The following is a 72,089-nucleotide window of genomic DNA, read 5'->3' as shown; positions in this document are numbered from 1 at the left end:
GAGAGGGGGCGTGTCGCTCCTGGCCCCGCTCCCCCTTTTGCGACCCGAATCACTGATTTTGATGATTCGGATGATTCGACTCACAAAATAGATTCGGATCAAAGATCCGAATCGTTCATGATCCGGACAACACTAGAGGAGAAAGCAGCGTGTCTGTGAGAGAAACGATCCTCCTCAGATTCCTGTGTGCTTCTGCAGCCAGCCAGGTTCATATAAGCTGTCCTGTCCTGTCCTGTTGTGATCTTATCTTTATTATCATTCCACTCTCTGCACTTTCTGGCTGCTGGCTGCCTCCCCCCCCTCCCCTTTTTATCTACACTGTTCCTTAGCAAAGGCACTTCTCTTTCTCAGTGGGACAGCTTATTTATATTAATTTCTAACAGCAATGATTCTATTTGGATATACTGTATTGTGTATTTGCTGTGCTGGTCATATTACTGCAAGCTGCAATACATTAACTCTTAGGGGGCCATACTTCAGGCGACTTGGCAGCCGATCCACTATCCAATTATAATCAAAAGTAGATGAAAATCTGCTAAGTGTATGCCTGACAAACAATACAACCAATTTTGGCCGAAATTGGTTGCATTAGTCAATCAGACATGCTGCAACATGTAGGGCCGACTTGCTTGACAGGGTGTGTTGCGGTAACGGCAAACGCTATCGGAACGATTGACGAAACCCCTGACGCTGTTCTTGCAATATGTGTGTGCATACGTAATGCATAAATGTGCTGTAATGTGCGTTTATACCTTACTTGTCCTGACGGTGGCCATCTGTCTTCCATCTCTTCAATTACCCGCATACATGCTGCGGGTGCATAACATGCAGGCGCAGGATGTCACACCACGCCAGTAGCGTGTATGCGGATAATTGAAGAGAGGCGGAAGATGGACGGCCACCGCGAAACAGGACAGGTAATGTATAAACACACATTACAGCACATTTACAGTATAGATTACACACACACAGAACGGCGAGGTAGACGATGCAGCGGGCTCCCAAGATATTTCATGCTGAAATTGATTGGGAAGCGACCAGCGGTGTATGGGCAGCCGATAGTTCTTTCTCTTTATCAGATTCGATTAGAGAGAGAGTGGTCTGTTGGTCGAATCTACTCATCATTGCTAGATTTATGGCTACCTTTAAGGTGGACACAGATCTCCCTCTGATCAAATCTGATCAGAGAGAGAGAGATCTTTTGGCCACCCATACACAGCAGACTGATTCCCAATCAATTTCAGCTTGAAATCTCTCAGGAATCAGCCGCCTTCATCGCTGCGCCTCTAATGTAAATGTGCCCCCCGCACGTGCATTTATACTGTCCACTTTTGTCTGTCACAGTGGCCATCCATCTTCTGCATTGCCGCCCTATATGGCTACTGGCATATAGCACTAGGGGGGCGTGTGTGATGTTATGTGCTATACCCTGGCAGCCTGTCACAGTGCCCATCCATCTTCTGCAATGCCGCCCTATATGGCTACTGGCATATACCACTATGGGCGTGTGTGTGTGTGGGTGATGTCATGTGCTATACCCCAGCTGCGATTGAGGCACGAAAGCAGAGGATGGATGGGCATCACAATGGGCAACCGCGGACAGGTGAAATATAACTGCCCATGGGCACATTTGCATTGGGGGAACAGCACCACAGGTTCCGTCTCGCATATCACAATATCCTGTGCCATCACTGACATGGACCCAAAACTTACCACGACAGCCCGAGATTTCCCAGCATGTCCGATTGATACATTTTACCAATTTTGGGCTGAAATTAGTTGAATCATCAATCGGGCATGCTTGTGGTGGCACCGATTTGCATCAGATTTGATAATTATTGAATTGGATCAGAATCGTCTGATGTATGGCCACCTTTACTTTTTTGACTTTATTATTAATATAGCGCTGACATCTTCCGCAGCACTGTACAGAGTATATTGTCATTTAACTGTGCCTCAGAGGGGCTCACAATCTAATCCCTACCATAGTCATATGTCTATAATATAGTGTATATGTCTAAAATGTAGTGTATGTATTGTAGTCTAGGAGTCAATTTATGAGGAAGCCAATTACCTTATCTGTATGTTTTGGGGATGTAGGAGGAAACCGGAGTGACCCCTTTTTGTCATCAGAACTGCCTTAATTCTTCATGGAATCCGTTTAGGGTCATGGCAATTACCTTAAAGCGGATCCGAGATGAAAAACTAACTATAAGTAACTTGTCTATATATCTTATCTAAAGTTTATACAGTTTACACAGCAAATCTAGCTGCAAACAGTTTCAGCAGTTTATGATGATTTATTTCTGTGATACAATGACAGCAGCCATGTTGTTTGTAAACATTACACACAGGCAGGCTTATCTGCATCTTGAGCAAAAAAACCTAATCCCTCCATCCTCCCCTCTGCCTCTGAAATCTCTGGCTAGTAATACCTACCCCTCCTCCTGCCCAGACTGAGCTCCCATGAGCCCTTGATACTGTCTGAAAATGCCAAGGCTCTCTGAAATGCTGTGGGCGTGGCTTGTATAGTTTATAGGGAATTAGAGTATTAAAACAAAAACAAAAAAGTATTTAGCGTGAGGAATGCCCTATAAACTATATGAAAGGAACGCAATTATGCAATCAGTAAAAGTTCATCTTGGATCCACTATTTATATATATATATATATATATATATATATATATATATATATATATATATCCTCAGACATTCCTTTTAAGGGTCACTTTGCTAGCTGTGTTTTAGAAGTTTTAGAAGGAAATGCAGGCCCACTGAGTTACACTGCAATATTACAGTTGGCTCAGCACATAGCCATTTTTGATTTTTGTTGTGGTGTGCACCGCATACTGCATTCACTTCTTTTCCCCAAACTTTGACTGTAACACAGCATTCCACCCCCTCCACCTCAACAAATTGCTTGATCAGAGGGGGGTGTCTGTGAATAGTCCGCACCGGGTGCCAAATACCCTAGCTACGCCACTGCTGCTATGGAGAGGGGAGGAGGGACAACGACTGGCGTATGACAAAGCAGCTTCCAGCTGGAGTGGTATGTATCCAAACAATTCATTCAGGGGTCACTGTCTTTTAAAGTTTAAGTGAATCTTTAAATGAGCTCAGGAGATACCTGTACACACTCAATTCTTGGCCAATGCAGCCAGGAACATCCACTTCAGCAGAGTTTAAAAGTAACACTGAAGCGAAAAAAAATACGATATAATGAATTGTATGTGTAGTATGGATAATTAAAAGAACATTAGTAGCAAAGAAAAGAGTCTCTTATTTTTATTTTCAGTTATATAGCTTCTTTTTTATAACATTGCATCACTCACTAATATTTGCAGTTTACAAACTACACACTGCATTTTAACTATGAAACGGAGCAGAGCTAATGACCCTTTGAACTTCCCTGCAGTAAAATCTTATCTGAAGTTGTCTTTCACTGTTTATTTGATGTATGAGTGCTTCAGAAAACAGCCCTGTAGCCGACCAAGTTGGGTCGGAGAGCTCAGAGAAGCTCTTTTGCATAGATAACAACTGAAGTTTCTTAACTGTTCCTATACTGGAAACAATATGAGACTCTTTTCTTTGCTACTAATGTTCTATTTCTTAGCTGTACTACACATACAATGCATTATTTCATAAGTTTATTTTCACTTCAGATACCCTTTATTATAGCATGTGTAAACATCTTTAGGCATCTTAGAAAGAAGCTCATACTGCCGCTCAGAACTTTGAAATCTATGAAAACCTATTGATCACAACTATAAATCGCTAATCCATCCTAAAAACAATTAAAAATACTGCGGAGCGCTCCTCAGCAACACCATTCTCAGTACAACAACACACACTCCATACACTCTGGTACCGGTACCTTCCCCTTATATCCGCAGAGTGTGGAGACAAAGTGGCTGCTGAATGTGGTGTAAATAACGGCTACTTACATCCGATGGACGTATGTCTTTTTTTCAACCAAAATAACTATGTAACTATGTAACTACTTGCTGTGCTTAATGCTCATACTGCATACGTTTTCCAGCGATACTTGGGACAGTCTCTGGGCAGCAGTATCTTACCACCTCGCGACCAAACAGATTCCTCTGATCACTTTCCCTGTTGTCAATGCTGGTTACATAGCTTCCTCCAATTTCCACCTCGACCCTCCACCACTTCCGGTCTTCTCAACCCACCATGTAGTTGCTTATGGGGAGAGGAGGGGATGCATCCTGATGAAGCTCGCAGTGGGCGGGCGCAACGCATCGATGGGCGGGGCTGTACATCGATGCATGTCTGAGCGCTCCTACTAGCCGGCCGGCCGTGCTGCAGCAAAAGGACTTTCGTCTCCCCTCCTCTCCCCATAAGCAACTACATGGTGGGTTGAGAAGACCGGAAGTGGTGGAGGGTCGAGGTGGAAATTGGAGGAAGCTATGTAACCAGCATTGACAACAGGGAAAGTAATCAGAGGAATCTGTTTGGTCGCGAGGTGGTAAGATACTGCTGCCCAGAGACTGTCCCAAGTATCGCTGGAAAACGTATGCAGTATGAGCATTAAGCACAGCAAGTAGCCGTTATTTACACCACATTCAGCAGCCACTTTGTCTCCACACTCTGCGGATATAAGGGGAAGGTACCGGTACCAGAATGTATGGAGTGTGTGTTGTTGTACTGAGAATGGTGTTGTTGAGGAGCGCTCCGCAGTATTTTTAATTGTTTTTTAGGATGGATTAGCGATTTATAGTTGTGATCAATAGGTTTTCATACATTTCAAAGTTCTGAGCGGCAGTATGAGCTTCTTTCTAAGATAATTGACATATGTTTTACATGCAGTTGCTCCTGTTGAAATACAGTTATGGGCGGTATTTATATGGGTGAGTTGAGATAGACAGAATTTTTTATTGTTAATAAACCTCTTTAGGCACCCTACAATTGTTGTATGTGGCTATTTCTGCTTTTGGCCCAGATTTTGTTTAGCTACCTTCTCCTACCTTCTCCTACGGTTTCTGTAACTGAAAGTCCCTTGGTTTGGCTGTTATGTGGTCGCCCTGAGATTGGCTCTCAAGAAGCATTATTTTTTACCTCAGGACAGACCGTACATAGTTAAATAGTTATTTGGGTTGAATAAAGACACAAGTCCATCGAGTTCAACCAGAGAACAAAGTACAACACCAGCCTGCTCCCTCACATATCCCTGTTGATCCAGAGGAAGGTGAAAAAACCCTTACAAGGCATGGGCCAATTAGCCCCAAAAGGGAAAAAAAATCCTTCCCGACTCCAGATGGCAATCAGATAAAATCCCTGGATCAACACCATCAGGTATTACCCAGTAATTATAGCCATGGATGTCTTTCAACGCAAGGAAAGCATCTAAACCCACTTAAACGCAGATATAGAATTTGCCATAAGCACTTCATGTGGTAACACATTTCACATTTTAATCACTCTTACTGTAAAGAACCCTTTCCTAAATAAATAGCTAAAACGTTTTTTTCCTCCATGTCCCCTATCATGTCCCCTAGTTCTCTGCAGAAGCCAAGGGACAAATAGCTCATTCACCAAGCTTTTATATTGCCCTTGGATGTATTTATACATGTTAATTAGATTACCTAAGGCGTCTTTTCTCCAGATTAAATAAGCCCAGTTTATCTAACCTTTTCTGGTAAGTGAGACCTTTCATCCCTCATATCAATTGTCTGCTAACTCCCTGCTATTCAGTAACTGGTATTGTTTTTGAACTTAATACAGACTTTTATTGTCACTTGCACTATACTGTTCTGTCCTTCATAAATCTTATTGATATAATATACATGTTTTGTGGTATCTGGGCCTAGTCAGGGAAACCTGGGCGAATCATATATTTTTTATAGTGGTTATAATTTATAATGAAGCCTGCATAGGAGGTCTTCTATTATTTTTATTTGTACACGTGTCTAGTGTTTAATTATTGAATAGCTACCGTATTTCTTGGACCATAAGACACTCCTGACCATAAGACGCACCTAGGTTTAGAGGACAAAAATCTGGTAAAAAAAAATACTAATCCTGGTGCATCCATGGTGCAGGGGTGTCTTAGGGCTGGTTCAGACGGACGCTTTTGCTGCGTTTAACGCAGCGTTTTAGACGCAACGTTTTTTGGGATCTACCACCGTCCCATTCAAGTGAATGGGAGCGTTTATGGCTGGCTTTTGCAAGCATTCATAAACGCCTGGCAGGTGATCCCCCCATCGCTTCTAGGCTCGAAAGCGACATGCTGCTTCTGGCAGACGGTTGCGTCTGGTCACGTTGCGTTCGAAAGCACGCAAAAGCCCCAGAAACGCGTGTGAATGCGTCTGGAGGAGGGGCCGGGAGGCTATGAAGAAAGAACCACAATGCAAAGCGGCAGGAAATCTCACATGCGACAGCAATGGTGGCAGCAGCAGCAGAGCGCAGGGTGGAGTTGGGAGAACTTGTGGAGCAAATCTATGGCAAACCAGCTATTTGGGACTGTAGCAGCGCAGATTATAGTAACAGCATCCGGAAATCTTGCGCATGGGAGGCTGTCTGCAATCACTTTTTTGAAAATTACCAACAGTACAGCCCATCCACGAAAGATAGCATTTGTAAGTATACTGTGGCTCACTGCATGATTTGATTGTATTGTTTAACTGACATGTGCCCCATTGAATGTGCTTTGTATCTCACCTCAGTCCGACTGAATGAATTTTACCGCACCTCAGGCCCACTGAATGATTGCATTGTACCGCACCTCAGGCCCCCTGAATGATTGCATTGTACCGCACCTCAGGCCCACTGAATGATTGCATTGTATCTCCCCTCAGGCCCACTGAATGATTGCATTGTACCTCCCCTCAGGCTCACTGAATGATTGCATTGTACCTCCCCTCAGGCCCACTGAATGATAGCATTGTACCTCCCCTCAGGCCCACTGAATGATTGCATTGTACCTCCCCTCAGGCCCACTGAATGATTGCATTGTACCTCCCCTCAGGCTCACTGAATGATTGCATTGTACCTCCCCTCAGGCCCACTGAATGATTGCATTGTACAGCACCTCAGGCTCACTGAATGATTGCATTGTACCGCACCTCAGGCCCCCTGAATGATTGCATTGTACCTCCTCTCAGGTTCACTGAATGATTGCATTGTACCTCCCCTCAAGCCCACTGAATGATTGCATTGTACTGCACCTCAGGCCCACTGAATGATTGCATTGTACCTCCCCTCAGGTTCACTGAATGATTGCATTGTACCTCCCCTCAGGCCCACTGAATGATTGCATTGTACCGCACCCCAGGCTCACTGAATGATTGCATTGTACCGCACCTCAGGCCCACTGAATGATTGCATTGTACCTCCCCTCAGGTTCACTGAATGATTGCATTGTACCTCCCCTCAGGCCTACTGAATGATTGCATTGTACCGCACCTCAGGCTCACTGAATGATTGCATTGTACCGCACCTCAGGCTCACTGAATGATTGCATTGTACCTCCCCTCAGGCTCACTGAATGATTGCATTGTACCTCCCCTCAGGCCCACTGAATGATTGCATTGTACCTCCCCTCAGGCTCACTGAATGATTGCATTGTACCTCCCCTCAGGCCCACTGAATGATTGCATTGTACCTCCCCTCAGGCTCACTGAATGATTGCATTGTACCGCACCTCAGGCCCCCTAAATGATTGCATTGTACCGCACCTCAGGCTCACTGAATGATTGCATTGTACCGCACCTCAGGCTCACTGAATGATTGCATTGTACCTCCTCTCAGGTTCACTGAATGATTGCATTGTACCTCCCCTCAGGCCCACTGAATGTTTGCATTGTACTTCCCCTCAGGCTCACTGAATGATTGCATTGTTCCTCCCCTCAGGCCCACTGAATGATTGCATTGTACCTCCCCTCAGGCTCACTGAATGATTGCATTGTACCGCACCTCAGACCCCCTAAATGATTGCATTGTACCGCACCTCAGGCTCACTGAATGATTGCATTGTACCGCACCTCAGGCCCCCTGAATGATTGCATTGTACCTCCCCTCAGGCCCACTGAATGATTGCATTGTACCTCCCCTCAGGCCCACTGAATGATTGCATTGTACCGCACCTCAGGCCCACTGAATGCATTGCATTGTACCGCACCTCAGGCCCACTGAATGATTGCATTGTACCGCACCTTAGGCCCACTGAATGCATTGTACCGCACCTCAGGCCCACTGAATGATTGCATTGTACTGCTCCTTAGGTCCACTGAATGCATTGTACCTCTCTTGTGGCCTTGTGTTTGCTACAACCTCCCAATAAGCTCAAGGTTTTGTAACAAAAAAATGTGTAAATTGTATATGGAACCTATGTTATAATAGCACATTTGTAATTTAATTTTTCTGTCTATTTCCCTCAGTAAAAATGGTCAAAAAAAATGGAAATCTATTCGTGATAGATATTCGAAAGATTTGCGGGAAAGCCGACAAAATCGAAGCGGATAGGCTGCATCTCATTACAAGTTTCATCCACTTTTCGAGGAACTTGCATTCCTGAGGAGGACAATGGAGAGAAGAACGTAAAAAAATAATAATAATAAAAAATTGTTGTGTTGAGTCTTGCGTCTCTCAACTTTCTCTTCACAATATCCCACAGATTCTCTATGGGGTTCAGGTCAGGAGAGTTGGCAGGCCAATTGAGCACAGTAATACCATGGTCAGTAAACCATTTACCAGTGGTTTTGGCACTGTGAGCAGGGGCCAGGTCATGCTGAAAAATGAAATCTTTATCTCCATAAAGCTCTTCAGCAGATGGAAGCATGAAGTGCTCCAAAATCTCCTGATAGCTAGCAGCATTGACCCTGCTCTTGATAAAACTCAGTGGACCAACACCAGCAGCTGACATGGCACCCCAGACCATCACTGACTGTGGGTACTTGACACTGGACTTCAGGCATTTTGGCATTTCCCTCTCCCCAGTCTTCCTCCAGACTCTGGCATCCTGATTTCCGAATGGCATGCAAAAGTTGCTTTCATCCGCAAAAAAGAACTTTGGACCACTGAGCAACAGTCCAGTGCTGCTTCTCTGTAGCCCAGGTCAGAAATTTCTTTCTGTGTCTTAACCTCTTGCTTGAGGGTGTCTATGAAGGCCTTCTGGACAGCAGTCAGGTCAGCAGTCTTACCCATGATTGTGGGTTTGAGTAATGAACTAGGCTGGGAGTTTTTAAAAGCCTCAGGAATCTTTTGCAGGTGGTTAGAGTAGGTGATTCACATGATTAGGTTAATAGCTTGTTTACAGAACCTTTTCATGATATGCTAATTTTTTGAGGAGATCCTGTAGTTTTTATAATATTCTCATTTGTATTGCAATACATATGTTTTTTTTTTACTTGCAGAACAACTACAAATGTCCAGGAAACTGAGGCCCAGGAGGAGCAAGGAAGTGAGGCCCAGGAGGAAGATGACGCAAGTGTTGGATCTCTAAATACCTCAGTAAGATGCTCTTCTGAGAACCTGAAGACTGAGGAGGAGTCACTGGAGGAGAGTGGAAACACACAATCCACTCTAGCAACACCATCGACTGGTCAAAGGCTTAGATCGCCCATAGTTACCGCTCAAAGGTGAAATCGGGCCAGAAATGTCGTACCAGAACAAAATGCAGAAGTTTTGTCCCTAATTAAAAATGTTGTAACTAGTGTTGCACAACTAATTGAACCAAAAGACAGCCTAGGAACTTTTTTAGGGCACTAGAAAAAGAAGCAAGGGAGATTCTCAAAGAAAAGTGGGATGAGATGAAACAAAAACTGTTCACGCTCGTGATGAACATGAAGACAACTAGTGTCCCATCAAGGGAGAGTTGCTCTGGGAGCACATCGCAGGAGGCTGTGCCACATTACTATTTTCCCGGGAGTTATAGCCAAATGGTACCTTCATATCAACCAAACTGACACCCATAGCCCCAACTTCCATAAAGTAGCCACACGCAGGGTCAAGCCATAGGACAGGCAACTTATGCACAGCATCCATCATTGCCGACCACTTTAGAAAGAAGCACAGCAGAGGCTTGAAGATATAAGATACCATTTTTTAAACGTGTGGCACTTGTGTAGTTGTGTGGTGGCTGAGGTGGAGATGGTCCATCCCCTCATGGTAGGACTATCTGTATGCAGAGCCGGGACAAGGTCATCCAGCACCCAAGGCTGAGACACCAAAGTGCGCCCCTCCATCCCTCCCACCCCAGCCATCACACACTGATTGCTATTACACTAAGAGGGCCACAGGGCCCACAACCTCCCCAACACCTTAATATCTAGTTATCTGGCTTGCAGTCACTGCTATGTATCTCCTTTTCTTATTTCTTTCTGCTTCAAACACAATTAGGAATGACAGCTGAATGAATTCTGCGCCCCCTCCTACACTGCGCCCTGAGGCTGGAGCCTCTCCAGCCTATGCCTCGGCCCGGCCCTGTCTGTATGTGTCTTGGGCTGAGGCTTTGCCTTCCCCAGGCCACAGGCAGAGGGTCCCCCATGGGGTGACGGACTTTCTTTACTTCAGTCACAGTCCTCTGCCCTCTCAGGCTATCGTCCAGTGCTTCCTCCCAGGCTATCCTCCTTAGCCTCGCACTTTAAGAAATGTGTGTGTGAACACACTGTAGGTACTTGTGTAGTTGTGTGGTGGCTGAGGTGGAGATGGTCCATCCCCTAATGGTAGGACTGTCTGTGTCTTGGGCTGAGGCTTTGCCTTCCCCAGGCCACAGGCAGAGGGTCACCCATGGGGTGATGGACTTTCTCTACTTCAGTCACAGTCCTCTGCCCTCTCAGGCTATTGTCCAGTGCCTCCTCCCAGGCTATCCTCCTGGGCCTCGCATTTTAAGAAATGTGTGTGTTAACACACTGTAGGTACTTGTGTAGTTGTGTGGTGGCTGAGGTGGAGATGGTCCATCCCCTCATGGTAGGACTGTCTGTCTGTGTCTTGGGCTGAAGCTTTGCCTTCCCCAGGCCACAGGCAGAGGGTCCCCCATGGGGTGACGGACTTTCTCTACTTCAGTCACAGTCCTCTGCCCTCTCGGGCTATCTTTCAAGGCCTCCTCCCAGGCTATCCTCCTGGGCCTCACACTTACACTAATTTTTGTGCACTGCACCAGTGGCGGACATACGGCCGTGCAGGCCGTGCCGCCGCACGAGGGCCCCTGAAGTTCCATTGCTTCAGGGGCCCATTAAGTATTTTTTTTATATATATTTTTTTTTTCCCCTGGGGGGCCCCGACTCCTATCCTCCCTCCCTCCCTCACCTCGGGGGGCCCCCCTCCCGGTATGCGTGGCAGGAGAGCGGCAAATAGAGGATGTCTCCGGGGCTCCAGGCAGGCGCTAGAGGCTCAGCGGCCGCTTGGTCTCCGATGTCTCCAACTCTATACTGCTCGCTACTAAACCAGGAAGTAGCGAGCAGTATACAGAGTTGGAGACATATTGGAGACCAAGCGGCTGAGCCTCTAGCGCCTGCCTGGAGCCCCGGAGACTTCCTGTATTTGCCACTCTCCCGCCGCGCATATCGGGAGGGGGGGAGGATAGGAGTCGGGCCCCCCACCCGGATAGCTAGGCTACCTGCCTACCTACCTACCTACCCACCCGGCTACCTAACCATCTACCCACTCGGCTACCTACCCACCCACCAGGCTTCCTACCTACCTACCCACCCGACTACCTACCCACCCACCAGGCTTCCTACCTACCTACCCACCCAGCTACCTAACCACCTACCCACCCGGCTACCTACCCACCCACCAGGCTTCCTACCTACCCACCCGGCTTCCTACCCACCCACCAGGCTTCCTACCTACCCACCCGACTACCTAACCACCCACCCGGCTACCTACCCCCCCACCAGGCTACCCACCCACCCGGCTACCTACTTACCCACCCGGCTACCTACCTAACCACCCAACCGGCTACCTACCTACCGGGCTAGTTACCAACCCACCCACCAGGCTACCTACCCACCAACCAGGCTACCCACCAGGCTGCCTACCTACCTACAGGCTACCTACCTACCCACCCACCCACCCAAGAGGCTACCTACCTACCTACCAGGCTAGTTACCAACCCACCCACCAGGCTACCTACCCACCAGGCTACCTATCTACCCACCCACCAGGCTACCTACCCACCCAGCTAAGGGCTACCTACCTACCCACCCACCAGGCTACCTAAACTCACCCACCCACCAGGCTACCTATCCACCCAACCACCCATGGGAGCTGCTCGCCGGATGGAGGCTGGGACAGGAGGTCTGCTGCTGCAGGTGAGTAAATGTTTTTGTTTTTTTATTTATATTAGCAGGTGTATGTTCTGGGCAGGTCTGCCACATGATTGCATGTATTTTCTGCGCAAATCTGCCGACATGATTGCATGTATTTTCTGGGCATATCTGCCGACATGATTGCACGTATTTTATGGGCATATCTGCCGACATGATTGCACGTATTTTATGGGCATATCTGCCGACTTGATTGCACGTATTTTCTGGGCATATCTGCCGACATGATTGCATGTATTTTCTGAGCATATCTGCCGACATGATTGCACGTATTTTCTGGGCATATCTGCCGACATGATTGCACGTATTTTCTGGGCATATCTGCTGACATGATTGCACGTATTTTCTGGGCATATCTGCCGACATGATTGCACGTATTTTCTGGGCATATCTGCCGACATGATTGCACGTATTTTCTGGGCATATCTGCCGACATGATGTGTATTTTCTTGAGAAAACCTGCACAATTATGTGAATTTTCTGGGGAAAGGGTCACCAAACTTGGGCCCACTCTCTTTGCGTTGCACTTTTCAAGGGAACCTGAGGTGAGAATAATCTTGAGGCTGCCATATTTCTCTCCTTTTAAGCAATATCAGGCTGCCGTGCTGGTCCTCTGCCTCTTATTCTTTCAACCATAGACCCTGAACAAGCATGCAGCAGGTCAGGGGTTTCTGACAATATTGTCAGAACTGAGAAGATTAGCTGCATGCTTGTTGCTGGTGTAATTCAGTTTATTACTGCAGCCAAATAGATCAGCAGGGCCGCCAGGCAACTAGTATTGTTTAAAAGGAAATAAACCCTCACCCCGGGTTCGCTTTAAGTTACAGTTAGCTCCGCCCTCATCTGGTCATTGCCACGCCAATTTTTTGCCGCAGGTTCTATCCACACCTGTTTTTTGCGCCGCAGGTTGTAGCCACGCCCATTTTTTGCCGCAGTGCGCTTTGCGCGCCGCTGGTCTTAGAGGGCCCACAATTGCAATTTTGCACAGGGGCCCACTGCTGGCTGTGTCCGCCACTGCACTGCACTAAATAGTTGTTTACTTTTTGGTTAGCTTTCTCACTAGTTTTGTATTATTTGTACAGTTGTACAGTTATTTTTATATACCATTACCGTATTAATATTGTTAAAGACCTACTTTTTGGTTATGTCATTAAAAAAATTTTTTTCTCAAGAACAATGTGTGTATTTACATTACTCAATGTGTACTGCTTCCTGAAGGTCCACTATACCCGCATGCTTGCTCCCAAGGATTTTTTCAAGGAACTAGCATGCGGCTATGCCTTCCCTACACCACCCCACCACCAGACAGTAATTAAGCACCAGAATATGGACTACCATGCCATATTTTGCTGCTTTCCCAAGTCCCACTACACACGCATGGAGTATAGGAAGTACAAAGGTATTTCCGCTTACTGCAGACACATAACCAAGGCCTTTCCCTTTACAAAAACCCACTTCCTGTTAAAAAACTCTTTCCATTCCCTTTAAAAAAAAAAAACCCACTTCCTGTAAACAAGCCCTTTTCCTTTTTTAAAAAAAAACCCCACTTTCTGTAAACAAGCCCTTTCCTTTTTAAAAAAAACCCACTTCATGTAAACAAGCCCTTTCCCTTTAACCCCCCCCCCCCCCCCCCACTTCCTGTAAGCAAGCCCTATCCCTTTAAAAAAATCTCACTTCCTGTAAACAAGTCCGTTCTCTTTAAAAAACGCCCACTTCCTGTAAGCCAGCAAAAGCCCAGAAAACGCAACGCTCACAAAATGCTAATATATGAAAGGTATTAAAAGCCTTCAAAAGCCCTTAAAAGCTTCGCTGTTAAATGCTAGCGTTCTTGGGAAATAAACGCGGGCGTCTGAACGCGGCGTTTAAAAAACGCACCGCAGACGTCCGTCTGAACCAGCCCTTATGGACCTTTCTCCCCCTAAGCCTGGCTATCCTGCTGATCCTTTGCCCCTAACACTTTTAGCCATAAATCCTGAACAAGTCAGCATGCTTTAGCAGCAATAGTGTCTCAGCGCCCACTCACACTTGTAAAAGGGTGATTTTATCGCAATTAGCGCAGTAAAATCACTGAACACTCTTGCAATTCCGAGCAGTAGCGATCAGAGCTTTTTTAAGTACTGTATGCTGCATGCAACGCGTTTGGCGATTGCAGCTAATCGCAAATCACCTGCGATTGGCGGCAATCAAAGCAGTGAGATCACTGCCATATTGTTAATATTGTGCTAGCGCTATTAAAAAGTGCTAGCGTTTCGGCGATCAGCGGGATTCACCCACTAATCACTCTAGTGCGAACAGTGGCTCATAGCTCCTAACTGCCCATCTTTTGGAGGAACAGTTCCTCTTTAGGAACCAAATCCCTTTGTCCCTCTCTCTTCCTTATTTGTCCCTCTTTCAAGACTAATGTACAGATCTGTATATATGTATTTTTCTACCTGACTCTAAACTTTGATACCATCAATTAAATGTATATAATTTATTATTTGCATATGTGAAAGTAAAGAAAAACTACAGATGATAGAGAAACTAGTGTGGTCTGAATGATAAAGCTACATCTTTTGATTCTGAATTCTTTGTGATATGCATGGCGAGGGGTGTGGCAGGGGCGTGGTTAGAGCTGGGGGCAGGGGTGTGTCTTAAAGTGTCCCTCTTTCTTAGCTCAAAAAGTTGGGAGGTATGATGTCTCAAGTTACAGCCTTGAACAAGAAGTAGATTGTTGGCATAGACTGGGCAAGTCATTTTACAGAAAGTCAGGGACTTGCTCTGTTCTATCCACTTCATAGTCCAGCCACAGTGCCAGGAGGAGAAGGACCTCATCATGTCGGCTCTCACTCTCTATCTAGACTTGATATCCCAGCCATGTCGTGCTGTCTATATATTCGCTAAAGCTAACAAAATTCCCTTCAACAACCATGAGATGCATCTCTTTAAAGGTGAGTCTGTCAAGTGTCCTCTGCTTCTGAAAGTGAAATACAGTGATAGATGACTTGGTACCAGGGTTATTTAGACATTTAGACCTTGGTGTATATATATATATATATATATATATATATATATATATATATATATATATATATATATATACAGTGGGAGAAGGACTTTAATGTAAAGGGATTTTAGTATGAAACTTACAGGAAGTGATAGGGATGAGGAGTTTACGGTAGGATGTAGGATTGTTAATAATAATAGTATTTTTATAGCGCTTTTAACCCTGGAGACTCAAAGCATAAGGTTTAAGATACTTAGAGGTACATTGACAAAAGGTTTGCATAATTTACAGATCAAATAACACGCAGCACTTACATTGCTTCTTTAACAGGCAAGGTAAACATTGCATGAATGTGAGTTAAGCTATTGTATAACTAGCCGCATAAATTGCAAAAGCCCGGTACACTTGACTGACCTGCACGGAAAGAGTGTACCGGGCTTTTGCAATTTACGCGGCGATTTATACAATAGCTTAACTCACATACATGCAATTTACTGACCTCTTCAGAATATATCTCTTCGGAAGCTAATTTAGGGTTAGATGCACTAAAAGGTGAAGGTGGTGACTCTTTAGTGTGATGCACAAATTTCTCCAGAGTAAAAGTGGTGAGTGTTGATGCTGAGATTTCTTTCTTTGTTTTTTATTTCTAAAAGAACATATAAAATGTAAAAACTCCCGTGAATGACATTTTTGTCTTTATCCTTGTTTCTGCTTGTTTGTTTGTTTTGTTTTTTTCATGCTATGCTGTTGCCAAAACCAATTCTGGACACGACCCAGTTGTGCTTGGCGAATAAAACTGATTCTGATTTTAATTATAGATTCCCACTGCCAATCAGGTCAATTTGTACACAATCTTCATGCGTCACAAGACAAGTGATGTTTTGAAAATATTTTTACTATCTTGCTTAATTTTCTGAGCCCCCTGTCCCCCTTCTTGTTGTACATCATTTAGAGTGTAAAGGAAAAAGCACTTGCATTTTTCATATACACTTACTATGGGATTTATGCTGTGCTTGCAAAGTCTCATTCTGTTGTACTGAATGCACAAAAAAAATGCAGTCACACCAAAAGTGTATGCAGTGTTTTTGCATTTCAGCAAGACAGCTTCACACTAGAGGAAACACACTAGAGGAAACAGCAACATGGGCTTGGATGCAGCTGGAACAGGCATTTTAAAGTTGCTGATATTTTAAAAAAGACTGATAGGGAAGCATGTAAGCAGTTTGATCAGGTGATATTGCAAGGGAAATGCTGTACAGACCAGGGCCGGATTACCGACCAGGCAACAAAAGCAGTCGCTTGGGGCCCCATTCAGAGTCAAAGGGGCCCCATCAGCACATAAACCAGCCCTCTCCATCCTGTCAGCGGTGGCTGGATAGTATAATGGTTAAAGGGACTCTGAGCAGTGCAGTAACTATGGAAAGATGCATATCATTTTAAAGCTCTTTTTCTCCTCTTTCCAATGATATATAAACCGCCGCCGTATGCTACAATTGCAATCGCGAAAATAGCGAAAACTAAAAGGCGTAGGGTGGCAGTTTATCTATCTTTGGAAAGAGGAGAAAGAGAGCGTCAAAATGATATGCATCTTTCCATAATTACATTGTATTACACAGGACGACTTTTCTCCAAAGTCGGCAGCTCCATTCAGCACAATGCAATGAAATATAAGGAACCCAGGGGGATATAATTACAAACATCATGCTGGTAGGTGTAAGGATGTAATTAATTAGTTGTGGGTATGCTTAAAGGCATACCCACAGGCACTGCTCGGAGTCCCTTTAAGGGCTCTGCCTCTGACACAGGAGACCAGGGTTCGAATCTCAGCTCTGCCTGTTCAGTAAGCCAGCACCTATACAGTAGGAGACCTTAGGCAAGTCTCTCTAACACTGCTACTGCCTATAGGGCGCGTCCTAGTGGCTGCAGCTCTAGCGCTTTGAGTCTGCCAGGAGAAAAGCGAGATATAAATGTTATTTGTCTTGTCTTGTCAAATGATGCCGTGCGCTGCTGATTGTCTTCAGAGCCAGGCTCTACTCCTAGGTCCCCCTCCTGCTTCTGTGCGCTCTGCCACTGCCCACTCCTCCCTCCCTTCCCACAGAGAACCACAGCTGCAGCAAGAATGATAGCAGCAGATGGCAAACGCTCACTCACCTATCCATGATCCAAGCGATAGAGATCCCATCATCTGAAACCCATCTGTCTCTTCTACAGTGCAGCCGCTCGCTCTGAACTTCCTGATTCTCAGATCAGTCAGGAAGTAGGAAGTAGTAATAGTAGTAGTAACAGAGCGGCAGCACTCTAGAGGAGACAGATCTCTCACTCTGCATTTTCCTGCTGCTATTCCCTGCATTGTGTACCCACAGAGGAAAGCGGGCTGTTGCCCATAGCAACCAGTAGCTCGGCTGCCCCGGTGTGTGTGGCATGTTGCAGTGCAGCTGCATCTTCTGATTCTATTATGACATGATGGGGGGGGCCCAAATCAGTTACTTTGCTTAGGGCCCCATTTAGCCTTAATCCGGCTCTGGTACAGACACATCGCTAGACTGCAGGCTAGTCACCTGTTCTGTTGATATGCGGGGTGGAGGGGGGTATGTTAGAGCATCTGGGGAATGCTGTACTCACACTAGAATCTTGGCAGAGGCGGTTGTTATTGACCGCCTTGGCTTAGTTTCATCTAGCCTGTGTGTGAGACGTAAAGCCTTGCAAACATGCTAGTGGGAATTTGGCCAAGGCAGCTGTTCAGCACCATCTTGGCAGAGAATACAGTGTGTGTATAGCACATCATTATGTCTTACTTCTGCTTCCTGTTTTAGGAAGGTGGTGCAAAAAGTAATGAGTATTAGTGTTATTCACAATGTAATGGAAAGCTGTAGTGCCACATCAAGGGAATCCGTGCAATTGCATTTGTTTCTATAATGAATATGTCCAGAAGTTAGCATTTATTGCAAGAGATAAACATTGGGATATGAATTATTTGGCGTTTTCTGAGACTTTGTGTGTGTTTGAGCTGGGGTAATTCCTTATTTTTTGATTGGCTGACCCACCGACTGTGCTCCTTGTGTGTTATAATCGACTGGATTATGGTGCTATGTATTTCACAGTATCAATCAGTCTGCTGATGATCACACACTGATTGCTTTTCTCCATGAATTCTCCTTATGTACAAATTCCTCTAGAAAAATGTGTTGTCTCTACTGAAGAGTTAAAATTTACTCAGAACAGTGCAAAAAAAAAAAAAATCCAGTGAGCAGGAGATCTGCAGATGGAAACGATTTGTTGATGATGAGAAACATTAGAGGCAAATGACCACACTGGTTCAAGCTGAAAGGTTGCTGTAATTTTTTTACAATCTTCAGCCATCCAGGTTTAATATCTCATGTACATTTATTTCATCACATCTGTTCTTCTTTTGTATAATTCTATAATCTTTTCATCTGTACAGGTAGTCCCCGGTTAACGAACGAGTTAGGGACTGTAGGCTCGTTCTTAACCTGAATCTGAATTCTTAAGTAGGAACACTGTGCTATCTCTGTCCCCTGTACCTCTTCTGTGCCCCCCTGTGCCTCCAGTGTCCCCATCTGTGTCACCTCTGCCCTCTGTACCTGCTTATACAAGTTTAAAAGCAATTTTTTTTTTGAAATTTTAAAAATCGATTTTCTCAAAAACTACAAGTCCAATTTGAAAAAATGTTTTGGCTTGTTCCCATGGAAATACTGAATCCAAGCCATTCGTATCGGCCGGTCGTTCGTAAGTCAGGGACTACCTGTATATGTATTTCGTCCTCCCAGTATCTGGCACAGGCAGGGATTTCCTGACGCCGGATACGTGTGCTTGCCGGTTGAGAAGTGAAGCAACCGACACTAAGTAACACTAACCTCCCGCCCATTGCAGAGCGGTGCAAGGCAGAAGCAAAGTAGCAAACCTCCAGGTGCTCTCTTTTACACTTTCTGCTATTTCCAGCGGCTTTCCTGTGCAGCTCCAGAAGTGTGCAAGTGACTTGTTGTGGGTCAGGTGACATGACGGGTTCTGTGTATGCACACAGGAGAACCCCTGGGAAGTCGGTTCTGCTGCACAAAAGCTCTGCAATTAAAAGTTCAGTCCCTGTTTTGCCCCTCAGGTTTGCCGGTTAGTTGAGACTTCCTGGATGCCTGAGTTCTGGATAACAGGGCTTTTACTGTATAACTCTGTCTTTATGTTTCTCTGTTCTTCACTAAGCTTGATAGGAGCACCTTACCTCCATCTGTCCTTTCTGCAACCAGCCTCAATACTGTTCAGGATCCCCGTCCGCTGTGCTCTTGGGGCTTCCTATTGGTTTACTTGCAACTTCATTTTAAAAACTATCTTTATGCCTTTTTTACTTACAGGAGATACACAAAGTGAAGCCTATGGCAAAGTGAATCCATTCCGTTTTGTGCCAGCCCTCAAAGATGGAGATTTCACAATGACTGAGAGGTAAAAGCACAACTGTAATATGAGAACTGCATGAAATAGTGCTTAGTTTGCTTCCTTTTTTTTTTTTACTAAAGATTTGGTACAAATCACACATTTTTCTGCAAGTGTGCAAAAAAGCATTTGACGGCTTTCAGCAGCTTTCTAGGTCGATCGGCACGGGGGGACAGATACGCGATGGTAAGTGACCCTGGAAGCTGTATGTTGCTCTCTGGGGTCAGCACCAGCACTGAATGGTACAGGGTTGTAAGGAGTAAGGTTTGGATGCTGAAAGCAAAATAAATTCAGTACATCATGCAGTCACTGAGTGTCTTCATAAGCCTTACCCTAACTTAACATGTCCTGCCTAAACTTCATTCCATGCCCAATGCTTACCCAACCATCATCTTACATCTAAAGATGGCAATATACAATACAATCTGGTCATTAAAGGGGTTCTCTGGGGGAGAGGGGGTGCTGAAAATAAAAACAGACACTTGCCTGGGGCTTCTACCGGCCCCCTGCAGCTGTAATGACCCACGCCGTCCTCCAATGATCCGCCGTTCCCCGCTGCCGGCCCTGGTCTAACACGGCATCTCATCCAACTGCGGCGGTGTGCTCACTTCTGCGCTCGTTATCCGGAGCTTACTGCACAGGCGCAGTAAAAGAAAACTTCGTACTGCGCCTGCGCACTAAGCTCCCGCTGACGTGAGCGCGCATTATATGTGTTGTTTGATGAATAATTGCGGGGAACGGGTGATCGCCCCCCCCCCCAGAGAACCCCTTTAAGAGCCTGTTTCCACTAAATCTGAACATGCAGAGTTTCCCCACATGTGGGCTGGACAGGGAAATGCTGCCTATTTAGACAAAAGCTTGCTGTTCAAATCATATCCTGGTGCGATTCTGGACGGCATGCAGCAGTTTTTCATAGTACTTATCCAAATACCTGCAGCCCTGCATGGCATGGATATGTGATTTGGCTGCAGCTTTGCAGCAGCAGGGTTGCCGCTTCCGATTCAGAAACGGACTAGGCACCCAGTGGAAATAGGCCCTTAATGGCACGATTATTTTGATTGAATTTGTCTTGAAGAATTTACTCTTGATCAACAAATACTCCAATAATTTTGATTGGAATTGTCATCAATTACTAGTGAATATTGCATCATGGGTACAAATCATAATATTTATTTGTAATTGATTGGGCATTCAATAATTGATACCATTTTGCCCTCTCGCTCTCTCCTTTCTACCAGCACTGCAATGCTCCTATACATGGCCAACAAGTTCAAGACTCCAGATCACTGGTACCCATGTGACTTGCAGAAGCGTGCACGGATTGATGAATACCTTGCCTGGCAGCACACTAATACTCGTCCCCAAAGCGCCAAGCTATTTTGGATCGAGGTAAGATTATTTTTTGTCTGCTGATGTGTTTGGCTGTGTTTATTAAAGATAAAACCACTGATTATATGGGAATTATCTGTTATAATTTAAGTAGGCCTCAGTTATTTGGACTGAGTTAGTCAAAAAGGCTTGGGGAGCAGACCTGCCCTTTAAGGGGATTTTCTCTTAGAGAGAAAATCTTCAGTTCTGTCAGAACTAGAACATACCAAGAAGCTGTTCTATGGACAAGGCCACAGGTCTCCCTGACCTGTGCATGTACACCACTGGAACAATAAACATCAGCCATATTTACTAAACACCACATTCTTGTATGTATGCCAAAAGCCGCATTGAATATTAATCGAGTAGGTGTGTATGATGACACCACGAGTGGGTCCACCAATAGTCTGATCTAGGGGATGGCGAAGATGATGTCATATTTAACTCTTTTCTAGTCGGTATTAAAGCCCGAGTGAGCGAGGGGAGCTCACTCTGCTTCTTACTTTCACACTGTAAGGAAACGCGGAAAGGCCGCCGTCTCTCGAGGTGAGGCGGCTGTTTCCGCGTCCAGCATGGCGTCACAACGCGGAAAAAACACTGCATGCCGCATAGGCAGTGCGGCGGAATCCGCATTGGTAACGGCGGAATCCGCATCAGAGGTGGCCCCTGCACTAGATACATTGCATGACAGTACTGGTGTGGCTGGGACTGATAGTCCACCAGGATTCAGACTTACACGCGCGCGAGCACAGAGGCAGAGTTTAAATAGCAGTTAGAAGGGTGTCGGCTGACCAGCTGGGTCAGCTGACAAATTCCACTGCTCTCATTGGACCAGCAATTAGGGAGGTCCTGGAAAGGTCCTAGAGTATATATACTGCTGGTTGTTCACTTGCTCTTTGTCTGGCGTGCGATCACATATGTGGGAGCACCCAGATCCGTAGTCAGATCCGCAAGTGTGCCGGGACCAGCTGGAGCTGTAATCCTACACTTAGCTAGATTCTGTTGATAGCTAAAGTACTAGTTTGATTGTGATTATATGTTATGACTTTTGCCTGCTTTGACTATCCTCCTGAACTCTGATCTTGTACCTCGATATTTCTGATACTCTGTTGCCGAACCCCGGCTCGTTCCTTGACTCTGTTTCTGCCTCCTGATTTTGTACCCCGATATATCTGATACCCCGTTGCTGAACCTTGCCTGTACTTTGACTCCGCCTTTGCCTCCTGATCTTGTACTTTATCTGTCCGTGTGTGTACGACCTGGCTTGTCCGACCTCGAGAACCGACCTTACTGTTAGAGGCGGTTCCTCGTTCTGTTAAGTGACCCTTCCGCCAGAGGGTTACTTTCAGTATATCCTTCCCGCTGGCAGCCTGACTCCTCCCGCCTTGGAGAGCTCAGGTTTGCGGAAGGAATCTGTACAGTACGCCTTACTGTACTGAGGCCCTGTCCTCTAAGTGTTACTGTTACACCAAAACACTACACTCTACTCAGGTGAACAGAGGTTAGCTAGTATATCGGATTATCAGTGATACTGCAGATCACGTATAATCTGGTATACATCTGTATTCCCATTGATTCTGCAGATCACTGGTAATCAGATCCTCTCTGTGCTTCACCGATCGTTACAGAACGCCAGACCAAAAATGCAAATGGACGCACACACTGACCGTCTGGGCGCACTTGCCACTTCGGTGGAAAACATCAACCAAGTGCTGGGTAGCCACAAGACTATGATTGATGTCCTATCAGGCTCTGTGCAAACCCTCCAGACGTCAGTTGATTCAGTGCGATCCTCTCCTAGTGCTGACATACGTATGCCAGTACCTGATAAATTTTCCGGCCACAAGTCTGACTTCCGGAATTTTAGGAGTAGAGTGTTGTCATACTTCGAGCTGAGACCCCGATCCTCGGGGACTGAGACCCAACGGGTCATATTTATTAAAACTTTGTTAACCGGTGATTCCCAGACCTGGGCATACAATCTGTCTCCCACTGATACTGCTCTAACTTCGGTGGAGGAATTTTTTAAGGCCATGGCCGTGATATACGACGACCCTGACCTTGCGGCTACCTCTGAGCGCAAGCTCAAACTTTTGCGGCAAGGTAGAGGCTCAGTCGAGGATTACGCGGCAGAATTCCGCAGATGGTCGGTCACTGCCAGATTTGATAATTTTGCCCTGATGGATTATTTCTTGTCTGGGTTGTTGGAGGAGGTCTCCGATTTAATGTTAACTTTGCCCGAACCCAGGACAGTCGATGAGGCCATCACATCGGCCATCCGAGTCGACCGTCGATTACGCCATCAGAGGCAAATTCGAGGCAGTCACCGTGTAAGGGCGACATCCTATGCGGCACCTTCTGCTGCACCCTTAGTAACACCGTCTCCCTCTGTCTCATCCCCTCCGGCCTTGCCTCCACCCGAACCAATGCAGATTGGTCGATCGAAATTGACCCAGGTGGAGCGAAGGAGGATGACGGAACAGCTGTGCCTATATTGTGCAACAGCAGGGCATAGGGAGCGAAACTGCCCTAACAGGTCGGGAAACGAGTTTGCCTAGGAGTAGTGGGGGGTGACACCCTGGGCACACAAATTTCACCCCTTAAAGAGAAAAAATTACTTCTCCCTTGTACAGTTACATGGGAGGATAAATCTGTATCCACTGAAGCTTTTATTGACTCTGGCTCAGCGGCTAATTTTATGAATTTCGAATTTGCTCAGGAGTTGGGTCTTCCGCTCACTCCCATGAGACCCCCCATTCAGGTCACAGCAGTGGACGATTCCCCTCTGCAACGGAATCGTGCTCTGTCGCAGACTCCGGTGGTGAAGCTCACCATAGGGGTATTGCATGGGGAACAGTTACAATTTTTTGTGTTACACATGTCAACCTCCACTATTATCCTAGGCATGCCGTGGTTGCAGATCCATTCACCACAAATAGACTGGGCCACGGGCCAGTTAACCTCCTGGTCTCCCCATTGTTTTCAGCAGTGTTTGGGGAAGTTAACATTGGGGCAAACCAGAGTTCAGGTGGAAGGTGTACCAGACCAGTATGCTGAATATTCGGATGTATTCTGCCCCAAAGCAGCCGATAAATTACCTCCACATCGCCCTTTCGATTGTCCCATTGATCTCTGTTCTGGTTGTGTACCCCCCCGGGGTCATTTGTACAATTTATCGGGACCCGAAAAAGTGGCTATGCAAGAGTACATCAGGGAGAATCTGGCCAAAGGTTTCATTCGCCCATCCCGGTCGCCTGCTGGGGCAGGCTTCTTTTTCGTAAAAAAGAAAGACGGAGGCCTGCGGCCTTGCATCGATTACCGCGGTCTCAACAAAATTACAGTAAAGAATCGCTATCCGCTACCCCTGATAGACGATTTATTCACTCAGATCACGGGCGCCCAGATCTTTTCTAAGCTGGATTTACGGGGTGCGTACAACCTGGTACGCATAAGAAAGGGCGATGAGTGGAAAACGGCCTTTAATACACCGGATGGGCATTACGAGTACCTGGTGATGCCCTTCGGGTTATGTAATGCCCCGGCCGTTTTCCAAGAACTCATCAACGAGGTCTTCAGAGAGGTGTTGGGGAGATTTGTTCTAGTCTACCTAGACGATATTCTTATTTTCTCCAACAATCTCTCTGAACATAGGACCCATGTGAGGTTCGTTTTGAACAAGCTAAGGCAGAACCTATTGTACGCAAAAATAGAAAAGTGTATCTTCGAAGTAACATCTGTCGCTTTTCTGGGGTACATAATATCCACCACAGGCCTGTCTATGGATCCTGCCAAGGTCTCCGCTGTTCTGGAATGGCCTCAGCCGGTAGGCTTGAAATCTCTTCAGCGGTTTCTTGGCTTCGCCAACTATTATAGGAGGTTCATAAAGGGTTACTCTACGGTCATTTCGCCACTTACCAGTCTCACCAAAAAAGGGGCAGATACCACTCACTGGTCTCCTGAGGCGTTACAGGCTTTTGCCACCCTGAAGGGCCTATTTTGTTCTGCACCCATCCTCAGACATGTGGATACATCTTTTCCATTTATTGTTGAGGTGGATGCCTCGGAGGTCGGGGTGGGGGCTGTGCTGTCTCAGCGATCTGGCTTGCAGGGTAGAATGCACCCCTGTGCTTACTTCTCCCGTAGGTTCTCCCCTGCGGAAAGGAACTACGATATTGGCAACAGAGAGCTTTTAGCCATTAAGTTAGCTTTCGAGGAATGGCGACATTGGTTAGAGGGAGCGGAGCATACGGTCACGGTCTACACTGACCACAAGAACCTAGAGTACATTGAGGGGGCTAAGAGGTTGAGCCCTCGTCAGGCTCGTTGGTCATTATTTTTCTCTAGGTTCTCTTTCATTATTACGTACACCCCAGGTAGCAAAAATGTCAAGGCGGATGCTTTATCCCGGTGCTTCGAGTCAGAGACAGCACAGCCCTCCATTCCAGAGACTATTATTCCCCAGAGGTTGGTACTAGCCGCAACTGAGACTTGGGAGGATTGGAAGGGGACGTTAATTCCCTTTCAACAAGACATCCCGGAAGGGAAGCCCGCAGGGGTGCTGTTCATTCCGCTACCGTTCCGTCTCCAGGTTCTAGAGATGTTCCATGCACATAAAAATGCTGGGCATCCTGGGGCATCTAGAACACAGGATCTGGTAGCCAGATGCGCCTGGTGGCCGTCCTTGGCAGCAGATTGCAAGGAATACGTGAGGGAATGTGCGATTTGTGCCAAGAGTAAACCCTCCCGGCTGGCACCTGTGGGTACCTTGCAGCCTTTACCCACCCCGAGTGAGCCATGGACTCATTTGTCCATGGATTTTGTGGGTGAACTTCCTAAGTCAGAAGGTATGTCGGTCATTTGGGTGGTAGTCGACCGCTTTAGCAAAATGGCCCATTTCGTGCCCTTGAAAGGACTCCCCTCGGCCCAGGAGTTGGCTGACCTGTTTATTACACATGTGTTCCGGCTGCACGGCATTCCGGAAAACATAGTGTCGGATCGGGGAGTCCAGTTCATTTCTAGATTCTGGAGGGCATTCTGCCAACAAATGGGCATGAAGCTGTCATTCTCATCGGGCTACCACCCACAGACCAATGGGCAGACGGAGAGAATCAACCAGTCATTGGAGCAATTTTTGAGGTGCTATGTTGCGGAGACGCAGAGCGACTGGGTCAAGTTTCTGCCCTTCGCGGAGTTCGCACAAAACAATTTGAAAAGCTCCTCCACCGGATTCTCTCCATTCCAGGTTGTGTCTGGTAGATTGCCCAAGTTCTCACCATTGCCAGTGGCCTCCACCCCGTTTCCAGCTCTGGAGGCCTGGCAGAGGTCTTTTAAGGACATTTGGCGTACGGTGAGAAATAGTTTACAAAAGGCGTTTCTTACTCAAAAGGGTCAAGCTGACAAGAAACGTTCAGTAGAGTGGAGCTTCCAGCCAGGAGACTTGGTTTGGGTGTCCACACGTCATTTGGCCCTGAAACAGCCCTCAGATAAATTGGGCCCCAGGTTTGTCGGTCCATTTCCGGTAGTAAAAAAGATTAATAATGTTACGTATACCGTCGACCTTCCCACCAGCATGCGGGGGGTAAGGTCCTTCCATGTGTCCCTTCTTAAACCAGCAGTCCAGGTGGGTCCCACTCCTCCTCCTCCCGTGTTGGTAGATGCCCAACCTGAGTATGAAGTGGAAAAAATATTAGATTCTCGCAAGGTACAAAACTCGGTACAGTACCTCGTACATTGGAAAGGGTATGGCATCGAGGAGAGGCGATGGGTACCTGGGAACCGTATGCATGCGGATGAGTTGGTGAGGGAGTTTCATGCCTTACACCCCGAGAAACCTGGTAGGAGTTGTCCGGAGTCCACTCCTCGGGGGGGGGGGTACTGTAAGGAAACACGGAAAGGCCGCCGTCTCGCGAGGTGAGGCGGCTGTTTCCGCGTCCAGCATGGCGTCACAACGCGGAAAAAACACTGCATGCCGCATAGGCAGTGCGGCGGAATCCGCATTGGTAACGGCGGAATCCGCATCAGAGGCGGCCCCTGCACTAGATACATTGCATGACAGTACTGGTGTGGCTGGGACTGATAGTCCACCAGGATTCAGACTTACACGCGCGCGAGCACAGAGGCAGAGTTTAAATAGCAGTTAGAAGGGTGTCGGCTGACCAGCTGGGTCAGCTGACAAATTCCACTGCTCTCATTGGACCAGCAATTAGGGAGGTCCTGGAAAGGTCCTAGAGTATATATACTGCTGGTTGTTCACTTGCTCTTTGTCTGGCGTGCGATCACATATGTGGGAGCACCCAGATCCGTAGTCAGATCCGCAAGTGTGCCGGGACCAGCTGGAGCTGTAATCCTACACTTAGCTAGATTCTGTTGATAGCTAAAGTACTAGTTTGATTGTGATTATATGTTATGACTTTTGCCTGCTTTGACTATCCTCCTGAACTCTGATCTTGTACCTCGATATTTCTGATACTCTGTTGCCGAACCCCGGCTCGTTCCTTGACTCTGTTTCTGCCTCCTGATTTTGTACCCCGATATATCTGATACCCCGTTGCTGAACCTTGCCTGTACTTTGACTCCGCCTTTGCCTCCTGATCTTGTACTTTATCTGTCTGTGTGTGTACGACCTGGCTTGTCCGACCTCGAGAACGGACCTTACTGTTAGAGGCGGTTCCTCGTTCTGTTAAGTGACCCTTCCGCCAGAGGGTTACTTTCAGTATATCCTTCCCGCTGGCAGCCTGACTCCTCCCGCCTTGGAGAGCTCAGGTTTGCGGAAGGAATCTGTACAGTACGCCTTACTGTACTGAGGCCCTGTCCTCTAAGTGTTACTGTTACACCAAAACACTACACTCTACTGGTGAACAGAGGTTAGCTAGTATATCGGATTATCAGTGATACTGCAGATCACGTATAATCTGGTATACATCTGTATTCCCATTGATTCTGCAGATCACTGGTAATCAGATCCTCTCTGTGCTTCACCGATCGTTACACACACTAGCTCTAAATGCTGACTGGAACCTCTAAGTATTTCATTCTTTTCTGTAATCTGATATAATGTATGCTGTACATAGGTAGTCTAGTGTAACGTAAGTTAGAAAGAAGGTTGATTGACTTCAGCAGGAAGTTTAATCAAGAAGCTTGTAACGCAACATGAAGATTGGCGTGGCTAGGATATGATGAACTATATCTATCTGTATTTCTGTTTCCTGAATAAATAACGTGAATATTGAAGAAGCCTGAGAAAGTCTATCTCCTGCTTGCTGTGTGAAGAGTCGTGTTTGCAAACTCCAGCTGACGAGTTTGCTGGTGCCGGAAAAAGGTGATTAGAACAGTTTATAACATTATCCATTTAGTCAAGCCATACTGCTACATTGCTCTTTAGCTTCTCAGCCACCATGCAGACCCTGATTGTGTGAAATGTTCCATAAACAATTATCTAGTCTCCACTCAGAGTGGGTAGAGTATACAGGTAATGGGGCTGGTGTGAAAATGCACAGTGCTGTCAAAATCATGTACCAACACTTAAACTTAATTAGACAACCATGACTGTCAAAGAGGTACAGACTAACCAGCAAGTTCATGGTGACCCAGAACTCATTAGAGTGTGTAATCTATGACTGTCAAACACTGGGCAAATGCACTTGTACATGTCAAAAAATGAAGATCTTTATTAGGGAGATATTCCTTTAAAACCTGGGGTGGCAGATGGTTCTAGAGCAGCGGTGGCGAACCTCTGGCACACGTGCCGGGCCCGGCACGCGTAGCCTAATTTGCTGGCACGCCACCGCTGCTTATGAACTGACCGCAGCGTCTACTAGACGCAGCCGCGCCAGTTCATAGATCGCAGCCCCACAGTCTCCCGGGAGGCAGACCAGGGCTACGGCAAGATAACAATAACAATAATATTTATATAGCGCTTTTCTCGCTGGGGACTCAAAGCGCTGTGACCCTGCATTATGCAGTCTCAAAGGCTAGGGAAAAGAGGTGAGTTTTTAGCCTTTTTTTAAAGCTGTCCAGAGAAGGAGCCTCTCGTACTGATTGTGGAAGTGAGTTCCATAGAGTAGGGGCTGCATAGGAAAAGGCCCGAGCACCAAATGTTAAGTGTATCCTGGGAATAACCAGCTTCATCTTGTTGGCAGAGCGGAGGGTGCGTGGAGGGGCATAAAGTTCCAATAGATCCGCTATGTATTTGGGTCCCATGTGGTGTAGAGCCTTGAATGTCAGTAGGCAGATCTTAAAATTGATTCTCCATTTTACTGGCAACCAGTGAAGAGTTTGCAGTACTGGGGTGATGTGTGAGCTGCGGGGGGCATTGGCTAGGAGTCTGGCTGCAGCATTCTGTACTAGCTGTAAGGGGCGCAGAACCTTATCTGTAGATCCGATTAACAGGGCGTTGCAGTAGTCTAGGCGGGAGGATACAAATGCGTGAACCAGGGCAGGTAGGTCTTCAGCTGGTATAAGGTGTTTGATTTTCGCTATATTTCTTAGATGAAAGAAGGAAGACTTGACGACAGCTAATACCTGCTGTCTGAGTTTTAGATTTCCATCCAGGATCACCCCAAGGTTTCGCACAGAGTCTTTATACTGTACAGTATCTCCCCCAATTGCTAGTTTGAGGTGGTGAGCGTTTTGAACTTTATCCATCATGTGTGGACCACCTACCACCAACACCTCTGTTTTGTCAGAGTTCAGCCTCAGCCAGCTGGTGTTCATCCAATTTTGTAAATCCACTAGACACGCATTTATGGATGCTGATGGGTCTTGGGTTCCAGGCTTGAAGGACAGATACAGTTGTGTGTCATCTGCATAACAATGGTATCCTAAACCATAGTTCTGGATTATTTTGCCCAGTGGGAGCATGTAGACTGCAAAGAGTAATGGTGATAGTACAGAACCCTGTGGAACTCCATAGGCAAGTGGCACTGGATTAGAGTAGTGTGTGCCCAGACATACTTGCTGTGTCCTGCCAGATAGGAAGGTCTGAAACCAGCTAAGAACAGTACCCCTTAGGCCACAGTAATTCTTCAGTCGCTGGATTAGTATTTCATGATCCACAGTATCAAATGCTGCTGACAAGTCAAGAAGAATCAGAATTGAGCAATCACCCTTGTCCCTTGCAGTAAGTAGATCATTCATTACTCGGACTAATGCTGTTTCAGTGCTGTGCCTTTTCCTGAATCCTGACTGAAAAGTATCAAAGATGTTGTTATCTGTAAGCCTGGCTTCTAGCTGGTTGGCGACTGCTTTCTCGATAACTTTTGATAGGAATGGTAAGTTCGCCACAGGTCTGTAGTTGGTTACAGAATCAGGATCTAGTGATGGTTTCTTCAGGAGGGGTTTTATGATTGCTTTCTTTAGTTCTTCTGGGAAAAGTCCACTTTGCAAGGAGCACTGAGTGATTTTGTGAAGTGCTGGCCTGAACAGCGCTGGGCACTGCATTAAGGATCCAGTTGGGCCAGGATCCAGGTCGCAGGTAGTGGGGCGGAGACTTTGAATGAGAATTCCAAAATCTTCTACACTCAGAGTGTCAAAAACTTGCCATGGTGGTACGCATATGCAACGTCCAGTGGTCAATTGATGTTGTTGGTGTAATGCTGGCACGGATGGTAGACACCTTGTTTGTGAAGAAGGCAGAGAATTCTTCACACCTTTCCCTGGAGTATGTGGTTGGGGCTTTAAGGCAGGAAGGATTGCAGAGTGATTCCACTGTGTGGAAGAGTTGAGCAGCTCTGTTGTTGGCTGTAGATATTTTGTGCGAGATAAAGTCTGATTTTTTCTTGGTTATTGCTTGTTGGTATTGTCTGTGGTGTTGAACTAGGCTAGATTTGTGCTCCCCAGTCCCTGATTTACGCCACTGTCTTTCTAGTCTGCGCCCTTTCTTTTTTAGATCCATGATGGTTTTGTCAAACCAATTAGCTTTCTGCTTTTTGGTTGCTGATTTGGTGCGCCATGGGGCAATACTGTCAAGTGTTTCATATATCGTGTTGTTGTACTGGGTTACTAGAGAGTTTGGGTCCATTTGACTGTGGAGCAGATTTGTAAAATCCAGGTTGGCAGTTATCCTTGTATTATGTCCTTGTAGGAGTAGAGAAGGCTTTTGTTTGTTTGTGTGGATTATCAGCTTCCCAAGCCCATGCAGGACTCCAAAACCAAGGTCAGCTACACATGACTTTCATGGTGAGTACAATCCAGCTTGTAACTTAGCCATCCATAAACTTCCACGTTTCCCAGAAGGTTCCAGTTGTAGCCAGAGATTTCATGGTGCAGAATCTGTAAGTATTTTTGTTCCTTCTGTGCATATATGTGATTAATGCTTCCCAGAGCCGAGACAAGGTGTGGAGCAGGTAAAAGGAGAGGCTGCCATCTTGAGCGCGCTCAGTATGACTATTTGTGTCTCCAGTACAGGGCTTTGGGCGCCATCTTCCCGTAGCCCTGCACTCTGCCTGTCAGCGGCGGCGCGGGAGACTCAGCTGCAGAAGATCCGGGGGAGATGCGCGCCAGAGCCCAGCCGAGAGGGAAGACTTCTGTCAGGTGAGTACATTACTTTTTTTTGCAGGTGAAATGCGGCCCACTGTGTTATTTTCTGCTAAAATGTTTCCCACATTGTGTTTATTTACTATGAAATGCTGCCCACTGCGTATGTTTTCTGGTGAATTGCGGCCCACTGCGTATGTTTTCTGGTGAATTGTGGCCCACTGCGTATGTTTTCTGGTGAATTGTGGCCCACTGCGTATGTTTTTTTGTGAATTGTGGCCCACTGCGTTTATTTTCTGGTGAATTGTGGCCCACTGCGTTTATTTACAGTGAAATGCTGCCCACTGCGTTTGTTTTCTGGTGAAATGTGGCCCACTGCGTTTATTTACAGTGAAATGCTGCCCACTGCGTTTGTTTTCTGGTGAAATGCGGCCCAATGCGTTTATTTTCTGGTGAAATGTGGCCCACTGCGTTTATTTTCTCTTGAAATGTGGCCCACTGCGTCTATTTTCTGGTGAAATGTGGCCCACTGCGTTTGTTTTCTGGTGAAATGTGGCCCAATGCATTTGTTTTCTGGTGAAATGTGGCCCACTGCGTCTATTTTCTGGTGAAATGTGGCCCACTGCGTCTATTTTCTGGTGAAATGTGGCCCACATTGCATGATTTTCTGCTGAAATGTGGCCCACATCGTCTATTTTCTAGTGAAATGTGTCCCACTGCGTCTATTTTCTGGTGAAATGTGTCCCACTGCGTTTGTTTTCTGGTGAAATGTGGCCCACATTGCATTATTTTCTGCTGAAATGCTGCACACATTGCGTTTATTTTCTGGTGTCTGGGGTAACTTTTGCTGCATTTATTATTAAGGGCTCATTCACACTACAGAACGTATGCACGAATGCAATTTCATGCATGCGCTGCCAACGCACAGGGATCGCACGGAATGCACATTGCTAAAGCGTGGACGTCGGCAGCTGTACCCATCGGGAAAACGTATGCGTTGTGCGTCAAAATGTTCCCAGATGCGCACACCTGTAGTGTGAATGGTAACATGGAAGTCTATTGACTTTCAAGTTACCATATACATTATGTGCGTTGCGGCAAAATTGACAGCGCAGCACATAGTGTGAATGAGCCCTTAATGGTCATAGTTGGCTATATTTGCTGCTTTGGGGTTACGGCGGGTATAAATAGCATCATACAGTTTCTGCACACCCATGATGCGAATCCTCGTTTCACCACATCATGGCGGAAACACTGCTTTCTTATGCCTCGCTGTTACATCATTACGTTAGCTCCGCCCATACAATATCATGGCCACGTCCATTTTTCGGCGCGGCACACTGCGCGCGCCTCAAACCCCCCCCCCACCATTGGCACTGGGAGATAAATAAGTCGATGTTAGGTCGCAGTTTGGGCACTCGGCCTCTGAAAGGTTAGCCATCACTGTTCTAGAGCATGACCAATAATGTCAAATGCAATAATGAGTAATAAACATCCAGGTAATGCACAGTGGTAGAAAATCAACAATAATGAATGCCAATGGTGTAACACTCACAAAGAACTATATAACGGTTGCTGCAGCGAAACCAGATATTAGTGTGCACAAGAAGTGAAAGGAGTGGATGTAAATAGACCACCAGACTGCCACTTACCCCATGTATGCTCTATCGCATGCTACCCACCCTGCTGTCACTTAACCACTTAAGGACCACAGGCCACCCCTGTCGGCATGTTTGTTTATTTTTTTAATATATTTATTTATTGGTTTTTTTTTTTTTTTATAAATTTACCCTTTTTCTTAATTATTTTTCTTTCCCTCCCCCCTCCCCCCTCCCCCGCCAGCCAATCACAGCGATCGGCTGTCATAGGCATCAGCCTATGACAGTCGATCGCTCCTGAGGCTCCCAGGGGGACAGCCGTGTCACATGGCTGTCCCCAGTACAGCTGCCATAGATCGCAGCACCCTGTCTGCAGCTTGTCCCCCTCCCTCCATGGCTACCTCCTGCAGGACAGTCCCCGGATCGCCCTCGGCTCGCTAGACTAGATCTCAGGTCGGGGTGACCCGCAGGGTCGCAATGAAGAGGGGAGAGCCGCTCCCGCAGAGGCGCATACACCTTACCTCTGGTATATAAGCACCGTTACCAGGGGAACTACTCTACTCTTTTCACTGCGGCCCTGAGGATCCCCGCTAATCTGTGATCTAGTCTAGGGAGGTGGGATACAGCGACTGTCCTGGAGGAGGCGGCTGCTGCTCGTTTCGAGAAGGTAAATAAGTGTTGGCTGGGGAGAGAGGAGGGGGGACAGGTTGGTTTTAGTAAATGCCTCCAGAATAATGTAAATAAGGACATCGTTACCACTCACACTGAACTGTAAACAGTGCAGTTTCTAGGCTAAAATGCACCCAGGGCGAGGGTGTAAAAATTGCGCCCCCCCCCCCCCCCTAGGTTAGATAGGTAGGTGCCTCTCAGTATAGGTTAGATTAGGTAGGTGCCCCCTAGTATAGGCTAGATTAGACAGGTGCCCCCCAGAATAGGTTAGATTAGGTAGCTGCCCCCCAGTATAGGTTAGATAAGGTAGCTGCCCCCCCAGTATAGGTTAGGTAGGTGCCCCCCAGTATAGGTTAGGTAGGTGCCCCCCAGTATAGGTTAGATAGGTAGCTGCCCCCCAGTATAGGTTAGATTAGGTAGCTGCCCCCCAGTATAGGTTAGATTAGGTAGCTGCCCCCCCAGTGTTGGTTATATTAGGTAGCTGCCCCCCAGTGTAGGTTAGATAGGTAGCTGCCCCCCAGTGTAGGTTAGATAGGTAGCTGCCCCCCAGCGTAGGTTAGATTAGGTAGCTGCCCCCAGTATAGGTTAGATAGGTAGCTGCCCCCCAGCGTAGGTTAGATTAGGTAGCTGCCTGCAGTATAGGTTAGATAGGTAGCTGCCCCCCAGTGTAGGTTAGATTAGGTAGGTGCCCCCCAGTGTAGGTTAGATAGGTAGGTGCCCCCCAGCGTAGGTTAGATTAGCAGCTGCCCCCCAGCGTAGGTTAGATTAGGTAGGTGCCCCCAGAATAGGTTAGATAGGTAGCTGCCCCCCAGTATAGGTTAGATTAGGTAGCTGCCCCCCAGTGTAGGTTAGATAGGTAGCTGCCCCCCCAGTGTTGGTTATATTAGGTAGCTGCCCCGCAGTGTAGGTTAGATAGGTAGCTGCCCCCCAGTGTAGGTTAGATAGGTAGCTGCCCCTCAGCGTAGGTTAGATTAGGTAGGTGCCCCCCAGTGTAGGTTAGATAGGTAGCTGCCCCCCAGCGTAGGTTAGATTAGGTAGCTGCCACCAGTATAGGTTAGATAGGTAGCTGCCCCCCAGCGTAGGTTAGATAGGTAGCTGCCCCCCAGTGTAGGTTAGATAGGTAGCTGCCCCCCAGCGTAGGTTAGATTAGGTAGGTGCCCCCCAGTGTAGGTTAGATAGGTAGCTGCCCCCCAGCGTAGGTTAGATTAGGTAGCTGCCCCCAGTATAGGTTAGATAGGTAGCTGCCCCCCAGCGTAGGTTAGATTAGGTAGGTGCCCCCAGAATAGGTTAGATAGGTAGCTGCCCCCCAGTATAGGTTAGATTAGGTAGCTGCCCCCCAGTGTAGGTTAGATAGGTAGCTGCCCCCCCAGTGTTGGTTATATTAGGTAGCTGCCCCGCAGTGTAGGTTAGATAGGTAGCTGCCCCCCAGTGTAGGTTAGATAGGTAGCTGCCCCCCAGTGTAGGTTAGATAGGTAGCTGCCCCCCAGCGTAGGTTAGATTAGGTAGGTGCCCCCCAGTGTAGGTTAGATAGGTAGCTGCCCCCCAGCGTAGGTTAGATTAGGTAGCTGCCCCCAGTATAGGTTAGATAGGTAGCTGCCCCCCAGCGTAGGTTAGATAGGTAGCTGCCCCCCAGTGTAGGTTAGATAGGTAGCTGCCCCCCCAGCGTAGGTTAGATTAGGTAGGTGCCCCCCAGTGTAGGTTAGATAGGTAGCTGCCCCCCAGCGTAGGTTAGATTAGGTAGCTGCCCCCAGTGTAGGTTAGATAGGTAGCTGCCCCCCAGCGTAGGTTAGATTAGGTAGCTGCCCCCAGTATAGGTTAGATAGGTAGCTGCCCCCCAGTGTAGGTTAGATTAGGTAGGTGCCCCCCAGTGTAGGTTAGATAGGTAGGTGCCCCCCAGCGTAGGTTAGATTAGCAGCTGCCCCCCAGCGTAGGTTAGATTAGGTAGGTGCCCCCAGAATAGGTTAGATAGGTAGATGCCCCCAATAATGGAGGGGGGAGCCGCAGGGAGGGCAGCCCGACCTCTCCCTCCCTCTCCTCTCCCGGGCGCCCTCCGTGCTCCCCCCTCAGATGCAGAGTTCGTGAGCAGCAGGGATTGGGAAGCGCTGTTTACAACTCACCGGCTGCCTGGCTCCAAGCGCTGCTCTCTCGCCGCTGGTTTCCCCTCTCTGTATACATACTGATACACGCTGCTTCCGGCTACAGGAAGCAGCGTGTATCAGTACGTATACAGAGAGAGAGAGAATGGAGACCAGCGGCGAGAGAGCAGCGCTTGGAGCCAGGCAGCCGGTGAGTTGTAAACAGCGCTTCCCTGCTGCTCACGAACTCTGCATCTGAGGGGGGAGCACGGAGGGCGCCCGGGAGAGGAGAGGGAGGGAGAGGTCGGGCTGCCCTCCCCGCGGCTCCGGCTCCCCCCTCCATTATAGCGCCCCCCTCCCAACAGCGCCCCGGGCGGCGGCACGCTCCGCACGGGGCAAGAAACGGGGCTGACTGTAAACATAAATACACCACCCCAACCCCCGCCCCCCTCCCCTTCCCCGCCACATCAAAACCCTACATGTTTAAATTCCTCTAATGGGAATCTTTGTCAGGGGATAGTCATGTGAAAATTGCTAGAGGTGCCCTGTGCTAAAGTGCAGACAAATACACTCACATTATATCACAATATGATTGCCTGTTGGCTATTAGCAGCAGCCAAACAATGCCCATGTCCTCTCACTCTTACCTATCCTGGGGGCACCTATACTTGGCTACCTATACTGGGAGCACCTATACTTGGCTACCTATACTGGCTGCACCTATACTTGGCTACCTATACTGGGGGCACCAGTACTTGGAAACCTATACTGGGGGCACCTATACCTGGCTAACCTATACTAGGTGCATCTATATCTGGCTATCTATACTGGGGGCATCTATATCTGGCTATCTATACTGGGGGCACCTATACCGGCTACCTATACTGGGGGCATCTATATCTGGCTATCTAAACTGGGGGCATCTATATCTGGCTATCTATACTGGGGGCAACTATACCGGCTACCTATACTGGGGGCATCTATATCTGGCTATCTATACTGGTGGCATCTATATCTGGCTATCTATACTGGGGGCACCTATACCTGGCTAACCTATACTGGTGTCACATATACCTGGCTTCCTATACTGGGGTCACCTATACATAGCTAACCTATACTGGGGGCACCTATACCTGGCTAACCTATACTGGGGGCACCTATACCTGGCTACCTATACTGGGGTCACATATACCTGGCTACCTATACTGGGGTCACATATATCTGGCTACCTATACTGGGGTCACATATACCTGGCTTCCTATACTGGGGTCACCTATACCTGGCTTCCTATACTGGGGCACCTATACCTGCAGCAATTAGTGTAGAAACCAGGTCTGCATAGAACAATGCCATAATAAATGGAATATAAGATGTAAACTTTATATTTTTATTGCAGTTTATGACACCCTACCTACTTGGCCATAAACCTAAACCAGAACACCTGGACGCTGCTCTGGCTGAATTCAATACAACAATGACAACTTTGGAAGAGTATTTCATAAAAGACAAGCCTTTCATAGCTGGGGATAAAATTTCTATCGCTGACCTTATGGCTATAACGGAGATAATGCAGGTAAGAGGCCTCCTGAAACAATGGCATCAATATTTGCTCTGTACTATAACATTTACTATATACTGTAGGTAAGTTTTCCGTAAGAAATAATGCAGAATGCCTGTGTTTAACAAGTACATAAAGTCAGACTAATACCTTGAAATAACTGTTTTTTTCCCAAAGCAATCCTAAAGTGGAAAAAAGTATAAAAGATAGAAACTTAATTTGGTGGGAAATATCTCGATAGTTCAAAGGCTTCCCTCCTCCAGCCAACCGATCCAGCGGTGAGTCCTTCCATACCTATTTGGCCTCTTGGGTTTAATAGGCTTCTTCTGGCTGAGAAGGGGGCCAAAAATTATTGCATCCACACTGAGCATGTGCGAGTAAGGTCTGTGCATGCCCAGTAGAGGGAAGCTTTCCTCTACTGAGCATGCACAGACCATACATGTGCATGCCTAGTGTTCATTCATGTCCACATTCTTGGCCAGAAGATGAAGTGAGACCCAGTGCTGGATTGGTTATCTTAAGAAGCATCTGGGATGAAGCAGAACAAATAAGTGCCAGCAAATTTGGACACACCATGCGCCGTCATAGGTCGTAATGTAAATTACGGCTATGGCAGAGCTCAGATGGTAATTTGGGCACCGGCGAAGGACAGAGCACAAATTACTTGAAAACAATGTAATCTATCCACCAGCATTAGCTGGCAGCCGAATGACATCTTTCCCCGGTGTCCATGGCAGCCTGGACGCCACTGGGACTTTTGCAGCAGCAGGTTAAGCCGTTTATCGGCTTCATCCTGCGCACAAATTTGCTGGCGCTGTTTTTACATGTATGCATCTGGGAAGCCTCTGGACTATACAGAGGCTTCCCACTAATGAGTTACTAAATTACTAACAGTTTCCATTTTTTTTACAATTCAGGATACCCTAGCTGAAGCAATTGGATTAAAGGTAGGCTATAGAGAGGTGTGTGGAGCAGTGTAGAGGCTTACCGCTCCTCAGTTGCAGTTTTGTGCTCCACCGTTCTCCTGCTAAAGAGCACGTTACTTCGGCGACTCAGCCGATTTGGGCATGAGCAGTAGGTCCACTCCCCCTTGTGGCCACGCCATGCGTGCTCCCATCCACACCACAGTACAAAGGGGTGTATCAGACATACATGCACAGTATGTCACTGATCCACCTCCTTGTACTGCGGTGTGGACAGGAGCACACGTGCCAGGAATGCAACAGCTTGGGACGTATGACCACAAGGGTGAAAAGACCTTCTGTGCATGCCCCAGTCAGCTTAGTTGCCACAGTAACAGGACCTTTTGCAACAGAACAGTGGAGCACCAAGTGCAATGGAGGAGTAGTAATCCTCTGCGCTGCTTCACATGCCTCTCTATAGCCTCCTTTAAATCCCTTTGCTTCACAGCTCAGGTATCCTTTAAACGTAAGATCATTCAAACTTTGTTATTGATCTCGTCACTAGTGTTGGGCGAACAGTGTTCGCCACTGTTCGGGTTCTGCAGAACATCACCCTGTTCGGGTGATGTTCGAGTTCGGCCGAACACCTGATGGTGTTCGGCCAAACTGTTCGGCCATATGGCCGAACTAAGAGCGCATGGCCGAACGTTACCCGAACGTTCGGCTAGCGCTGTGATTGGCCAAACGGGTCACGTGTAGTGTTGGGCGAACATCTAGATGTTCGGGTTCGGGCCGAACATGGCCGAACTCCGAACATAATGGAAGTCAATGGGGACCCGAACTTTCGTGCTTTGTAAAGCCTCCTTATATGCTACATACCCCAAATTTACAGGGTATGTGCACCTTGGGAGTGGGTACAAGAGGAAAAAAAAATTTAGCAAAAAGAGCTTATAGTTTTTGAGAAAATCGATTTTAAAGTTTCAAAGGGAAAACTGTCTTTTAAATGCGGGAAATGTCTGTTTTCTTTGCACAGGTAACATGCTTTTTGTCGGCATGCAGTCATAAATGTAATACATATAAGAGGTTCCAGGAAAAGGGACCGGTAACGCTAACCCAGCAGCAGCACACGTGATGGAACAGGAGGAGGGTGGCGCAGGAGGAGAAGGCCACGCTTTGAGACACAACAACCCAGGCCTTGCATGAGGACAAGAAGCGTGCGGATAGCAATTTGCATTTTGTCGCCATGCAGCCATAAATGTAATACAGATGAGAAGTTCAATAAACAGGGACCGGAAACGCTAACCCATCACAGATGTTCATTGTTCATGTTACTTGGTTGGGGTCCGGGAGTGTTGCGTAGTCGTTTCCAATCCAGGATTGATTCATTTTAATTTGAGTCAGACGGTCTGCATTTTCTGTGGAGAGGCGGATACGCCGCCGATCTGTGACGATGCCTCCGGCAGCACTGAAACAGCGTTCCGACATAACGCTGGCTGCCGGGCAAGCCAGCACCTCTATTGCGTACATTGCCAGTTTGTGCCAGGTGTCTAGCTTCGATACCCAATAGTTGAAGGGTGCAGATGGATTGTTCAACACAGCTACGCCATCTGACATGTAGTCCTTGACCATCTTCTCCAGGCGATCGGTGTTGGAGGTGGATCTGCACGCTTGCTGTTCTGTGTGCTGCTGCATGGGTGTCAGAAAATGTTCCCACTCCAAGGACACTGCCGATACCATTCCCTTTTGGGCACTAGCTGTGGCTTGTGTTGTTTGCTGCCCTCCTGGTCGTCCTGGGTTTGCGGAAGTCAGTCTGTCGGCGTACAACTGGCTAGAGGAGGGGGAGGATGTCAATCTCCTCTCTAAAGTCTCCACAAGGGCCTGCTGGTATTCTTCCACTTTGACCTGTCTGGCTCTTTCTTCAAGCAGTTTTGGAACATTGTGTTTGTACCGTGGATCCAGAAGGGTATAAACCCAGTAATTGGTGTTGTCCAGAATGCGCACAATGCGTGGGTCGCGTTCAATGCAGTCCTAGGCCGAAGAGGTCATAGCCTAGGGTCACAAAACCTGTTTATTTGGGCAATTTCAATGGTGGCGAGTCTGACGTACATAAATCGCAGCAATGGCCGTTAGCAACGTCTGAATCTCACGAAATGTCTCATGCAGGTAGAAGACATATTGTTAGACTTGGGCTCCAAAGATGGGTTCCCTACATCTCTGCAAACCAGAGTTACAGGGCTCCAAATTTGGTAAAATCCCCCATAGGCTTTCATTGGGCCTCCTATTTACAGTTCCAAAATCTCACATCTTTTCAAAGGGCAATTACTCAGCAGTGGCAAATTTTCTAGCATTGTAGGGACCCTTAGGGGGAACATGACTGGTGAGTTTCGGGCCCCTAGGCCGAAGAGGTCATAGCCTAGGGTCACAAAAACCTGTTTATTTGGGCTATTTCAATGGTAGTGATGGTGACGTACATAAATCGCAGCAATGGCCGTTAGCAAAGTCTGAATCTCACGAAATGTCTCATGCAGGTAGAAGACATATTGTTAGACTTGGATTCCAAAGATGGGGTCCCTACATCTCTGCAAACCAGAGTTACAGGGGTCCAAAATTGGTAAAATCCCCCATAGGATTTCATTGCCTCCCTATTTCACTTTCCAAAATCTCACATCTTTTCAAAGGGCAATGGCTCAGCAGTACCAAATTTTCTAGCATTGTAGGGACCCTTAGGGGGAACATGACTGGTGAGTTTCGGGCCCCTAGGCCGAAGAGGTCATAGCCTAGGGTCACAAAAACCTGTTTATTTGGGCTATTTCAATGGTAGTGATGGTGGCGTACATAAATCGCAGCAATGGCCGTTAGCAAAGTCTGAATCTCACGAAATGTCTCATGCAGGTAGAAGACATATTGTTAGACTTGGATTCCAAAGATGGGGTCCCTACATCTCTGCAAACCAGAGTTACAGGGGTCCAAAATTGGTAAAATCCCCCATAGGATTTCATTGCCTCCCTATTTCACTTTCCAAAATCTCACATCTTTTCAAAGGGCAATGGCTCAGCAGTACCAAATTTTCTAGCATTGTAGGGACCCTTAGGGGGAACATGACTGGTGAGTTTCGGGCCCCTAGGCCGAAGAGGTCATAGCCTAGGGTCACAAAAACCTGTTTATTTGGGCTATTTCAATGGTAGTGATGGTGGCGTACATAAATCGCAGCAATGGCCGTTAGCAAAGTCTGAATCTCACGAAATGTCTCATGCAGGTAGAAGACATATTGTTAGACTTGGATTCCAAAGATGGGGTCCCTACATCTCTGCAAACCAGAGTTACAGGGGTCCAAAATTGGTAAAATCCCCCATAGGATTTCATTGCCTCCCTATTTCACTTTCCAAAATCTCACATCTTTTCAAAGGGCAATGGCTCAGCAGTACCAAATTTTCTAGCATTGTAGGGACCCTTAGGGGGAACATGACTGGTGAGTTTCGGGCCCCTAGGCCGAAGAGGTCATAGCCTAGGGTCACAAAAACCTGTTTATTTGGGCTATTTCAATGGTAGTGATGGTGGCGTACATAAATCTCAAGAAACAAAGAGGAAAGAGAAACGTCCGGGCACCTTCCGTCTGTAAATTTATTCAGCAAAGTCCATAATCGTTGGGGTTACATACCACAAGTGTGTCGCACGGGTGGTCAAAATGGTGGCTTGTGAGGTGGAGGTGGGGATGCCGGGCATCAGTAGGGGCTTGCGACGGCCGTTTCGCGTCCTGCTGGACGCTTGGTCACGCTGTGCACGCTGGAGCACAGCGTGACCAAGCGTCCAGCAGGACGCGAAACGGCCGTCGCAAGCCCCTACTGATGCCCGGCATCCCCACCTCCACCTCACAAGCCACCATTTTGACCACCCGTGCGACACACTTGTGGTATGTAACCCCAACGATTATGGACTTTGCTGAATAAATTTACAGACGGAAGGTGCCCGGACGTTTCTCTTTCCTCTTTGTTTCTTGAGTTCTGATACCTGTCATGTCTACCATGCTGTCCTGAAGTGCACACGTCTTGGCAAGATACGAATCAGGGGCTACTGGAAGGAAGGTGAGAGGAGTAATTGTTTGCCTACACTTTTGTCACTGACAACTGCTTACAATATTGGTGGGGAGTGCCACTCACGAAACGCTGTGTCTACATGTCATATCAAGAGTACATAAATCTCAGCCATGGCCGTTAGCAACGTCTGAATCTCACGAAATGTCTCATGCAGGTAGAAGACATATTGTTAGACTTGGATTCCAAAGATGGGGTCCCTACATCTCTGCAAACCAGAGTTACAGGGGTCCAAAATTGGTAAAATCTCCCATAGGCTTTCATTGGGCCTCCTATTTACCGTTCCAAAATCTCACACCATTTCAAAGGGCAATGGCTCAGCAGTGGCAAAACTCACCAGTCATGATCCCCCTAAGGGTCCCTACAATGCTAGAAAATTTGGTACTGCTGAGCCATTGCCCTTTGAAAAGATGTGAGATTTTGGAAAGTGAAATAGGGAGGCAATGAAATCCTATGGGGGAGTTTACCAATTTTGGACCCCTGTAACTCTGGTTTGCAGAGATGTAGGGACCCCATCTTGGGAATCCAAGTCTAACAATATGTCTTCTACCTGCATGAGACATTTCGTGAGATTCAGACGTTGCTAATGGCCATTGCTGCGATTTATGTACGTCACCATCACTACCATTGAAATAGCCCAAATAAACAGGTTTTTGTGACCCTAGGCTATGACCTCTTCGGCCTAGGGGCCCGAAACTCACCAGTCATGTTCCCCCTAAGGGTCCCTACAATGCTAGAAAATTTGGTACTGCTGAGCCATTGCCCTTTGAAAAGATGTGAGATTTTGGAAAGTGAAATAGGGAGGCAATGAAATCCTATGGGGGATTTTACCAATTTTGGACCCCTGTAACTCTGGTTTGCAGAGATGTAGGGACCCCATCTTTAGAATCCAAGTCTAACAATATGTCTTCTACCTGCATGAGACATTTCGTGAGATTCAGACTTTGCTAACGGCCATTGCTGCGATTTATGTACGTCACCATCACTACCATTGAAATAGCCCAAATAAACAGGTTTTTGTGACCCTAGGCTATGACCTCTTCGGCCTAGGGGCCCGAAACTCACCAGTCATGTTCCCCCTAAGGGTCCCTACAATGCTAGAAAATTTGGTACTGCTGAGCCATTGCCCTTTGAAAAGATGTGAGATTTTGGAAAGTGAAATAGGGAGGCAATGAAATCCTATGGGGGATTTTACCAATTTTGGACCCCTGTAACTCTGGTTTGCAGAGATGTAGGGACCCCATCTTTGGAATCCAAGTCTAACAATATGTCTTCTACCTGCATGAGACATTTCGTGAGATTCAGACTTTGCTAACGGCCATTGTTGCGATTTATGTACGTCACCATCACTACCATTGAAATAGCCCAAATAAACAGGTTTTTGTGACCCTAGGCTATGACCTCTTTGGCCTAGGGGCCCGAAACTCACCAGTCATGTTCCCCCTAAGGGTCCCTACAATGCTAGAAAATTTGCCACTGCTGAGTAATTGCCCTTTGAAAAGATGTGAGATTTTGGAACTGTAAATAGGAGGCCCAATGAAAGCCTATGGGGGATTTTACCAAATTTGGAGCCCTGTAACTCTGGTTTGCAGAGATGTAGGGAACCCATCTTTGGAGCCCAAGTCTAACAATATGTCTTCTACCTGCATGAGACATTTCGTGAGATTCAGACGTTGCTAACGGCCATTGCTGCGATTTATGTACGTCAGACTCGCCACCATTGAAATTGCCCAAATAAACAGGTTTTGTGACCCTAGGCTATGACCTCTTCGGCCTAGGACTGCATTGAACGCGACCCACGCATTGTGCGCATTCTGGACAACACCAATTACTGGGTTTATACCCTTCTGGATCCACGGTACAAACACAATGTTCCAAAACTGCTTGAAGAAAGAGCCAGACAGGTCAAAATGGAAGAATACCAGCAGTCCCTTGTGGAGACTTTAGAGAGGAGATTGACATCCTCCCCCTCCTCTAGCCAGTTGTACGCCGACAGACTGACTTCCGCAAACCCAGGACGACCAGGAGGGCAGCAAACAACACAAGCCACAGCTAGTGCCCAAAAGGGAATGGTATCGGCAGTGTCCTTGGAGTGGGAACATTTTCTGACACCCATGCAGCAGCACACAGAACAGCAAGCGTGCAGATCCACCTCCAACACCGATCGCCTGGAGAAGATGGTCAAGGACTACATGTCAGATGGCGTAGCTGTGTTGAACAATCCATCTGCACCCTTCAACTATTGGGTATCGAAGCTAGACACCTGGCACAAACTGGCAATGTACGCAATAGAGACGCTGGCTTGCCCGGCAGCCAGCGTTATGTCGGAACGCTGTTTCAGTGCTGCCGGAGGCATCGTCACAGATCGGCGGCGTATCCGCCTCTCCACAGAAAATGCAGACCGTCTGACTCAAATTAAAATGAATCAATCCTGGATTGGAAACGACTACGCAACACTCCCGGACCCCAACCAAGTAACATGAACAATGAACATCTGTGATGGGTTAGCGTTTCCGGTCCCTGTTTATTGAACCTCTCATCTGTATTACATTTATGACTGCATGGCGACAAAATGCAAATTGCTATCCGCACGCTTCTTGTCCTCATGCAAGGCCTGGGTTGTTGTGTCTCAAAGCGTGGCCTTCTCCTCCTGCGCCACCCTCCTCCTGTTCCATCACGTGTGCTGCTGCTGGGTTAGCGTTACCGGTCCCTTTTCCTGGAACCTCTTATATGTATTACATTTATGACTGCATGCCGACAAAAAGCATGTTACCTGTGCAAAGAAAACAGACATTTCCCGCATTTAAAAGACAGTTTTCCCTTTGAAACTTTAAAATCGATTTTCTCAAAAACTATAAGCTCTTTTTGCTAATTTTTTTTCCCTCTTGTACCCACTCCCAAGGTGCACATACCCTGTAAATTTGGGGTATGTAGCATGTAAGGAGGCTTTACAAAGCACAAAAGTTCGGGTCCCCATTGACTTCCATTATGTTCGGAGTTCGGGTCGAACACCCGAACATCGCGGCCATGTTCGGCCTGTTCGGCCCGAACCCGAACATCTAGATGTTCGCCCAACAGTCGTCACTAGTAGCTCCGTGTTTTACAGCTTATCAAAGATGCGATTTCTAAACATTATGTTAAAGTGTTCTTTCATTTATGAGTCTTTTATGGTGTCCCATCTTTGAAAAAGTCTTAAAGTAGGCACTCAATATAGACAATATTTTTAATAGATTATACATTAGTTTGGATATAAACATTAGGTGTAATGAAAATCTATGAAAATACGGCATTTACAGTTGAAATTACATGTATGAATTACATACCGTATATACGCGAATATAAGTCGACCGCGTGTATAAGTTGACTCCAATATTTGACCCTTTTTAAGCTGGAATTTTTTTTACTGACTCAAGTATAAGTCTACCTATCAAGTTAATGGCTGCACTGGGAGACCAGGAAGAACTATCAGCTGCACTTGGGGACCAGAAGAAGTTATTGACTGCAGCTATTACCAGGGGTCTAGTCCTGGGAAAAGAAGTGAGTGGACTCACCTAGAAAATCCATGTATATGTCCCCAGTATATGTAGTCAGCGGGTATATCTGTCCAGTATATGTAGCCAGAGGTATATGTCCCCAGTATATGTAGCCAGGGGGTATATGTGCCCAGTATATGTAGCCAGGGGGTATATGTGCCCAGTATATGTAGTCAGGGGGTATATGTCCCCAGTATATGTGCCCAGTATATGTAGTCAGGGGGTATATGTCCCCAGTATATGTAGTCAGGGGTTATATGTGCCAGAATAGGTAGCCAGGTGTCCCCCCAGCAGGAGGGGAGCAGCGCAGAGAAGACGGAGAGCTGTGAGGAGCGGTGGATAAGGGGACCATCTCCCCCCCTTCTCTCACCTCGGGCTCTCCTTCCCTCGCTCTCCCCTCCACAAGTAATGTGCGGGCAGCCGGCAGCGGGCGGGACTTACCTCTCCTCGTCATCGGAACACCGGATCTGCATGCCGCAAGTCTGGTCTGGTTCAGACCAAAACAGTGGCACGCAGATCCGGCGCCGGAACGAGGAGAGGTAAGTCCCGCCGGCTGCCGGCTGCCCGCACAGTACTTGTGGAGGGGAGAGCGAGGAAAAGAGAGCCCCGTGGTGAGAGAAGGGGGGGAGATGGCCCCCTTCTCCACCGCTGCTCACAGCTCTCCTTCCACTGCGCTGCTCCCTCCACACAAGCCAGCGTGGACGGCGTCCACCCTAGGGAAATAGTAAGTGGACGCCGTCCACGCCCCACTCGACCCCTGGCTATTACCCCCTCCTGTTCCTAAAGTGCAGCCAGTAACTCCTCCAGGCCCCCAAGTGCAGCCAATTATTCACTCCCCCTCCTGCAGCCCAGTATCTTTCCCCCGCCCCTTTCCTTGTTAAAGGGAACCTGAACTGAGTAAAATTATTTAAAATAAACACATGAGGTAACTTCAAATGAACATTACATAGTTACCTTGCCATCAATTCCTCTCAGAAGTTCACCATTTTCTTCCGACACTAATCCCTTCCAGTTCTGACAACATTTTGTCAGAACTGAAATATATCAGTTGCTGTCAGTTATATAGCAGTTGCTGTCAGTTATAGCTGAGAGGACAACTGATGCGCCAGGTAATGTCCTTGTTCCCCTATGGCTCAAGTGGGCGATGTTACAGTTTAACAGTGTGCTGATCAGAAAGCTGTTATGGGGTAATGGCCATTTTCAAAATGAAGGATAGAGAATTCCCTTGATCGCAGTGGACAAACAGGATGCAGGAGAGGAGAGAGTGATTTAGAGGTAGACTACACAGGAGGTAAGTATGACCGGTGTATGTTTATTTTGACTGCTAATTTTCAGTTCAGGTTGTCTTTAAAGGGGCACTATGGGGAAAAATTGTAAAATTTGAAATACCGTATGTGCAAACATAAACAAATAAGAAGTATGTTTTTTGTTTCGGAGAAAAATTAGCCATAAATTACTTTTCTCCTATGTTGCTGTCACTTACAGTAGGTAGTAGAAATCTGACAGAAGCGACAGGTTTTGGACTAGTCCATCTCTTCATGGGGGTATTCTCAGGGATTTATTTATTTTCAAAAGCACTTAGTGAATGGCAGTTGCTCTGTCCAACTGCCAAAAAACTGTGCAGCGAGCAGGGAAGCTGGCCAGCATCATTGTTTAAATCTTTTTTAGGGAATATCTTTATAAAGAATAAAAGCCATGCAGAGAATCCCCTATGAAGAGATGGACTAGTCCAAAACCTGTCGCTTCTGTCAGATTTCTACTACCTACTGTAAGTGGCAGCAACATAGGAGAAAAGTAATTTATGGCTCATTTTACTCTGGAAAAAAACGTACTTCTTATCTGTTTATGTTCGCACATACTTTAAATTTTAAAATTTTTCGCCATGGTGCCCCTTTAAATGTTGTGGCCAGAACTTTCAGACCTGTGTTTTCTTGGCATTTCCTTTATCAAGAAGTGTCACTTACCACTGAGTAAATTGTTGCAAATGGGAATGCCGCCAATAGTACAAATATTACTCATTGTTGCTCGTGACTCGTGTATAAGTCGACACCTATACTTTTATTTAGTGAGTCTGACCTAAATTTCAGGACTTATAGTCGAGTATATACAGTAGTTATCAGACAAGCCAGTTTTTTTCCCAGCTGAGGCAAGAGCAGTTTGCTCATAGGTGTGGACTGTATCTGGCAGTAGAAGCTAGTGCAGGGCTGGGCAAAATTTAACTACTTGTGGATCCCTGCAGCTCATATCTACGCCCCTGTAAACTTCCCTTGTGGTTCAGGGAGGTAGATATGCGTATTTGTTTACTTACTGCCACCGTTCGCAATGATGCCGTTCCGTGATCAGTGAATAGGAAACAGCTCTTCCAAAAGCCGATCACAGTGCCTGTGATGAATGAAAGCCAGCATCAGCGAGACGCCGGCTTTGTGAACCTCTCTGAGGGACAATAAGAGAAAAAAAGACAAAATATACTCTGTACAGTGCTGCAGAAGATGTCTACGCCATTTAAATACTAAATAATGATAATAATTTCAGAAGAAGCAACAAAAATGTATAGCAAGGGCCCTCAAACTATGGCCCCTGGACCAGATGCAGCCCACTGAGCCTTTTTACCGACTACAAAGGCCTTGATTCACTAACCGGCGCTAAGCCAGTTAGTGTGCATTATCACTTAGTGGGCACAAACTACAGCGCTTACCTTATCTGAGGTTAGTGTGCCTTATCTGAGGTTAGTGTGCCTTATCTGAGTTAGTGTGCCTTATCTGAGTTAGCGTGCCTTATCTGAGGTTAGTGTGCCTTGTCTGAACTTAGTGCCCCTTAAGTAGCTTTGTGCACACTAAAAGATGCACAAAGCTACATCGCGCACTGCACCGCACACAGCGCGCACAGCGTAATGCGTCGATCTTTGCGCACGGTGCAACGATAACATCGCACCCGCTATACTGTATAGGATGCGACCATAAGGTTGCATTGGATGCGACGATAACGGTGCACTGATGCGCCATTGAGGTTGCATCCTATGCGACCTTAAGGTTGCATCATGTACAGTATAGTGGGTGTGATGTTATCGTGCAGTGCGCGATGTAGCTTTGTGCATCTTTTAGTGTGCCTTCAAGCGCCCAGGAGCGACAATGTAGGCTCAAAAATATGGGGCTTGATTCACAAAGCGGTGCTAACTGTTAGCACGCCTGTGAAAACCCCCTTAGCACGTCTAAACAAGCTTTTCGCGCATAAAACTTTACGCGCGCAAAACTTTACGCGCGTACTGCACAGAGCGCAGGGCGCTCCGCGCGAAGTGTCCGTTAAAGCCTATGGGACTTAGCGCGCGTAAAACTTTGCGCGCGATCTGATTGAGAAATCCGGTGCTAACCTACTTAGCACCCTGGTTAGTGCGTCTAAAGACTTTAGACGTGCTAAGTAGGTTAGCACCGCTTTGTGAATCAAGCCCATGGTGTGCTCGGTCCTCACCCCGGTACCAGAGGGGTCACAACAGTAATTCCAGCAAAGGACCAGCACCACACAAAGTATATTTATAGCTCTCTTAGTGCTTTATTAGTGCAGGCATGACAGCAACAACAGACGCTGTTTCGGCCTATTCGGGCCTTTCTCAAGTTGCTCTATAGTCATGCGCAAAGATCGACGCATTACGCTGTGCGCGCTGTGTGCGGTGCAGTGCGCGATGTAGCTTTGTGCATCTTTGAGTGTGCACAAAGCTACTTAAGGGGCACTAAGTTCAGATAAGGCACACTAACCTCAGATAAGGCACACTAGCTCAGATAAGGCACACTAGCTCAGATAAGGCACACTAGCTCAGATAAGGCACACTAGCTCAGATAAGGCACACTAACCTCAGATACGGCACACTAACTCAGATAAGGCACACTTACCTCAGATAAGGCACACTAACTCGGATAAGGCACACTATCCTCAGATAAGGCACACTAACCGGCTTAGCGCCGGTTAGTGAATCAAGCCCATAATGTATTGCAGCCTCCATATCCCTCCCACTACAGGGCCATTTTATTAGCCACCACCAATGTAAAATGTTAATTCCAAAAGCTTGATGGACATTTTAAAACAACTATTTTTGCACTAATGCATGGTAATAGGACATTTTTTAAATGTCCATTTAGCAGCAATGCTCCAGGGCCCTGTGGCAATCAACTGCCAATCCCGTCATTTTATGCCACAGTTGCCATGTGGGTCTCATCCACTAGAAACTTCTGGAGGCAAATCCACTGTGAGCACAATAAATGTTTAAAATTGATTTGTGTGCCCGTATATGATACAATCTTGATTGTATGTACAATCGGTAAAATAAAGTTATCGATTTCACCCTGAAAATCGATGGTAATGCTGCCACCACTCTCTAGATTTTACAGATAGAGAGATCTCGAAAGTTAATTATTTCTAAAGGAAGAAAACGGTTAATTGCAACCCAACTAGCTAAATCAACATTTTCTAAAATAAGAAAATGTGGTAGTGTGTCTCAATGTGAAGACATGTAGACTCTAGCATAGATCAGAATAATCAGGGAACAAGGGCAAAACTAGAATGAAGGAATCGTTCGTTTTATTATAAAAACTATACAAACAAATATACATTAAAACTGACAGACAAACATATCTGACAGTAGAACAGATTGGTTGGATAAAATAAGTAAGACATAAGAAACAAATAGAATGTCGGTAAGTTCAAAATACTGTGTTTGGCTAAGTCCCAAAAAGCAATAAAGGCTTTGCGGTAAAATAATCCAAAGTATTGTGTTGGCCAGTGATCTGCTGGCCTGTCAATGGATGGAAAAATTGACAACAGGTGAACAAAGGACAATGGACACCAAGGTCTGAGTGTATCAAACTTTTAAAGACCTTGTCCTGAAGGGAGGGGTAACAGAAGAGCTTATGCCCTTCCTGAAGGATGGGAAGTTGCAACCCGCAAACAGAAAAGAAGAAATATATCAGAACACGATTGTTCTGAGCACTTGAGTCCAATCAACACAAGGACTGCGTGCCAGCATTCAGTGCGGCGCCCAGAGTCCGCAGATGTGAGACACGGGGGTTATTACAGGAGTTACTTCAAACCTGTATTACACCAAGTTCTGAAAAGCCCAGTTTTCTGGAAACTTCCCAAAACAGGTGTCAGGCTGAGCCCAACAACCTCTGCAAAGATGGGTAACCTGGCAACTTCCCAATCCATGAAACATTAAGAAAATATGGAAATTAATCATTCTCGTTACCATAAGGTCAGCTTCTCCTAGTGAAAGCAGCTGTTTGGCAGTATTGCTCAAATCCGATCCGGATAAAATCCGGATAGTTGTGACCCAGCTTTCATCCTGTTAAACTCAAGTCACCTGTGCGGGCTGGGCAGGGGGTTTAATCTTACCTATCATGACTAAAAACACTTCCTCCTTCCGGGTTGAAGGAGGAAGTATGTAGTCATGTGGCGCTGGATTGGACCGCATCGTGGGAGGCGCCAAGGGACGGATGAAGAAGACGTCATGATAGGTAAGATTGAACCCCCCCGCCCAGCCTGCACAGGTGACTTGAATTTAACAGGATGAAATCTGAATCACAACTATCTGGATTTCATCTGGATCGGATTTGAGCAACACTGCTGTTTGGCTAGATTAGATCTGTTCCTCTCAGCTCTGGGGCAAGGTGTGAATGTTGGGGACCGTGTTCTTCTAAAGGTTCGTACACAAGTCGGACTGTAACAAGCTACCAGTCGTCAGACCCGCCCACGCAGGGCCGGGCCGCCCACGAGGCGGGGTGAAACTTTTGGCCTCAGGCGGCACTTCTGGGGGGCGGCACCCGCCCGTCTGTGGGTGTGGGGGGCCGCCCGAGCTGGAGGGGATAGCGGGCAGGAAGGGGGTATTGGGCCTAGCGGCGGGAAGGAGGGTCGGACCCCCCCTCCCTCGCCTGGGTCTCCAGTCCTCCGCTCCCCTCCAGCTTTAAAAAGTTACGTTGCTGCCTGCAGCTATTGTAAGAGGCAACGGGCGGGGATCACTCACCTCTTCCTCGTTCCAGCGTGCGCTCCACTGACGTCACTTCCTGGGTGGCGTAGCAGGGGTTCGACCCCCCTCCCTGCCGCTAGGCCCAATACCCCCTTCCTGTCCGCTATCCCCTCCAGCTCAGGCGGCCCCCGCACCCACGGCTTGGGGGGGCGGCGATTTCTTTAAAGATTGCCTCAGTGTTGACCACTCCAGACATTCTGGGATATGTTTGGGAGTGAGCCCAGGGTCGTTTTCCTTTCCTCCTTTCCTTTTCTCTCTTCTTTCTTGTCTTCCTCTTCCTTCTTCTCCTCCTTTGCTTTTTCCCAATTTTCTTCCAGGAGCGCGGTGTCTTCTGCACGCAAACACCTATTAATTCTTAGGCCGATGAGGTTTAGAAGTTGATACTGAAGACCTAATACACACAGAATATTTTCATACTGTTTGTAATGGCTTCTTTCCATATCCCTAGCTAGTTCATATAATATCATATATAAATGCATATTGGATCTGTATACTTTTCCTGTCATTGTGATATCATTATATTGTATATTCACTCTGTTAATTTCTCTTGTGTGTGAAACACAGTGGCTCCTAATGTATATCTTCTTGTTTGTTGTAAAACAATAAAATTGATTTGTTAAAAAAAAAAAAAAAAAAGATTGCCTCAGGCGGCAAAAAGTCTAGGGCCGGGCCTGCGCCCACAGGGCGGTCGTTCTGACAACAGTTTGCCGGTGTGTACAGTCTGTCTTCAGGCTGATAAGGCTGGCTTTTACTGATCCGCTCCCGCAGGACGGTTGTTCTGACGACAGTTTGCTGGTGTGTACTGTCTGTCGTCTGGCTGATAAGGCTGGTTTTTACTGATCCACTCAGCGGATCAGTCAAAACCAGCCTTATCAGCCTGACGACAGACACACCGGCAAACTGTCTTCAGAACGACTGCCCCACGGGCGAATCTGACGACTGGTAGCTTGTTACAGTCCGACGTGTGTACGAACCTAGAAACCTTGGTTTAGGATATCTGTCAGAATGGGGTAACAATGTATGGCTAGTTACACAGCAGGGGTATTTTGGACACAAGTTAATGGCATCCTTTAAAGTTGGCTCTGAAGCTAAGTTAATTACTTCTGCCATTTGGTTCTGGCAGAGCAAGGCAAAGTTTAATAGTTAGCTGTTTGTGACACTGCAATTGAAATATGTGTAGGTACACTGTATGGTGAGATTACACTCGGCACCCAAAGGTATATCTTTTGAGGGAAAAGGGGGATCAGTCCGCACTTGTACGGGTTAGGGTGAATCGCACTCCAATGTGGCACCTGTATGGTGGCTTTATCGGGCAAGCTAAGTGGCTGACAAACACAGCGGAGGAATTATGGCACAGCATACAATCATAGAGGTAGTATTTAACCCCCACAATGGGTCAGTCCCCTCTGGATAAAAGTCCCTTACTGTGCTTTAGGGACACGAGGAGGCTTCCCAATGTGCACTTCTTCCTCCGCCTTCCCGGACACTGGTCTACACCTGGGTTTTGGTACCTGGGGTTGCCATAGCCGAGTGGACCAGGACGCGGGATGCCAAATAAACCCCCCCGGCCCTAGATCACCAGCCCCAATACCTCCACTCTCTTGTCCTCACTTTGTACACTTTGGGGATTACCCGGTCCCTTTTTGTGTCCTCTGGTCGCCCCTGTCACCATGTGGGTCCTATAGGAGGCCCCTCCACCTCCACAGGTCCCAATTCCCTACGGTTCCTGGCTCCCGTTACCCCCCTTCCCCTTAAGTTGTTTGCAGTCTTAGAATGGGCTATGGCTCACCCTTGAAAATTTGAAAATAAAGAAAGAAAAGGGAACAGCAGTGGCATCCCATGACAGCTATTGGGAAAATATGCCCCTGTAGGTCTCTTAAGATATGCAGTTTTGCCCCCAGTCTTTTTAATTGGGTCTTTAGGGTATTTTTTTAGGGGTTCTTTTTAGGGTTTTTTTTTTTATATATAATAAATATACATTTTGGATACATGAGATTTTATATGTCCTTTGTAGAAGAGGTAAAATTATTGGAGAGCAAGAATGCACTTTGCCGGTATATGCCATGACAGGCATATACACTTCTGCCTAACTCCTAAAATCGAAGCACTATGCACAGTCTAGCATGATTTTTATTAATACATGTTTCCACTTTTTGAAAATGGCGTTCTTCACAAATTTTGTTTTACTTGCTTTAAACACTTTATTTAGCACATAATGTGCATATATGTTTGTTGTATTAATCACAAGCTACGGTTGTTTAGCAGCACGCAATGCACAAATGACGTTCTCACTTATCAGCAGCTTAGGTGTGTGCAGCAGCCAATGCCCTTTTTTGTTTACATGTATCACATGGCGAGTCTCCGCCCCTTCACCCCCGACCTCACTGACTTAATCTCCACATCCAATGACGTGCGCAGAGGGTGTGGCTTTGGTACTGGTATCAGGAAGCCACGCGGCGCCGTCTTTGTACAGGACACGCACGTGAGCAAGCGCCAGCTAGGCGTGAAACAGCTGCTGTGCCGTCCACCTTTCCCCTGGTCACCTTCATCCCCAGCATCCCAGCACCACCATCTATCAAGGTTTGATAAAACTATTGTTGTATGGCAGATGCGACGTATCAAATGTATCATGACAATATACTTGCATGGCAACAAGAGGCAATAAAGCATTTAAAGTGACAGTGCCAGGTCTGTCTCAATGTACAGAAAAAGTTTAAATATGGGTGCTCTGGTGCTGTGAAAACTGTACATGAGGCTTGTGAAAAGGTGGTAGGTGATGGCTGTTTTCATAAGTCAATGGGTGGGTGGGCGGGCAAAAAGTGGTTACTGTATCTAAATGTAGTAGCAGAATAGAATTTCTTAATGCAATTTACATGCATATGCAGAGCCATTGGACATCCTACTCAGGGGTCTCAAACTCAAATTTACCTGGGGGCCGCAGGAGGCAAAGTCAGGATGAGGCTGGGCCGCATAAGGGAATCAATCAATCAGCAGCTTCCCCCCCCCTTGCATTGATTTTTATTTCAAAATCAACTTCATACTGAAGCAAACTTTTTTGCCTATTGTACCTTATAGTTCGCTTCAGTGCTCCCATTACAAGTAATCCGCCGTGTCGCATCGCCGCCTCTGCCCGCCCCTCTCACTCTTCCTTCACAGAGAGGGGCAGAGCTGAAGCTGAAAGCTCTGCCCCTTCCAGGAAATGCCGGCGGTTTGCCCACCGGGCGATTTGGGGGCTCTGCAGCCCTCGTTTAGCGACGGGGATGTGGCGGATTACTTGGAAGCACTGAAGCGAACTATAAGGAAGCTTTTGCCGGTGCGGGCCACAAAATATTGTATCGAGGGCCGCAAATGGCCCGCGGGCCGCGAATTTGAGACCCCTGTCCTAAATAGTTAAATCTTTGTTTTACGTTTGAATGTGTAATTCTTCACAGTATGTAATGTGACTATGATTTTGCAGCCTGCTGCTGTTCGAGCTGATGTTTTTGGAAACAGACCAAAGTTAGCAGCATGGAAAAAAAGGGTGGAAGAGGCGATTGGGGCCAAGCTGTTCAAAGAAGCTCATGAGAAAATACTGCACGTTAAGGACACGCAAAATGTTCCACTTCCACCAGAAGTTAAGGAGAAACTTAAAGGCAGACTACAGCAGTTCAGCCATTGATTAGATTTTTTTAGAGAAAGTTCAAGATCTTCTAACAACAACTTCTACTAATAGTTTCTTTAATTTTTGTTACTGTAATAAATATTAAGAAAAAAGTAGGTTTTCTTTACTGAATCCAGACTCAGAATGTAACAGTATGGTTTGTTATATTATCTTCCTAATGTACATATGTATAGAAGACATGGAAGTGAAAAGTGGTACAATAGTAATTGCATGATGTGCATTTTTCGGCATAACGCTGCTTCACCAGATGCTCAGTCATGGTGGACAACATGGACTTGCCGTGGTTATATTAAAATACATATCAATTCATCCATACAGAGGATTCATGATTAAGCCCTTCAGGTCAAAGCACTTATATAATCATGGAGCCAAATATCCCCAGCTGGTTCAAAAACAAATAGCAATGTTGAGGTGCATACACGCATCCAATTTTGACTTCAATGCCATACAAGAGCTTACCTACACACAATCTTTTCATAGTATTTAAAAAGCTTGGCCCTCACTCTACATGAAGTGGTACACTTAGGCAGTATTTGGCCAGTGTATGCACCCTTATAGTAATAGAGGCGTATACACATCCAGTGTTACTGTGGCAGCCGCCGCTTGTTCCTGGTGGCATTTACTGTATGTGGTGACAATTGGTGAAGGGGAACAAGTGCCAATCGCAGTGCCTGGAATGAATGGACATGAGCCAGATCAGGGGCCATGTCCATTCATAATAATGAAAGTAAAGTACAGTGTAAAAAAAAAAAAAAAAAACACTTCCTGGCAATATTTTTCCTGGTGAAAAAGCAAAATGACCATCACCACTTACGTTTTAATAACCCCCCCCTCCCCAAACAATCCTATGTAGAGAAAGTAAATAGCAGTTTGAAAAAAAACCATAATTAGTTGCCTTAGGGACTTTTTTTTAAAAAATATGTATGTCATGAGGGTATATTACTGTCATGTTAGCAAATAAGGACTTGTAATTATTGACCGAATACAAAAAAACAAAACAAAGAAAAAATACACCTTTATTTCCAAATAATATATTGTTGCCATACATTGTACTAGGAACATAATTTAAATGTTGCGATAGCTGGGACAACAGCATTGTTTATTTGAGAACTGTAGGGGATGGAATTGGAGACAATGGGCTTGATTCAGAAACCCGTGCTAACTGTTTAGCTCGGGAATGCTAAACAGTTAGCATGTAAAGTGCCGCTTGCGGACTTTTGCGCGCGCAAAGTGCCGCGATTGTGGACATTTGCGTGCGATAATGCAGACTTTTTCACGCGATCGGCGTGCAAAAGTCCACGTGATCGCGTGCAAAAGTCCGCGTTATCGCGCGCAAATGTCAGCGACTGCGCATTCGCGGCATTTTGCGCGCGCAAAAGTCAGCGAGTGGCACTTCACGTGCTAACTGTTTAGCATGCCCGTGCTAAACAGTTAGCACGGGTTTGTGAATCAAGCCCATAGCGTATTTTTTCATATTTTTCTTGTTTTTCCATATAAAATGCATAGAAAGTAACATAATTACTGAAAATAAGTATCGCCCACAAAAAGCCTAATTTGTGGCGAAAAAAAATAAGATATAGATCATTCAGGTGTGGGAAGCAGTGATAAAGTTATTGTGAAATGAATGAGAGGAGCGCTGACAGGTGAAAATGGCTCTTGTCCATAAGGGTAAAATTGCCTGTGGGCTGAAGTGGTAAAACACTTTGATCTGGTTAACCTCCCTGGCGGTTTGTTAAAATCCGCCAGGGGCAGCAAATACCTTTTTTTTAATTTTTTTTTTTCATGTAGCGAGACAATGTCTCGCTACATGATAGCCGCTGCTGAGCGGCATCCCCCCAGCCCCTCCGATCGCCTTTGGCGAACGGAGATCAAGAGATCCCGTTCAAAGAACGGGATCTCTTGGAGGGCTTCCCCCGTCGCCATGGCGACGGGGCGGGATGACGTCACCGATGTCATCGACGTCGTGACGTCAAAGGGGAATCCGATCCACCCCACAGCGCTGCCTGGCACTGATTGGCCAGGCAGCGCACGGGGTCTAGGGGGGGGCGGCTGCGGCGACGGGTATAGCGGTGGATCGGCGGGTAGCGGCGGCGATCGGAGGTTACACGCAGCTAGCAAAGTGCTAGCTGCGTGTAACGAAAAAAAATTATGCAAATCGGCCCAGCGGGGCCTGAGCGGTGCCTCCCGGCGGCATAGCCCGAGCTCAGCTCGGGCTTACCGCCAGGGAGGTTAAACAAGCACAGGAACACAGGACAGTGGATTTCTTCAGCAGCTAAATGTGGAATAAAGACTTTTCATTGTGTGCTGTGCAAGAGTTTGGTTCCACTTTAATCCACATGGTTCTGGGATTAAACAATTGAATAGTTACATAGTTACATAGTTATTTGGATTGAAAAAAGACATTCGTCCATCGAGTTCAACCAGAGAACAAAGTACAACACCAGCCTGCTCCCTCACATATCTCTGTTGATCCAGAGAAAGGCGAAAAACCCTTACAAGGCATGTTCCAATTTGCCCCAAAAGGGAAAAAAAATCCTTCCCGACTCCAGATGGCAATCAGATAAAATCCCTGGATCAACATCATTGGGCATTACCTAGTAATTGTAGCCATGGATGTCTTTCAATGCAAGGAAAGCATCTAAGCCCCCTTTAAATGCAGGTATAGAATTTGCCATAACTACTTCCTGTGGTAATGCATTCCACATCTTAATCACTCTTACTGTAAAGAACCGTTTCCTAAAAAATGGCTAAAATGTTTTTCCTCCATGCGCAGATCATATCCTCTAGTCCTTTGAAAAGGCCTAGGGACAAAAAGCTTATCCGACAAGCTTTTATATTGCCCTCTGATGTACTTATACATGTTAATTAGATCCCCTCTAAGGTGTCTTTTCTCTAGACTAAATAAACCCAGTTTATCTAACCTTTCTTGGTAAGTGAGACCTTCCATCCCACATATCAATTTTGTTGCTCGTCTCTGCACCTGCTCTAAAACTGCAATATCTTTCCTGTAATGTGGTGCCCAGAACTGAATTCCATATTCCAGATTAGTGATGTCGCGAACCTCCGATTTTCGGTTCGCGAACCCATATTCAAACCAACAGGATAAAGCGCCCCATTTTATAGATCGAGAAACTTTGTTTTCTTATAAATATGAGACTGAAATTACATTGCCTGTCATTGGTTTAACCTAGATATCCTGAACATTTCTGTCACAGTTGATAACACTACCATCTGCCCTATACCCCTAAGCCCCGCTGCCGGGGTGTCACCCTGGACTCTGCCTTCTCCTTTACACCCCACATTCAAAACATCACCCATTCCTGCAACTTCCACCTCCACAGCATCTCAAAGATTCATCCCTTCCTGACTCCGGACATTGCCAAACTCCTCAATTATGCCCTTATCACCCACCTTGACTGGCCAATGGCCATTATTTGAACTGCATCAACCCCCTACATGCAACAACCAGCCTGCTCCACCTCAATAACTTCATTCTGCAAAATTCTGTGCCTGTCCTACAAATCTATACAAAAGACATGCCCAACCTACAGTACATCTCCAAACTCGTCCACAGACATACACCTGGCCATGCCCTCTGATCCTCCAATGACCTGCGCTTGACCAACCCGCACATCTGCCACTCCCAAGTGAGATTGCAGGACATCTGTGCAGCCCCCACTTCCTAAAAACTCCATTCCACCACCCATTACGATTTCCCCATCCTTAAAGGGAATGTCCGAGGAGTTTAAAAAAATAAATAATCTACTTACCCGGAACTACCTCCAGCCCCTGTCAGCCGTCCTGTGCCCTCGCTGCAGCTCCGCTCCCTTCCGGAGGCCTGGGGTCCCCTCCAGTGCAAGATGCCGAACTTGGCAGGTTGGCATCTACTGCGCCTGCGTGAGAGCCGCTCGCAGTGGCGCTGACGTTATCTCGAGTGTACTGCACAGATTTATTTTTTTTAACTCCTCGGACATTCACTTTAAGCAACCTCAAAACACACCCCTTTACTATCGTTCTGCTAAGCACCTATTATGCAACCCATACCTAGTGTGCCCCTACCCCCTTCCTTTAGCTTGTAAGCCTCTGGCAGAGTCCTCCCCTCTAGTATCCATATACTGGAATGTGTAATGGTTAAGGGCTCTGCCTCTGACACAGGAGACCAGGGTTTGAATCTCGGTTCTGCCTGTTCAGTAAGCCAGCACCTATTCAGTAGGAGACCTTAGGCAGGTCTTCCTAACACTGCTACTGCCTATAGAGCGCACCCTAGTGGCTGCTGCTCTGGCGCTTTGAGTCCGCCAGGAGAAAAGCGCGATATAAATGTTATTTGTCTTGTCTTGTCTACTATATCCAACTTGATTATGCTGACTCGAATTTGATCTCTATGGGCTTGATTCACAAAGCGGTGCTAACTGTTAGCACGCCTGTGAAAAGCCCCTTAGCATGTCTAAAAGGTTTTCACACGCAAAGTTATCCGCGCGAAGTGCCCATTAAAGCCTATGGGACTTAGCGCGCGCATAGGACTTTGCGCGCGGTATTTAGCGCGCGATCGGATTCAGAAAACCGGTGCTAACCTACTTAGCACCCTGCTTAGCACGTCTAAAGATTTTAGACGTGCTAAGTAGGTTAGCACCGCTTTGTGAATCAAGCCCTAAGACTCTCTGTTCCATAATCTTGTATCTTGTACCTTGTTGTCCGTCTCCCTATTGCTCAGTTCTGCTTAACCACTTAACGACCGCCCACTGCACAGGGGCGGTCGGAAAGTGGATGCCACAAGGACCAGCTCATGCACAGAGGCGGCGGTCCTTGTACGGGCATGGTCGGAGCGATCGCGTCATCCGTGACGCGATCCTCCGCCGGGGATCGATGGCCGGGGATTTAGCCTCCAGCCCGCCGGCCAATTAGCAGCGCCGGCGGGCGGAGGAATAAGGAAATCCGCATAATTAAAGTGTATAAAGCACTTTGTTAGGTAAACAAAGTGCTTTATACACGCTTCCTCCTTGCCTCGTGGTCTCATTTTTTTCCCACACAGCCCCCCTGATCTCCCACCCCAGCCTTCAGACCCCCACCTGCCCACCCCCCAGAACACTGTTTGCACCCAATCACCCCCCTAATCACCCATCAATCACTCCCTGTCACTGCCACCCATCAATCAGCCCCTAACCTGCCCCTTGTGGGTAATCTGATCACCCACCCACACCAATAGATCGCCCGCAGATCCGACGTCAGATCACCTCCCAAGTGCATTGTTTACATCTGTTCTCTACCCTAAACACCCACTAATTACCCATCAATCACCCCCTGTCACTGCTACCCATCAGATTAGACCCCTATCTGCCCCTAGGGCACTTAATCACCCGCCCACACCCTCAGAATGCCCTCAGACCCCAGCCCTGATCACCTCGCCAGTGCATTGCTTGCATCTATTCCCCCCTCTAATCACACCTTGAGACACCCATCAATCACCTCCTGTCACCCCCTAGCACACCTACCCATCAGATCAGGCCCTAATTTGCCCCGTGTGGGCTCCTGATCACTTGGCCAAACCCTCAGATCCCCCTCAGACCCCCTTCTGATCACCTCCCCAGTGCATTGATTGCATCTATTTTCCCCTCTAACCACCCCCTGAAACACCCATCAATCACCTCCTGTCACCCCCCTAGCACTCCTATCCATCAGATCAGGCCCAATACAACCTGTCATCTAAAAGGCCACCCTGCTTATGACCGGTTCCACAAAATTTGCCCCCTCATAGACCACCTGTCATCAAAATTTGCAGATGCTTATACCCCTGAACAGTCATTTTGAGACATTTGGTTTCCAGACTACTCACGGTTTTGGGCCCGTAAAATGCCAGTGCGGTATAGGAACCCCACAAGTGACCCCATTTTAGAAAAAAAGACACCCCAAGGTATTCTGTTAAGTGTATGACGAGTTCATAGAAGATTTTATTTTTTGTCAAAAGTTAGCGGAAATTGATTTTTATTGTTTTTTTTTTCACAAAGTGTCATTTTTCACTAACTTGTGACAAAAAATAAAATCTTCTATGAACTCGCCATACACCTAACGGAATACTTTGGGGTGTCTTCTTTCTAAAATAGGGTCACTTGTGGGGTTCCTATACTGCCCTGGCATTTTAGGGGCCCTAAACCGTGAGGAGTAGTCTGAAAACAAATGCCTCAAAATGACCAGTGAATAGGACGTTGGGCCCCTTAGCGCACCTAGGCTGCAAAAAAGTGTCACACATGTGGTATCGCCGTACTCAGGAGAAGTAGTATAATGTGTTTTGGGGTGTATTTTTACACATACCCATGCTGGGTGGGAGAAATCTTTCTGTAAATGGACAATTGTGTGTAAAAAAAAATCAAAAAATTGTCATTTACAGAGATATTTCTCCCACCCAGCATGGGTATGTGTAAAAATACACCACAAAACACATTATACTACTTCTCCTGAGTACGGCGGTACCACATATGTGGCACTTTTTTACACCCTAAGTGCGCTAAGGGGCCCAAAGTCCAATGAGTACCGTTAGGATTTCACAGGTCATATTGCGACATTTGGTTTCAAGACTACTCCTCACGGTTTAGGGCCCCTAAAATGCCAGGGCAGTATAGGAACCCCACAAATGACCCCATTTTAGAAAGAAGACACCCAAAGGTATTCCGTTAGGAGTATGGTGAGTTCATAGAAGATTTTATTTTTTGTCACAAGTTAGCGGAAAATGACACTTTGTGAAAAAAAAAACAATTAAAATCAATTTACACATACCCAGCATGGGTATGTGTAAAAATACACCCCAAAACACATTATACTACTTCTCCTGAGTACGGCAATACCACATGTGTGGCACTTTTTTGCAGCCTAACTGCGCTAAGGGGCCCAAAGTCCAATGAGCACCTTTAGGCTTTACAGGGGTGCTTACAAATTAGCACCCCCCAAAATGCGAGGACAGTAAACACACCCCACAAATGACCCCATTTAGGAAAGTAGACACTTCAAGGTATTCAGAGAGGGGCATGGTGAGTCCGTGGCAGATTTCATTTTTTTTTTGTCACACGTTAGCAGAAATGGAAACTTTTTTTTTTTTCTTGTCACAAACTGTCATTTTTCGCTAACTTGTGACAAAAAATAATATCTTCTATGAACTCACTATGCCTCTCAGTGAATACTTTGGGATGTCTTCTTTCCAAAATGGGGTCATTTGGGGGGTATTTATACTATCCTGGAATTCTAGCCCCTCAGGAATATGACAGGTGGTCAGAAAAGTCAGAGATATTTCAAAATGGGAAAATTCACTTTTTGCACCATAGTTTGTAAATGCTATAACTTTTACCCAAACCAATAAATATAGGCTAAATGGGTTTTTTTTAATCAAAAACATGTTTGTCCACATTTTTCGTGCTGCATGTATATAAAAATTTTACTTTATTTGAAAAATGTCAGCACAGAAAGATAAAAAAAATCATTTTTTTGACAAAATTCACGTTTTTTGATGAATATAATAAAAAGTAAAAATCACAGCAGCAATCAAATAGCACCAAAAGAAAGATTTATTAGTGACAAGAAAAGGAGCCAAAATTCATTTAGGTGGTAGGTTGTATGAGCGAGCAATAAACAGTGAAAGCTGCAGTGGTCTGAATGGAGAAAAAGTGCCTGGTCCTTAAGGGGGGTAAAGCCCACGGTCCTCAAGTGGTTAATATGTTGCCGCTTTGTAAATGCAATAGAGAATAATAATAATTAAAATTCAAACCATTTGGATCCAAGGCATGTCTTCCAACAAAGTGTAATCCAAAGGGGCTTTTCTCTTAAATATTCCTGTATTCGTACTATCAACTTACATTTCGCTTTGCCATCATGCAATCATTTACAGGAGAAAGTGAATGCATAAACAACTTCCGTGATAGAACAATTTATAAAGGAATGAATGTAGGAAGTTTTGAATCAGCATTATACAATTTCAAATATCATGCTGATTCAAAACCTTCTGTTGTAACCATTCCATACTCTACTGCTACTAAAGGATTAATATTAACCAGCCTATTTTCTCTTGCAATCCTCTTGCATTGAACTCTGCTCAGAAGCTACAAAGAATGTGAACAGATAAAAAGATAAAAATAAGCTACTGTAAATAATGAGAGCACTCAGCACTTAAATTAACCACTTCACCTTGAAGGGGTGCCCATTTGTCCCAGTTATTGCAACGTTTAAAATTTTTCCCTAGTACAATGTGTGGCGCCAATATTTCATTTCGAAATAAAGGCTCATTTTTTTCATTTTTGTGTCCATCCCTGATTACAAGCCCATAATTTATAAAGTAATAGTAATATACCTTCTTGACATACATATTAAAAAAAAAGTTCAGTCCCTAAGGTAACTATTTACAGTATGTATTTTTTTTTATTTGTAAATTAATTTTATTTTATTTTTTTCAAAAACATTTTTTGATAACTATTGGGGAGTATGGGAGGTCAGTGTTCATTTAAAAAGTAAAAATAAGGTAAAAAAGGGACTTTATTGAAAAAAAAAATGCAGATGTAATTTTACTGTTTGGCCTCAAGATGTCCTCGGAGGTGCCTTCCGTATGCGTAGTATTACTACGCAAACAGGAAGCAGTGCGTGGATAGACTTTTTGAATGGCGGCACCATCTCATAGATGGCTGCCGTCATTCACACGGGGACTTAGATCAATGAATGGGAACTGTGGTGACCGTACACTAAGCAGCAGAGGAAAAGAGAGCGGCTTAATTCTTCATGGCATTCCTCAGAGATTTTTGGTCCATATTGACATGATAGCATCATTCAGTTGTCTTCGCCCACATCATGCCATGGCCACGCCCATTTCCTACCGCAGGGAGGCCACAAAGCTCTATATAAGCTGTCACCTCCACACATTTCTTTATTAGTCACCAGATACCATTCAGCTTGGTACTTTTGCTTCTCCAACTCTCCTTCCACTCAGTGTCCAGCTTGGCCACCTCCTCTCTTTCTCACATCCAGGACATCTCATAAATGTCACCTCTCCTTTGGAACTCTCTCCCACAGCCCGTCTGTCATGCTCCGAGCCTGGAAATAATCAAACACACATCTTGAGACAAGCTTATAATTTGTTACAGCTACAATTTGAGGCTCACTGCCTCATCCTCTAACCCCCTAGTGTCTCCATCCCACTACCCTCTAGATTGTAAGCTTGCAAATGCAGGGACCTCCACCTAGTTTTCTGCGTATTTTATTAAATGAACATTTACCAGTATTGGTGATGTTTTCACGCTACACATCAATTGTATGTATTTGTACTTGTGTTGCTGGATGTCCTGATTGTATAGAGTGTAGAGCTTCTCTAGCATCTATGCAACCCACTCTGCTTTGTACTATGTGCAGGTGAATGTATGCGGTAACATGCACATTACATACTTTAGAAATTCTGCACACTATCAATAATAACTTGCATGTAATGTTATAATGTGCAGAGTGCGCATTGCAATAGGCCTGCATTGTAGAAGAGCAGGCCTTTGTGGCATTTTCAGTGATCCAGCCCTGAAAGCAGGTATAATGGAATGAACATAATGAGAACTTAACCTTACCATGATACTGTCATAATTACTGGGACTGTTTACTGTGAATGTCACGCCCATATCTTCAGGTCTTTTTGTTTCTGACCACTTTGTATTTTAGCCCATTGTATTTTGCATTCCACTTTAGCTGCAAATGCACAGGTTCTCATGTGAGCTTGTATTATTGCAGTGTTCTCGGTGAATCTCAAGCCCAGATCAGTTATTATTCTTAAATTTCCAGTGTAACCTGTTTTATTTCTCATTCTGCAATGGGTACTCACGTGAATTTGGTTGCATTCTATCATTGTTGCTTGAAAATCTCACGCCATTGTTGGTGTCAGATCAGTTTATTACTGACACATGTTTCTAGTCTAGCCGGTTTTTGCTTTTTTTTCCCACCTTTGCTGCCCTCATGAGCTTTCTGTTCAAATACAGTGAACTCTTGACTTTTTGCATCGCACTTTGTGATTCTTAGGGCCACGCTATTGTAAGGGTCATATTATGTAAGATTTACATTCACACTATGGGCTCGATTCACGAAAGCGTGATAACTGCTATCACAGCAGTTATCACGCGATCTGCTGTGTGCGCAAAGCATTACTGCGCGTGATAAACGAACGTTTGCAAACACGTGCGTGATCGCGCGCACACGTTTGTTTATCACGCAAAGTAATGTTCTGCGCGTGCAAAGCGCTACGCGCGGCAGATCGCGTGATAACTGCTGTGATAGCAGTTATCACGCTTTGTGAATCAACCCCCATATCTGTTGTATTGTGGAATACTTCTGCATGTGAACTCAATACCCATAGAACTCTATGGGGCATCGCATTATTCTAACTCACTACATGCAGTGAGCTTCCGGATAACATGTACAAATATTGAGAAGTTTTGAATGAATACTGTATGTACAAATATGTGCATATGCCATAGTTATTGACCAGGCTTTGAAATAGCTTGTGAGTTGTAACACGCGCGGTGTCCATTGCTGTACACACCCATTATAACGAATGCATTATAAAATGTGCACAGTGTGAATCCAGCTTAAAGTGAACCTAAATTGAATTGAAATCTATAGCCTTTTACTTACCTGGGGTTTCTTCCAACCCTCTATAGTCCGCAGGTCCCTTGGCATCCTTTTGAGTCTCTGTTCCATGTACATGCAGGTTGCAGCAACTGCCCATCCTTGGCTCAGTATGCATGCTCGTCTCAATCATGCTCCCATCACCTGGAACGGTTTGCGCATGTGCAGTGAACTGCGTATTTGTACAATGCGCCCGGTGAAGGGTTCGAGATGGACAAGCGGCCGGAGTTGTGCATGCAGTTGCTGCGACCCGCGTTCAGGCCGTGCGTGGAACAGAGCCGCCAGCAGGAGAATGGAGGAGACTCAGAGGACACCAAGGGACCTCGCGGACTACCTGGAAAAAGTCCCAGGTAAGTAAGAGGCTGTAGATTTCAATTAAATTCAGGTTCCATTTAATAGTGAGTTGCCTTTTAAATGACATGCAAAAATTGCAACTGTCCTGGAGTGCTCAGGAAGCATGGACCATAGCAGAGAAGGTTAACTTACCTATGTTGCTGCCTGTCCCCACTGTGCTCCATCTTCCTGACTTCTGACTGTGAAGGTGAAAGTGGCTGAAAGATTGAGAGCAGAGTACATTGCAGTGATGGAGAGGCGGCGACATGGGTAAACTACATGGTTCAGCTAAAAAAAGATCAACTAGGAGAAAAAAATAAAATAAATAAGGAAAATTTCTGTCCTACACCCTCACATATGGCAGTTGATTCAGAGGAAGGAAAAAAAAAACCCTTACAAGGCTTTGACAATTAAACCACAATGGAGTACCCAAGCAGCTCGGGGTGACCCAAATCCACTAGGAAAGTATAGGATACCGCAAATCCCTCCTACTAAAAAGCAATGCTTAGTGTGGTTTTCCTTCTTAAAACAGAAGGTATTTGCGATAATTCAGCTTTAAGGGCTTGATTCACAAAGCCGTGATAAGCAGGGTGCTAAGTAGGTTAGCACTGTTTTGTGAATCACATCGTGCGCACATGAATCACATTAGGGGTCATAAAATCATTACCTCTACTCCATGGGGTCTGGTTACTCCACATAATGTCTTCTCTCACATTTTTTTGGGTTTATATCAGTGATGGCGAACTTATGGTAGGCGTGTCCGAGGCAGCACGCGGAGCCGTCTCTGTGGGCATGTGCGCTGTGTCTGCTACCACCACTAATCTTTATTACCACCGCCGCTGATTCCAAAACTCCACATGTCATCGTGCGTCTAGAGGGGGCGGAGCAGAACTAGCATTCGTGCACTGAGATGCCCCCCCCCCCCCCCCGGTTCTGCTTGTCAGACCTTTTCATCTCTGGGTCGCGACAAGCCTGTTGCAGAAGGAGGCATAGCACTGAGCTGCCGTGCTCTGGTTATATCCCTGGTTCCCAAGACTGTGTCCCATACTCCAGAAGTGGCCTCACAAGTGATTTATACCGAGTGAGTAGTATACCAACATCACATGATATTATTTCCCATTTTTTGCATTCCAGAATTTTATTAGCTTTAGTTGTGGCTTGGCTTTGAATAAGGTTGTCAACCAATATTTCCATGTTTTCTTCGCCAAGTCTGATGTTACCCGCTGTATTCCATGTATCGTGTATGTTGCTTTACCATTGGCACATCCAAGGTGCATGACCTTACATTTATTTACATTAAATTGCATCTGCCATCTGTTTGCCCATATAGCCATGCTGTCAAGATCCTGTTATAAAATGTCACTATCCTGCTATCACGCTGGTGCGTGATGAGACAGCGTTTAGGTACGTGAGGTAGCGTACAGGTAAATACAACAATAATTCAAAGCGTAGTCAATCAGGCTGAGGTCAATTACAGGTCAGAGATCTTGAAGTACAAGGGAGTTAAGCTAAATAGTAGTCAATATTTAAGCGGGGTCATACACGTAATCAGATGTCAGTCGTATTGTAAGGATCAGGCAGTAACTGAGTCAGGGACAGGCCGAGTCGGTAACGTGAATCAGATGGTAGCGGTACAGAAGGACTAGACAAGAGTCTATACAATATATCCAGGGGCGGACTGACAACTCATGGGGCCCCCGGGCAATAGGAGATTATGGGGCCCCCATACCAGTGTTTCCCACCTTTCACGTTATATTTTTACAGACTAAGATATAATAATTTACTGACAACAGTGAATATTTTATATTGTGATATTTTATACTGATAAAAACCCCTGGGCCCCGCCTATGCGCGCCATGCCGGAAATGGGTGTGGTCACGCACCAGAATGTGGGCGTGGTCATGGGTGGGGCAAAATATACATGACTTTAGCAGTGGTGTAAAAGGTCTGCCGGGGAAGTTTGAACTCTGCCATAGTGTTTCCCCCAAAATACATGTAATCTGACAGCATTTCACCAAAAATCCATGCAATTTGGCAGAGGTTCCTCCAAAATACAGATAATATGGCAGTCGTTCCCCCAAAATAGACGTTATCTGGCAGCAGCGGTTCCCCCAAATACACATAATTTGGCAGCGGCTCCCCAAAAATACATGTAGCAGCAGTGGTACCCCCAAAATACACAGAATCTGGAAGCAGCGGTTCCCCCATTATACACAATCTGGCAGCGGTTCCCCAGAAATACACATTAATCTGGCAGCTGTTTCCCAAAATACACTTAATCTGGCAGCAGCAGTTCCCCAAAAATAGTTAATCTGGCAGCAGTTCCCCCAAAATAGGTGCCCCCAGTATAGGTAACCAGGTCAAAAGGTATCCCCAGTGGAAGTAACCAGGTCTATAGGTATTCCCAGTGCAGGTATCCAGGTCTATAGGTGCCCCCAGTATAAGTAGCCAGGTCTATAGGTGTCCCCAGAATAGATAACCAGGTCTATAGATGTCCCCAGTTAAGATAGCCAGGTCTATAGGTGTCCCCAGAATAGGTAGCCAGGTCTATTATACTGATAAAAACCCCTGGGCCCCGCCTATGCGCGCCATGCCGGAAATGGGTGTGGTCACGCACCAGAATGTGGGCGTGGTCATGGGTGGGGCAAAATATACATGACTTTAGCAGTGGTGTAAAAGGTCTGCCGGGGAAGTTTGAACTCTGCCATAGTGTTTCCCCCAAAATACATGTAATCTGACAGCATTTCACCAAAAATCCATGCAATTTGGCAGAGGTTCCTCCAAAATACAGATAATATGGCAGTCGTTCCCCCAAAATAGACGTTATCTGGCAGCAGCGGTTCCCCCAAATACACATAATTTGGCAGCGGCTCCCCAAAAATACATGTAGCAGCAGTGGTACCCCCAAAATACACAGAATCTGGAAGCAGCGGTTCCCCCATTATACACAATCTGGCAGCGGTTCCCCAGAAATACACATTAATCTGGCAGCTGTTTCCCAAAATACACTTAATCTGGCAGCAGCAGTTCCCCAAAAATAGTTAATCTGGCAGCAGTTCCCCCAAAATAGGTGCCCCCAGTATAGGTAACCAGGTCAAAAGGTATCCCCAGTGGAAGTAACCAGGTCTATAGGTGCCCCCAGTATAAGTAGCCAGGTCTATAGGTGTCCCCAGAATAGATAACCAGGTCTATAGATGTCCCCAGTTAAGATAGCCAGGTCTATAGGTGTCCCCAGAATAGGTAGCCAGGTCTATGGGTGTCCCCAGTATAGGTAGCCAGGTCTACAGGTGTCTCCAGAATAGGTAGCCAGGCCTATAGGTGTCCCCAGTACAGATAGCCAGGTCTATAGGTGTCTCCTGTATAGATAGCCAGGTCTTTAGGTGTCCCCAGTATATGTAGCCAGGTGTATAGGTGTTCCCAGTATAGCCAGGTCTATAGGTGTCCCCAGTATATGTAGCCAGGTGGATAGGTGTCCCCAATATATGTAGCCAGGTCTATAGGTGTCCTCAGTATATGTATCCAGCTGTATAGGTGTTCCCAGTTTATGTATCCAGGTCTATAGGTGTCCCCAGTATATAAAGCCAGGTGGATAGGTGTCCCCAATATATGTAGCCAGGTCTATAAGTGTCCTCAGTATACAGTGGGTTGCAAAAGTATTCGGCCCCCTTGAAGTTTTCCACATATTGTCATTTTACTGCCACAAACATGAACCAATTTTATTGGAATTCCACATGAAAGACCAACACAAAGTGGTGTACACATGAGAAGTGGAATGAAAATCATACATGATTCCAAACATTTTTTACAAATAAATAACTGCAAAGTGGTGTGTGCATAATTATTCGGCCCCCTTTGATCTGAGTGCAGTCAGTTGCCTATAGACATTGCCTGATGAGTGCTAATAACTAAATAGAGTGCACCTGTGTGTAATCTAATGTCAGTACAAATACAGCTTCTCTGTCAGGGCCTCAGAGGTTGTCTAAGAGAATCTTGGGAGCAACAACACTGTGAAGTCCAAAGAACACACACAAGACAGGTCAGGGATCAAGTTATTGAGAAATTTAAAGCAGGCTTAGGCTACAAAAAGATTTCCAAAGCCTTGAACATCCCACGGAGCACTGTTCAAGCGATCATTCAGAAATGGAAGGAGTATGGCACAACTAGTAATCTAGTAGTTTCTATTTCTCAGAGAACCCCGACTTGTTTCCTGTCTCTTTCTCCTTTCTATACTTATCTTTCTTTCATCTACTCTTCCTTAGCCAGCCTGTCCGATTATGTTTTCCCATTGGGACTGTGGGAGGTGGATCCTGGCATCGTCATAGCTCCCCCTGCGTAACCTAACCTATGGCTCTCAATATTGTCTCCCTAAATGTAAAGGGATTTAATTCCCCTAATAAGCGTTTTAGGGCCTTCTCCTTTTTCCGTGCTACGCATGCAGATATTTGTCTCCAAGAGACCCATTTTCAAGTATCATATACTCCTAAATATCTCCGTAATACCTTTCCCCAGTTTTATGTGGCTAATGTGACAACCAAGAGGCGTTCTCATTGCATTCCGGTGATCAGTTAACTTTGTATGTCACCGGCAATTAAAAGATACTAGCGGTAGATACCTTATCTTATTAGGCACCATACAAGATGTTGACGTCACAATCGCATCTTACTATGCCCACAATACAAATCAGCTTCCCTTCCTGAAAAACTTTTTTGATCTCTTATCCACTCATGCTATCGGCACCACAATAATTGCTGGTGACTCCAATTTATGCCTCCGTCCGCACTTAGACAAAGATAATCCCGCTAACTCCTCTCCGTCAGTTGCGGATGTGCGTAATGCCAAGCAATTTGAATGTTTACTTCAATCAGCTTCACTAGCAGATTGCTGGAGAGAACTACACCCGAGCAAAAAAGAATACACCTTTTATTCCCACCCACATAATACTCAATCACGTATTGACCACTGCTTTATCAAATTGTCCTCGCTTCCAAAATTAGCTGCATGCCTGCATCTAAGATAATTCCAGTTCCATGGTCTGACCATAACGCTGTCTCCATCACCCTGTCTTCAATTATCTCTAAGCAGCCAGGCTTTCGATGGAAACTTAACCAATCTTTGCTATCTGATCCTGCGGTTGTGGCCACGTTGGAGGGTCATCTGAAGGAATATTTCTCTCTTAACTCTGGCGTCAATGGGGTATCGGACTATACGGTGTGGGAAGCCCATAAAGCGGTGGTCCGAGGCTAAATCATAGGTATATCCTCTAGCAAGAAAAAGAAGAGGCAACAGATGCAGTTGGGGTTTAGAGCTTGCCTACACAGAGGCAATAGAGCAATACAACAGTGACCCTTCCCCAAAGAATAAGCAAAACCTATTTAAAGCAGAAGAGGCCCTTAATCTCTTCCTCTCTAGCGCAGCCGAAAAACAGCTTAGATGGAGCAAATACAGACTTTACGTTAACTGCAACAAACC

At 46.2% G+C, this 72,089-nt stretch overlaps 1 protein-coding gene across 1 annotated transcript; it reads left to right on the top strand.

Annotated features, from left to right (window-relative positions):
• The first annotated feature begins 15,041 nt into the window (after positions 1 to 15,041).
• LOC137555294 (glutathione S-transferase theta-1-like) lies at positions 15,042 to 55,746 on the top strand. The gene is made up of 5 exons (XM_068271558.1): positions 15,042 to 15,218; positions 19,639 to 19,726; positions 20,956 to 21,106; positions 37,297 to 37,473; positions 55,452 to 55,746. The coding sequence occupies exons 1-5, from the start codon at positions 15,104 to 15,106 to the stop codon at positions 55,650 to 55,652; spliced, it is 732 nt and encodes a 243-aa protein (XP_068127659.1). The 5' UTR covers positions 15,042 to 15,103; the 3' UTR covers positions 55,653 to 55,746.
• The last annotated feature ends 16,343 nt before the right edge of the window (positions 55,747 to 72,089 follow it).

The sequence above is a fragment of the Hyperolius riggenbachi genome, chromosome 1 (assembly GCF_040937935.1).
Source record: "Hyperolius riggenbachi isolate aHypRig1 chromosome 1, aHypRig1.pri, whole genome shotgun sequence".
NCBI lineage: Eukaryota > Metazoa > Chordata > Amphibia > Anura > Hyperoliidae > Hyperolius > Hyperolius riggenbachi.
Note: the sequence above shows the minus strand (reverse complement) of the source record. Positions and strands in the feature narration are given on the sequence as shown.

What these genes read in the sequence shown, in the direction of transcription:
- LOC137555294 (XM_068271558.1), top strand. Translation starts at nt 15,104, where the DNA reads ATGTCGGCTCTCACTCTCTATCTAGACTTGATATCCCAGCCATGTCGT. An exon ending in CCAAGCTATTTTGGATCGAG is followed by an intron (nt 21,107 to 37,296) that starts GTAAGATTATTT and finishes TTTTTATTGCAG; the next exon opens with TTTATGACACCCTACCTACT. An exon ending in CTATAACGGAGATAATGCAG is followed by an intron (nt 37,474 to 55,451) that starts GTAAGAGGCCTC and finishes ATGATTTTGCAG; the next exon opens with CCTGCTGCTGTTCGAGCTGA.